Source organism: Lytechinus pictus, chromosome 2, assembly GCF_037042905.1.
Source record: "Lytechinus pictus isolate F3 Inbred chromosome 2, Lp3.0, whole genome shotgun sequence".
Classification (NCBI taxonomy): Eukaryota; Metazoa; Echinodermata; class Echinoidea; order Temnopleuroida; family Toxopneustidae; genus Lytechinus; species Lytechinus pictus.
In genome coordinates, this window is record NC_087246.1 from 20,668,040 (window position 1) to 20,740,128 (window position 72,089).

The 72,089-nt window shown below is 35.8% G+C and overlaps 3 protein-coding genes and 1 long non-coding RNA gene across 6 annotated transcripts in view; 1 reads left to right on the forward strand and 3 right to left on the reverse strand.

The window, feature by feature from the left end:
- Positions 1-1,064: 1,064 nt before the first annotated feature.
- LOC129254593 (protein piccolo-like) lies at positions 1,065-26,317 on the reverse strand. Its single transcript, XM_064112596.1, has 14 exons — positions 25,667-26,317; positions 24,173-24,871; positions 23,585-23,671; positions 21,007-21,160; positions 19,180-19,367; positions 17,436-17,672; positions 16,750-16,925; positions 15,174-15,286; positions 12,861-13,144; positions 11,437-12,165; positions 7,579-7,759; positions 6,446-6,559; positions 4,492-4,555; positions 1,065-3,227 (listed from the first exon to the last, which is right to left on the reverse strand). Coding segments are annotated over exons 1-14 (3,060 nt in total). The 5' UTR covers positions 25,700-26,317; the 3' UTR covers positions 1,065-3,226.
- Positions 26,318-36,865: 10,548 nt separating this feature from the next.
- On the reverse strand, positions 36,866-43,541 carry LOC129273823 (uncharacterized). Its single transcript, XR_008585859.2, has 3 exons — positions 43,431-43,541; positions 39,676-39,851; positions 36,866-36,948 (listed from the first exon to the last, which is right to left on the reverse strand). It is a non-coding gene; the product is annotated as an uncharacterized LOC129273823 (long non-coding RNA).
- Positions 43,542-52,841: 9,300 nt separating this feature from the next.
- Positions 52,842-63,690, forward strand: LOC129254592 (mediator of RNA polymerase II transcription subunit 19-like). Of its 2 annotated transcripts, none has more exons than XM_054893090.2 (6): positions 52,842-53,062; positions 56,724-56,843; positions 57,610-57,740; positions 58,164-58,272; positions 58,853-58,965; positions 59,975-63,690. In XM_054893090.2, the coding sequence occupies exons 1-6, from the start codon at positions 52,888-52,890 to the stop codon at positions 60,041-60,043; spliced, it is 717 nt and encodes a 238-aa protein (XP_054749065.2). In that variant the 5' UTR covers positions 52,842-52,887; the 3' UTR covers positions 60,044-63,690. The 2 variants fall into 2 exon arrangements, with proteins under 2 accessions (XP_054749065.2, XP_054749066.2); XM_054893091.2 differs by having other exon boundaries at positions 58,859-58,965.
- Positions 63,691-67,115: 3,425 nt separating this feature from the next.
- LOC129254590 (serine/threonine-protein phosphatase PGAM5, mitochondrial-like) overlaps positions 67,116-72,089 on the reverse strand; it is a 9,129-nt gene continuing 4,155 nt past the window's right edge. Inside the window, exon 5 of one of the 2 annotated variants that reach the window (XM_054893088.2) lies at positions 67,116-70,780. In XM_054893088.2, the coding sequence (XP_054749063.2) occupies positions 70,630-70,780 (151 nt within the window). In that variant the 3' untranslated portion in view covers positions 67,116-70,629. The remainder of the gene's footprint in view (positions 70,781-72,089) is intronic. The other variant, XM_054893089.2, reaches the window with a different exon arrangement.

A 72,089-nucleotide genomic window follows, 5' to 3' on the forward strand; every position in this document is an offset into this window, starting at 1 on the left:
GCGAGGATCGCATTTGGTATATTTGAGGTTTTGACGTCACCTCAGTGAATATAACTGCGTTGTATTTTCAATTGCGGCGTTATATTCACTAAGGTGACGTCACTCGCTGCTTACAAGTTGCGTAATCATGTAGTTTATTTGATGTACGCGCTAGTGTTAATGCGTCGATTGCATGAAGAACGCGCTTGATGTATTTTCCAAATTTTTTTCTATTAGAACATAGACGAATCAGAGCTGTATCAAGAATTTCGGGTTGGGGCCAGATGATGAAGGCAATCTCTGATGGCGAATCCATATAGACTATATAATATAACAGATATTGCCTGGTCTATCGTTTTAATAAATAACATTTCAACTCCCCTCCGAAGCTATATTTTTCCCTCAGGAGAATATTTTCCCTCAGCGCTGCGCGACGGGCAAAATATAATCCCTTGGGAAAAATATAACTCCGTCGGGGAGAGGAAATGTTATATTCAAACTCTAGGTAGGCAATATCTGTATAATATTGAGCTGTACTCATGAATTTACTTTGATCCAGTGTTCATATGATTTTTGCACAATATTTCAAAATAATGGCATTCAGTGATGCATGGTCCAAGAAACATGACCAATGTTCCATTTAAAGCAGAAATAAACTAATAGCGCCATCTTGAGCCCTCAACTACTCATCCTGGGAACATTTCCTGACCCATAATGCTTGTGTAGTCTAGCAATATAGACCCACTTGAATGATGACATGCTAATGAACTACTCAATACATTTATTCTGCAATAATTATGTTACCAAGTAGCAAAACAATTACTTTTCCTTTCAAAACATTTTAGTTTCTCTACACAAATACAATTATAGGTCAATTTATTCTCTGTAGTATTAGTAGATATCTGAAAACGTAATATTTTAAGACTATGTATTCATAACACACAGTCGATGAGAGACTACAAACAGTTCACTCCCCCTGTAAATGCTAATAAGATGCAATCAATAGAGATATAATCTTTGATGTCACTACTAATCTTGTGTTTTTCCCCCCAGAAGACACTGAAGTTCTGATGCCTTTTTACATGTATATATACCCAGTATACTAGATGATACATTTCTTTCTACACGCCTTGCAATATTCAGATATAAACTGGCAGTAATTCATTTAGTGCTGTGTATCTACATGAACATGTGGGGCCATGCTTCTGGCATAGTTTGCAATTTATAAAAGTAATAGGCAAATTTGACAATATAAGAAGAGTGACAAATGAGAGAACAAGATTAACAAGAAAAATGCAAACAGTGTTGCTGACAATCAATGGTAAAAAGAAGCAAGTGACATACCAAACAATTTTTAATAAAAAAAATTTGAAAAATTAAATTGTCGTGTTCAGCCCCTTATCTTGAATATAAGGCAGTGGTATTTTTCTTAAAAAGTGCTGTTTAATATCCTTTCAACACGGTAAAAATACAGCTCAGTTTTCCGTTGGTCAATGGCAGGAGTTTTTACATCTAACTTGAGGAAAAAAAAAAACACTGGCAGCAGAGCGAAGAAATGGCAAATACACCCAAAACACCATAAATGAAGAATATTGAAATAGTTAATACAATAACCTAATACAGAAAACGCCATATTGGACCTAACAATCTGACTCTTCCTCAAAAAAAAAAAAAAAATGTAATCAGGGATCCTATATATCAGGGGCGTGGTCCTGTCCAGTATGAAAAAAGTTACAATATAGAAATACAAAAGGTTAAATACCCATTATTTAGAAAATTGACTTCAGAAATATGATACCTCGACATATTTTTGTTTTGTCTTTCTTCACTTCTTACATTGAAACATAAGAAAAGAAATGAATTTTGTATAGATGAGAACATAATTATCTTTAAAAATTTGAACAGGCAAATTTCATTTCTTTTCAACTGGAGATGGACTTCTGCATGTAAATGGCTTGATGCATAATATATCTATACACATTTTGTACATATCTGACCCTGACCTAATCCCTGGAGGACCATGAGAAGAATCACATTTGAAATTAATATAATCTCTAGCACAATATACACAACAATACAAGGTCATACAGTGACATGTACAAGGTAAATGGGATACCTCCTGCACCCCTGGATATCCTCTGTCGGCAATGCATTGTTTATGCAACCATTTCTCTGTAATACATCGCAGGAATAGAAGAGCTCAGAACTAAACCAGTTCACTTCTGAAGTCGACAATTCCAATTGGCTTAGTACAGGCATCATCTGGTTTCACTAGGCAATGGGTTAGCTTGTTGACTACTGAACTCCGCAATTCCCAGAGGCTTTGTTCAACGACCATCTGGTACCAGTAAGCAACGAGTTATCCATTGCAGATGATAATCACATCAAACTGTTAACATGCATCCTGCATAATCACAAAATGCTCATTTTTCCCCGAACAAATAAAACACTGAAAGCTACACACCGAGACAAACCTAATGATTTTCTGCCAAACCACACTGCATTCCCACATAAGGGTAAAAAAAAATAATAATACCCGGTAATCTGGTTGCATTTCACACTTAACCCTTGATAAAACAGTGTACTATCACATTAAGATATCAATGGTGCACTTTGTCTCTTTTCTCAAGGTTTCATAATTTTCCTGTTGATTCACAGTAATCACACTAAATTAATCATAAATATTTTTTCTGATAGATTGTTCTTATATGGACTGTTTTGGTCCCTCCAATATTTCTTATGATAATAGTTTCTCTCTTAATGACATATACATCAAGAAGCTGTCCATAAGATGTGAGGAATAAATAAAGGAATGAAGCGATAGAGATTTCATTAACAAAGCTAGGTTAACAGCACAGTTTTTGGTTCCCATATTATTTCTTTCATTACATCTGGGATGGTGTTCATCACTCTTAAAATTCTATTTATCAAAATCAATTTCATTTCCTTAAAATTGATTGCAACTCCTTGAAATATTTGTCTTTCAAATGGAACTCCTGAAGCAGCTCACTGCAATCAACTCGGCTATTAACAATGATTATAAAAATATATTCTAAGAGCGATGAACAATTTCCCTTGACCACACACCCCAACCTTACACTTGGATCATGCCACACTAACACTTCGCTACATTAACTGGATCAAACCATTATTCCTGTGTGGGGGTGATCTTTCATACTTCCTCTTCTTGTGTAAGACTTCTTCCTGAATCCCTGTATAAGAAGCTTTGTACTAATCCTTGTCTCGCTCTGTCAACAGGAAGAGGGAAAGAGATGGGAATGAAGATGGAAGAGTGAAAAGTAACATGGGAATTTGTTATTCTTTTCTCATGGTTTATTGTATTTATAGTATGAATCAAATGAAACAACATTCTTTAAAATTGTGAGGCATAAGGTCACCCACTTCTTTTTCTAATAGGGGAAAAATGAAATGAGACAGGAAATTTGGCCCTAAAACACTTGATATGGTCAATTTTAAGAAGTAAACATGTACAGAGTATTTCAATATTCTTTTTTATCTCTTCCTGGTTGCTTACAAGTGTCCAATAGCTTACCATCACAGATTTGATATTACAGTACACATATTTTTTTATGATGCACAGAAGGCCTTTTCTATGATACACCTTATATTTTTCTTAAAGACCAAGATAGGACCAAAAAGTGAAATTGACAAATCATCTACCGATCAAAAGTTTATGAACTACGTAATAAAGAAATGCAAGCTCTATGTATTTTCACCGCTTACCAGGTGAGCATTTTGCTTAAGAATTGCTCCAATTATTGGGCTTTGAAAATAGGCTTTCTTGTGTTTCTCACCGGCCTCAAAACCAGTGACATCATGTTGTGTTAGAAGCGTAGTGATTTCATAGGTTTGTACACAGAAAACTAGGTGATTATACTGTTTTTCAGATTACGCATTTTATATTCTTCACCTATATCACATAGATGTATCATAAGTATCTCTTCCTGCTAGCGTGAATTGATGAAATCTACAGCTTTAGACTACTTTTTGCCATTTCATTTCCGGCTTTTTTGACGCAGGTTTCCAATTCTATCTGCATTCAGATTATGTGTAACAACTTTTCCTGACATAGCAAGTTAGGCCCAATAAAAGCCAAGCAAACAAATTACAAAAGTGAAGAGTTGTAGGTTTCCATCCATTTGAGCTTGGAATCATTTTAATTGCCATATTCTTCTGCAAACTGAAATAAAAAAATCAAATTCATATTCTGAAAAGCAGAAAACTCATCCAGTTTTTGTGTACAAACCTATGTAAACACAATGCTTCTAGCCCAACATGACGTCACAGGTCTTGAGGCCAGTGAAAGCATAATAAAGCCTACTATTATTGCTGAAACCTGTGAATATGAGTTTTTCTTATGCAAAATACTCAGCTTTCAAGTGGTGAATATGCATAAAACTTACATTGCTGTACTATGTAGCTTATATTTTTCCCATTTCTCAACTTTTCTTCTAGCTCCGGTCTGGGTCTTTAAATAAAAAGTTTTTATACCATTTAGAGAGCTCAGGAACTGGCTGCTGATTTACACCATCAATAGGAGTCTTGATCCCTGGACCTAACGAGGGAGGTTATGTGGTGCAGATGGTTGGGGATAAGGGTGAATGGTGGCGGAGGTGGGTGAGAGGTGCATAGGAGGGGGTGTGGTCCATGCATGAGGGTAATGGAAGGCAGATTAGGGGTGCAAGGAACGGGCGTGGTCAGAAACAGATGTGTGGTGTTAAACAGAAAATTATTTTGCAAACAGATGGAATGAATGACGTCATGATGGAAGATGTGTTATTAATGACAGGAATGTGACATAGGTTAAGTATCATCAACACAGATAAAGATGGATTAGTGGTACAGGTTTTGCGTTGGAAATGATATATAACATACAAAAATACAGCATGGGAAATGAGAATGAGTACATGAACAAAGTATGAATGATGTAAACAATAGTAATGGTTTGGTAAATAAAAATGATTTCCAAATCAAAAGATTCATAAATACGTAAAAAAACATAAAAATACATAAAAGCACAAATAAACAATGAAATGAATATGAACAAAACAAACAATGATGGTTGTTGGGTGTACAGAGGGTTGGTTGTGAAGGGCAAAGGAAGAAAAGTTTGAAAAGAGCAAAGGTAATTAGCTTTCGCAGGATGCACAGAATCATTTAGTTTCTTCAACCGATAGAAACAATCGAGAAGAGAAGACAAGTTGGAGATTAAGAAAGAAACAAGAGAGAATCATTCACATTATGTTATTTAAGAGTCTACTTACACAAATAAGACAACAGTTGGTTTTCTGCATCATAAGTAGTTACACTACATGTATGTTAAACATAGCTATATTTTTCTTTCAGTATCCAACAAAACTATCAGTAATTAAAAGATAAACATATAACTACTAAAGTAATTCATCAACAGTGTTTTCTGTACATGACTTGATGAAGCTGCTTTTTAGAAAAGTTGAAATGCTTTGTTTATATGCGGATTTTTCAGTCCATAACTCGGAGCAAAATGCTTTTTTAACAACACATGGAAAAATAAAGTTATTAGGAGAAAGGTATGCAAGTGACATAAGACTAGAAACAAGAAAAATGCAAGTATTGCAGAGCTACCAACCTTTTAAAGTAAAAAGTCATAATTCTGAGATAAAAGTCATAATTTCATACATACTACAGTATTTTGAATTTCTTAGAAGAGGTAATATAAATATATAGAACAGATGCACAATGTGCATGCATGGCAAGTTTTGCCAACTTGCCAACTCTACAGGTTGGTTGACAGGAATATTAATCCAGAGTGCTGCATTACTTTTGTGAGCACTAGCTTGTCTAGTCAGGCAAGTAAATGTTGCCACTGCACAATGTATTACTGTGTATTAAATGTGTACATACCTACTCTACCGCAAAAGCATAATAATTAAGGTCTAACACATAATCGCGTAATTTGACATGAAAATCATAAAAATTACTTTTTTCTTAATAGTTGGTAGCTCTGGCATTGCCTTCGATAATACAGAGTGCAGCATTAGATGTGCAACCTATGACTCCCAATAGACTATCAGTGTGCCTTCAACATTAAGATAGGATGAGAATTTAAAGTGCCCCCTCCCTTCAAACAGCTTACATTACACCATTGGGGGATACCTTATTCACATAGTGCAATTTTTCAGCATGAAGGGGTCTGTTTTCTTGAATGGTTGGGTTATGTGATTACATAGCCCAACATGTAGTTTATTTGCCTGAAGATACTTGCGAAGCATGAGATTAACAGACCTGACTATTCATAGATTTTAATAAGGGGCATATTTTCTTCAACTATAAAGAGATATTGGGCGCACAGACAAGGAGGGCAACAATTTGGGTGGAAATTGAATTTATTGGCTTTCTCAGAAACATTTGGCTGGGGTGTATTGGGGGTAGATTAAGCGATGGCGGGGATGGGAGAAATAATTACCTGCATCCTTGGTTGCGAGATGTTTGGCCAGACGAGCATTCCTCTTTTCAAGTTCTTGTTTCCATGTTGGAGTGCCTGTTTTATGACCTACTGGCACACTGATATTTGGAACATCTGCAATATATCAACCAAATAAAAGTCCATACAAATAATGGAAGAAAAATACCTTAACGTTCACAAATTGATATAATGATATATTAGGAAATGAATGAATGAATCAATCCCTCTATGAAATGGATTTTGTTTATTCATAGATTATACAAAAGTTATTACAGATATTATTTGTGACATTTAGTCTAAAAAAGTAATGATGTACAATTATATTTGGAGCCTCCCAGAAAAAAGGAAACAGGATTCACTGGTCTCTTTTTATTCAAACTAATATCAATTATGATAACTCAGTTACATTATAAAATTTGGTTATTCCTATATATTTTGATACCTTATGTGACATGAACACTTAACCAATTCATGAGTAATAAGAGTTTGACATTTTGAGGTCAAAATCAGGTTGCACAGAAATTAGACAAGATAGGAAAGCGATAAGACGACTGTGATTATTCAACGATTAGATCACATTTCATTTGCATTCATTGTTAAGTTTCTGCCACTGACCTCTTAAGGAGAGTGTATTAAGACTTACACTTGAGTTTCTGTGCAAAAGGTCTCTGATATGCATAAATATTTGTTTTTATTGTGCTATGCACGAACACTTTGCTTTGATTTTTTATCTCAAAGAAGATATTTCACTCTTACCAGACGAGCCCAATTTATTATGAGTACATATTTAATAAATGTGAAATTTATCTCTGAAAGCGGGTTTCCTTTTTAGTGGGATGCACTGTATAATAATTAAAGAATAGTACCACTGACAACAGGCCAAGGTATGGTCAGAGACACATAACAATGGTAGAGGAGTGGTAGTATGATCGCCTCATGATTTGTAGGTCGTGGATTCCATCCCAGACTGAGTAATCCCAAATACCTTTTACAAATGGGACATTTTCCTTCTTCCAAAACTGCAGGGCCCACTGGAAGATTAGTTAATAACCAAGGTACAGATCCTGTGTACATTCAAGGAAGAATTTGTCATCAATAATAATAATCTTTTAATATATTTTTTATCAACTTACCTGCTGCTATTGTGTGTCTCTTGAGCACCTTCTCTGATTTCTGTGACTCTACAGTCCCCTTTTCTTCGCTGTCTAGAGAGGGCATCCTAGGATATAGTTTCCTCTTTTCTACCAGGTCTTTCTTCCATTGTGGAGTGTTGTTGTTCGTGGTCTCTATTGTTTCTTTGGGTGACCTCATGGGCTACAAAGGGTCAAAGATTAAATGCCACAATAAGAACAATGCACTTTTCTATACTCATAAATGAATGAGACATATTGTTGAATGAAATTTGAAAATTCTCCATAAGCCTTAATTAATTATAAAATTCATTCACACTACATGCCCCCCCCCCAAAAAAAAAAAAGCCAAATAAATCAAGAATAAACATTTCAAAATGTGTAAATGAATATTCATCTCCATGTTTCAAATAAGAAATTGTTTCCTCAGTTATTTACTGTAAAGAAGAATTTTCCACAAGATGATTTTTTTTAGGCAAAGCACAGTACAAACCAGTTGTGATACTTAATTTTCCTGAACATCTTAGACACATTTCACTGTATTCGTTGGCAAAATAATGTGAATAAATTGTGCTGATCCTATAATCTTTGCATACTTGTCGTGCTGTATAAAATGAGCACCATGGAATATTTCACTGATAAGTTCCATCATTTTTTGTCATTGTCATTTCATATTTATCTTTGAATATTGTGTTCTTGAATTAAGAGCAATACAACAATTTAATTTTTTAATAATCAATATCCTTTGTATTTTCAAATTAAAACATATCAGAAAGGACAAATTCAACCTAACAAATAAAATAATATTATTCAGCAACAGAATAAAACTCTCATGGTCATAAAAGAAATCAGATCTTTACCACAACAATGAAATGCAAACTATATACTGAAACTCACAGGCAACATCAAATGTATCATAAAGCACTACTGTGCATTGGTAAATAAAATTGACTTCAAATCAAATAAAAGCAAAAATTTCAACAATGATTTGCAATAGCTTCAAGCAAAATTTAGCTTTTGATTTTCAACTCAATGTAATTTCATTGTAAGAAATAACAGAACATTTGGAAAGCAAACTATCACCTGATTTGGAGCAAAAGAAAAACTATCAAGAACAAAATAAAACTACTCAACACAACTTTAATCTTGCATGTGCTAATGAAAATGTTTATGGCATACAGTCTGTATCATACAGCATAGAAATGAAGTTGTTGATGTTACAGTACTAGCTAGCATTGCTTGATTTTCTGTACACTCTAAACAATAGTTTTATTCATTCAAACTTAATATTCAGGATTGGAAGAGTGGGCTAAAGAATGCTAGCCAGTTCTGGATATATTTTCCAAAAGTGCAAGCTTATTCAACATTTTGAAACTGAAAGCGACAAAAATAATAGCTTTTGTTGTAAACCAACATCACTACCATTTTTTTTGCGTACAACAACAGTACATATGAGAGCAAAATGCAAATTAAAAAAAGATGATTAAACCTTTACCAGAAGATGGAGACAGAATGGTAAGAAACCAAATGCCCAGTGCAGAACAAAGAAAATGAATAGTAAATGGGGGAAAAGAAAAGAGTAATTTACTATAACAAACATGTAGGTGCACTATTTCAACAGACATGTGATTATGCGATTTATATCATGTAAAACAACAGAGAGCCATCTGGAGGGAGTGAGATGATATTGATGTGCAATCCACAGAATATTGAAGAAATACCAGGAAAATAACCAACAAGAGTAGAAAAAGACATACCCCATACACAACACATGATGTGCAGAAGTTTGACAAACTTGTGGATGACCAAGAAAAAGGGCGGGGGAAATGTATAGACATTAGCTTGAAAATCCACACACTTGAAATGGTGATATCTCACTCTTGGCACACAGTAGAATGTCAAAGTGAGTCAAAGAAAACAAGTTTTAGAGGGAGTAAAAGTAAGTCTGATACTGTACAATCAACATATAAAGCTGGTGGCATGGTACATGACTGATGTAAAAAGCACTGATAGTATAGAAACCTACTCTGAGCTGTGTAAACATCAACATGCAAAGAGGATTTACAGACGAATGGACAACAAATGAACCGAGGAGGCAAAGCAGGCACACCAGGTTATTTTAAAGGAAAAGTGGAAAGTTTCTCAGGCAAAGAGCAAGGTTTATTACAAATTAAGAGAATTGAACATTGCATGCATTACATGTTTTGAGCAGAAAAGAGTGCCGAGGTGATAATGTCACTATCTTTTACAGCACAGTGGCAGTTCCAAAAAAGTAATCCTTGCACAAGGTATGTAGTAGTGCATTAGTACCGATTGTAAGTAACTCATCTGAGACACTTTTTTTAACAGTCCAGACCGAGTTGCCATGGGTATAAAAGACTGTGACATCACATTTCTACACTAATCTTCATTAGCCTCAGTGCGAAAAACAAAGAATTAGGGGGGGGATGCATGACAAATGTAAGCAAAATGCGAAGAAAAAAAAGATCTCACATGCAAACAGTGGTAAATCGAAGAGGGGCATGAGGGGGTACCACTTTCAGGGGGTGCAAAAAGGCAAATCAGCAAATTATTTTAAAAGTACATGTTTGTAACTTTGAAAGTTTTAACGGTATAGCACAGACAAAAGCAAACCAAAATATTTGCTGGATCTGCTTTATTACATGTAATACAGTGCATTATCCCTGCAAATTGTGGGTGAGTAAAGCAAGTGAGTAATAAGAAAAAGAGTAAATTTGAATAATTCTGTCATAAATCTGCCATTTGAAATAGGATGATATCGAAAAATACAATGCAATTACTTTACAAACATACAAGGTTAATGAAAATATATTAAGGGTTCTCTAGCATCCCCCCAACACACTCCCATCAACAGATTCCAGTGAACATGAGCAACCAAAGACAATATGTATCACCAGTTGACAGAAGCACAAGTCCAGCCATTGCTCCACCATCCCCATGTTGAAGAGGGGGGGGGGATGATTTTTGCCCATGCCCCAGGCATCGACTTCCTACCACTGGATGCAAATGAGGTACAAATATAAATATGGCTGTGATACCACTATGCTTATGACTGTTGGGAAGGGAAAGATGTCACTAGAAAACATGATGGAGGGAGAGAGAGAAATGATATAGACAGAAAATGCGATACACTAAGTTCGCAGACAGGATTATTGCAACTGAAGATCAACTTGGAAGATAGGATAGGGCATAGAAAATATGCTGAAGACACATGAAGAAATGTAATCAATCAAGTAATGACAGAGAGTCACAAACATAACTATCTAGACACACAATGAGAGAGAGAGGCAGTGAAAGAGATATGAGGGAACATGAGAAGTGGAAGACAGAGAAGAAAGAGGGAAGAACAGATAGAGAGTGAGTGAGAGAGGGGAGAAGACAAGGAATGGACATAATCAGAAAATCAAGAAGGGAAACACGGAGACTAGCACAGTAGCACAAGCAACCAACACAGTGCAAAGACATGCAAGTCTGGAGGCAAAAACATAAAAGGGATGAAGTGACACTCACTCCTTTGACAATTACTCCAGTATTTATTTCCCCAAGACAATAATTGGCGTTTTAGGTTCAAAAATATTTTTGAGGATAATGATCAGAAGCTGGTGTAAGGTCTGAAGGAAAGTTTTACATTTGGCCCAATTTTGCAGAATTGTTGATTTTCCCAAGGAGCAATTGTCACCAGAGCACATGTCATAGAATCAATCAATAAAGGTAAACCAATCACAAGGAAACAGAGAGTTTCCACAATTGCAGGGTGGTATGGAAAAAGAATGAGGTCAAGGTGCAAAGGTAGATAGAAGAACCATAGAACACCGTGCCAAGGTATAGTCAGAGACTCACAACAATGCTGCCTCCGGACATCTTTCGCTTCTGCATCCTCTCCCGTGCTTCCCGCTTCCACTTGGGCATGCTCGAGTCATCACTGTTCTTATCCTCAGTCTTGGTCTCGATAGTCACCTTCTTTTGTTCTATTTTCTTGGTACCTTCCACCTTGCTATCGGATTTCGTCACAATGGTGACCTTCTTCTCTGGCATTTTCTCCTCTTTCAGCTCTTCGTTTTTAGAGCCTGTTTTCAGAGCAGGTTTCACTGGGCTGGTATCTTCCTTTTCAATTTTTGGTTTATCTGTTTTTGGTTTTGGAATGATGACAGCAGGTTTCTTGACATTTTTCTCATCTTTCTTCCTTTCTACATTTACCCCTCCCTTCTTATTTTCCTCCTCATCCTGCTTTTCTTTAACAGTATCTTTACTGTTGCCATTCATTGTAACTATGGTTTCTTTATGCTCTTTGGGTTTTAATGGTTTGCTTTCTTCCATTTCAGAATTTTCATCCTTGGTTAAAATAATTATTTTCTTTTCTTCAACGTTTGCAACTTTCACCTCTTCCTCTTTTTCCTCCTTCTCTTCTTTTTCTTCCTCCTTCTCTTCTTCTTCTGGTTTCATCTCGACATCTTTTCCATGGCAGTCATCCTTCTCCTCGCTATCCTCCAGCCTTTGCTTCGGAGTTTCTTCTGTTGTCACCTCTTGCGTCACTTCCATCTTTTCCTCATCTGGTGTAGAATCCATACTCTGAAACACACAAACAAATCTAAATAGCAATGCAATGATCATCAAATACACCCATTATAAGCCCTGATAATTCCTCTAAATTGTGCTTCACAAAACCCCAGGTGAGGTGAACTGGGATCTTCCAAGAACTCATTTGTTGATATGAAGAGCGAGTAATATCTACCTACTCTCCTAAAGCCAATGTAATACTGCTGAATTACTGCAAAAACGCTTGGAGAATTCTGATGAACTATTGCAGTGTTAGGCTATGTGAAATCTAGTATAATTGTCATAGCTGCTACTACTACCATCATTTTTGTTATTTCTGATGCATATTTAAAAACTCATTATGTGGAAGTTTGAACATTCATCAACTCAGACCAATATTTCTTTAAGAATGATTTCAAGTGTCAAAGTACCGACCAACATGCGCCTCAGACAAAACATTCTTTTGAAAAAAAGTCACCTTAGATTTGTTTTTTCACCCAATCAGCAACCTTTTTTTTACCCTTCATTGGAAACAATAAATCATAACTAATCACATGATCAGCAACTACATGTAAGCTTTGCATTACAGGACCATGGTGTTGTTTTTAAATGTGAAGCAAAAGCAACAAACACAAGTGGAAATTTGAATGACACTAAACATGCAAAATTAGCCAAAAGATAACTGCTACAGTTTGGGTCTGTAAATTACACAGGAAAATGATGCAAACCTGAGAAAGTTTGATTTTCTTGGAGTCCATCTCGTCCCTCCCTTCATCTTCTCTCTTAAGCACTGAGCTTTTGTCTGAACTAGGCTTCTGTGTTGGCTTGGCAGAGACCTTATCGGTGCTAACCTCATTGGATGGTTTTGGAGAGCCCTTATCAACGCTCTCATCTTGTTTTACAGGGAGGCCTGGTTTTCTGGCAACGGGGGGCTTTGCTGGAGTTTTAGCAGGTGGAGTTTTGGTAGGTGACTTTGGCAGGTTTTGAGACTTGACTGGTGACTTGTTCACATCTAAAAAATGAGATAGAAAGATTAAGGATTAAAGGGAAACCTCTGTTACAAGAAAAGTTTAAAACATTAATTTTGAGCTTTCAAAATCATTTCATCTTACATAGATCAATATACTTTAGTCTCCTTGAAAAAAAAAGAGGAAATTGCTTGGACAAATTGGTTGCATGACAAAAAAAATATCAAAATAAAATAAAGAGTCATTCTAGTAAAAAGGAGCAAGAGTTGTACCTGTCAAGTATGTTTTCATGGATATACCCTAAAAATAAAGAGGCATAAACAAGCATAGAGAAGAAAAAACGCAATAAAAGAATGTGAATTTAGTTTTAAAAAATAAAATAAAAAATATATAACTCTTGGTTTCTAGGAGCAATTGTTGCACAAGCAAATATCACCTCACCACGGTTGTGAATGTACATGTAGGTAAAATAGACCTCACAATGAACGGAAGTAAACAGGGTCAACATTTCTGAACTACGACTTTAAGAAACCTACCTAAATACCACCGAGATTCCCATAACAGGATATAACCATTAATGAACCAAACAATTGACAGTAATTAATAATGAAGAGAACGAAAGGGCTCTTTATATCCATAATACGATACTTCCTCAGACACTAAATGTGATTAGGAATCCTAGGATTGGAGAGGGCTGCATTCATACATGATTAAGATAGACTATGTAGACTGGGTAACACTCACTGGAATAAACAGCCTGTATTAAAGCTGGTTGAGTTCTCAATTATCAATGTCCATAATTTTCACATGGCAAACACCCATAAAAATTGGATAAAAAGGGTTTTAATTCTGTTATCTCATCTCCCTTTCATTCACTATTGCAATATAACTCTATTGTCTGGTGGATTATTTCACATCTGAGGCCAAACATAGTAAATATCAAATAATTAACAGTTTGAGTTACATTAGGTAAATTTGCTCTATATTTTCTAAATAAATTTGCTTTATCATTTCCTACAAAATACATTTAAGTGTACATAATATTACTTAGTTTTCTTCATGATGGGAAATATACACAAGCTTAATTTTATTATATTTTTATCAGATTTTATTAGATTTTCATTCGCTTTATATAAAAAAAATCATTCATTTAATAAAATTCAAGAAAATAATATCAATGTGGAATATTCATCTTTCATAACATAATTATAAGGCAATGAAATAGGAAATTAAAAAGAGAAAAATGATAGGAAAGCAATTCTAATTATTTTCAAATATACTTTTTACAGTAGCAATATATACAGTACATTTGAAAAATGTTCTCTCTTAATGTTTTCTCTTAACAATCTGAATGCATCCACAAAATAGCATGTTTTTGTAATTCCTCCAGCGAACTCATTCACACTTACAGATTCGAGCCAAAGTAATACTGTACCGCTGAATACACAGGACTGCACAATATCAATTTATCTGAACATGCCATGAAACCCTACCATAGGATCATGTTTCAAATCTTAATAGTTTGAGGTTTATTGAAGGCTCCTGTCTTCACTATACAAGGAAGTACAGTTAAAGTAAGACTGTCAATAATGGTAATAGTTTACATAAGGGTGTGAATTAAAATCATTGAAATCACCTTGGATTACTTTAACCCATGAGCATGAATCAACTGCAATGTAATATTCATTTTCTAGAAGTAAAGAAGCTGTTTGCAATTTATACATGACTTCGGAAAAAAAATATTTTGTGCCAAATGAATAAAAAATTATGTTCAACACAGTTTGACTGCATTTCCTAGAACCCTAACAAAGTTGAGACAACAGTTCAAATCAAGAATTTTAATCTCAGAAAATTATATAGCAACTATAGCTGAAGGGAGTTACGTTTTGTCAGTGATTTTCAGATGAATGTTATAAGCTACTGAAAATCCTTGCATCTGATTATACAGTCGGTGAACATCACATGCCAAATTATTACTTACAACCGAAGACCATGTTCTATTCATTTGTAAAGTCATGTGTAACTCTATGAACAGCTTTGTGAAACATGCCCCAGGGGACAATCGAGACTCACTGCTTGGTGGTGAGGGTGCTGGCGGTTTCTTCTTCTTCATTAATTCTTGCTTCCATGGAGGTACATTTGGTGTTGATGTTTCTGCTTCTTGCTTGGGTGTACTAGATGAAGACCTACGAATCAAAATCATGAAAACCAAATTACAAAATTTACTTAATTCTTATTTTATTACTTGTAGATAACATAAATGAGTATGCCTAAAATACATTAAATTGATCTCTATAGACTTTATCTACTTTTCATTTGATCTCATCATCCCAAATAGTATAAACCTATTTTATTGATGACCAGTTATCCAGTTGTCTACTAACCATTTGGTCCAATTTCCACTTAGCCCAGTTACTGTCTTGTCTAATATCCACTTAATCTAACGGTTAACTGTTGATTCGTCTATTGCCAGCTCATCACATGGTCTACCTTCATTTAGTCTAATGCCATTCTGTCCATCAACATTTTATCTAACAGCTATTTGGTCCAATAATCACTTGGTCTAATCACCAGTTTGTCTACACCATTTCATCTCATAACCAGTTGGTCTAAAACCTATTTTCTTTTAATTCATTTTGCCCAATTAACACTTAGTCCAATTAGACCAAATAGTATATGGACTAAATGGCTATTGGATCAACTGGTTATTAGACGAAATGGCAATTAGACCATGTGGACAGTGGACGAACTACCGGTAATGGTAGACCAAATGATAGTAGACGAGTTGGTAATTGAACGATTTGGCATTAGACCAAGTGGAAATAAACTGATCTTACGCTTATTTTATATGGTTGGATTAACTGTTTATGAACCAAATTTCATTTGAGAAAGTGAGAAAAAAAGTGAGAAGACGAAATGGAAATTAGACCATCGGGGCATTAGACAGTAAGACCACATGATCGTTGGAACAAACAACGAAAGGACCAAACTGATAGATGCCAAAGTGGCTTCCGTCATGACGTTGTCAGATAATCTCAGAATTAGAACATATGTTAGTAGTAGACACAGTGTATATAAGCTAAAGAAGTGATATTTAACTGGATCACCGATAATTTATCATCTATGCACGACCTATATATAATCACAAATAGAACATTCATATTCATTCAGAGAATCCTTGGGATTACACATCCATAACTTGACTTTATTCTAGACTAGACCCTCCATTATTCAATCTTATTCCCAACTTTTGTTACTGAACAATAAATCCATAATAATAATAATAATAATATGCATCTTTATATATAGCACTTGAATAATGCAAATGTTTCTAAGCGCTGCATACTATTACCCCGGCTTTAGCACGGCTACCCTGATTGTGCGCTCAAGCATTCAAGGAATTCCTTCCTACTAAGTTCCCATTTACTACACCTGGGTGAAGACTGGCAAATGCAAATAAACGCCTTGCCAAAGGACGCAAGTGCTGCAGTGGGATTTGAACCTTAGACCTTGCAGTTCAAAGTCTGGAGACTTATCCACTGAGCCACAACACCTCTATATGTCGGACAACAAATAAATTTATCATTTTCACACTCTAACCAATGAATTCAATGAATAGACTAGTTATCCGATAAAGAACTAGACTTACGGAATGGGAGGCAGTTTCTTTGTTTTGCTGTTTGCCATCCAGGATGGTGTTTTGGGTGTGGTCTCTGAGGATGTCGTCTTAGGATGGAGAATATCTGAGTTGGGTTTCTCTTCCTCTTTCGACGTTTCCTTCACTTCAGGCTTTGGTTTGGACTTCAGTTCCTTTAACCATGCAGGCTACAAATTCACAGAACCAAACATGTATATCATATGATTATCTGAACAAGCACTATATGATAGCCCGAATCTCACATTCTAGGACATTATATGACATTTTATCACATATATAATATCAAGCAAGATAAAAACAAATATCCAATGTCCTTGCGGAAATATCATAGTATACATCCTTAACAAAAGTTGGAAATGTTAATGCATTATCTTCTTTATTACTGGAAATATATAAACTAAATTGAATTGAAAACAATCAGTTTATCCTGAACCATTTTTATCTGGAACAACCTACAGTTCTATTTTCAGATGAAGGGAGTTTCGAACCTCCAGTTGGTTCCACAATACTTTTAACCTAGTATAGGGATCTAGCATTTCCCTGCATCACTTAACAGTTATCACTTTGAGGCTCTCATTCTGACATATTGTAAGGTGTTCAGCCATATAATAAAGGGCACACACATCATTTTCAATCCTATACTTTCTTCAAATCCTTAAGTAAATGCTTCTTAATACCTGAGCAGGTTCTTTTGTGGGCATGGCCTGTGATACTGGGCGTGGCTTAGCCAGTGGTTTAGGTCTGCTGAGGTGGGGCTTGGAGGCTGCAGGGGGAGGAGCCTTTGATGTAGGGGGAGGTGTTTTCTTCAGAGATGATAGAGGCGTTGTTCTCGTTGGTTCTGACTTTGAGGCAGTCACTTTGGATTCTTCTATAGACTTCTGGAAGGTCTTATTTGGTGTACTGGTTGGTGTTTTCTAGAATTTACCACAAGATAAATAGACAAAGAAGAGAATTTGACAGGATATTAATCAATATGTGATCTGTATCAAGAACACATGCAATCTATACTTTTATAATCAATTACAATTTGACCTAGGTCAGATATCCATTTATCTCAGATAAGACCATCAATATCCGTAAGCTGGATGGAGCTTGTTGTGCACTACCGCATACATGAACTTGAAGCAAAAGAAAAGTACAAATACACAATTAACATTATATGGGCCCATGCCGATGCGTACATTACGTCAAACCCCCGTTTGGAGAAAGACAGCAGTTCAGATTGCAAACTGCGGTGTTACACCCCATTTTCCATTTGGATCTCCCAAAAATCATTTCCAAGCCCTTATCAACCGCATTTGGCCAGGTAATCCAGGGGTAATCCCCGCTGTCTCAATTTCACCTCCACAGGCCAGTATATGAGCGTTGAGCAAAGGACGAAAAGATAAACAACAGCTGTGCTATTACGTAAGACTTCTCTGCCTGTAGTAGGACCTTCGGAATGAAATCATTGTATTCGATATGTAATCACGTTTTCAAAGGCATATTGTATTCAGTAATCCAATTTTAGTCAATTTTCAATTTCGAACGAAGAAAATCGACCTCAAAATAAGGAAAGTAAGCGAATAAAAATAACGGCATGTTTTGTAGGGACCGCGCTCAGCGCTGCGCATGCATCCCATCGTGTGTGGCCCCCTGCTGTGACTGTATATGCCGGGCTGTTGTGTTATCTTCGGACCGACGTCAAGAAACAGGTGTTTTGATACTTAAATTGCTTGCTTGGGGCAGTTAGGGTTTGTCGTACTTGGAGAAAAGAATTTATGAGAAGGGAAACTGGGGTATAGTGTTCTCAAATGGAAGTTTTTCGTCATGTAAAGTATTCCACGTAAACACACACGCACACGCAACAGAAAAAGTAAGGAAATTTGAGCGCGCTTGACCATTTGGAGTACTTATTTTGCCTCAAGAGAGCGCATTGTAGCATTGTGGCTATTGATATCAATGGATTAGACAGGTGAAATGTGATTCATGCATTTCTATTTGAACTACATAGAACTTGATAAAAGTGGCAAGGAATGGATGCACTGTTTGTCATACAACATATGTTGTGGAATAATGATTCTTCTATAAATAATAAGTGGAAGTTTGCAAGATGTTACAACAGTTGGCAGATTTGTTACATAAGACTGCTTTAAAAAAGCTATTCGTCAACTACAGACCTCGATGTACAAGGGGCCTTCTGGCCTTTACGTTGTACAAGAATCTACCCACAGAACACTTGAAGCATCTAGCTATTATCTTGCTGTACTATATACTTATTTTGCATTGTATATTTCTGTTTACTGCTATATCTCAACATGGTCCAATGGTGAATAATTTCACTTTTTAGTTATCATTCCCAGATAGACAATAGTAGTTTGAATGCCAGATGTGAATTCCCATAGGCTATTCTTTACCCTAGTTGAATAAAGATTGGCTTACTTTAAGCTTGGAACCCCCGAGAACTGATCCAAGACCTGGAAGCACCATGGGACCTAGTCCTATCCCTCCTGGAGGTTTCTTCACACCAGGTCTACTGGCCGGTAGAGGAGCAGGTGCCTTGACTGGGGTCTTTACCTCTACCTTCTCATCCTCCTCTTCATCTATACTTAATCTATGCGGTCTAGGTTCTGTCAAACACAAGTAGATAATGAAAGAAACAAGTTAATTTGCAATGTCAAAGACATCACACTTGAACAAAAGTATATTTATTTTATTTCTTCTGCTGCATTTGCAAGTACAGTCCGACCTCTCTTATCCGGACACGTTGGGACCAGCACCAATCCGGATAAGGGATTTATCCGGATCTGGGAGACCCAATATTAAATACACGCAGCTGCTGCCTGCCCAACATTAACGGCGGTAGCTACACGTTATTTATTGTAGTGGGCGTACAGACAGTATTTACTGCAGTGTCAGTGCAAATTATAGTCGGTATTTTTACGGAAATTAAATCGATCGATGGCCAAAACTGTTGGATAGTTTACCTGCTAAAATGATTGAGCATACCTCGAAAGAGAATGAAAGTTTTACAATTAGATCATCGCGGTGGGTATCGCAGCTTCCCAATGTCAGCCATTGTTATACTGACTGTAGGCTCAAACATGATAGATGGCGCTGTCCGTATTGAGGCCTAGCGTTAGCTAGCGAGACACGCATTGTTTTTCCCGGGAAACGAAAAGAGAATGTGATGAAATGTTTGCGCTGCGCCCTGATTTACTGGAAAATTATCCCGCCTAAATTCTTTCAGTGATTTTCATGAAAAATAATGTTGTTGTATGTAGACTATATCGGAAAATAATTAATATATGTAATCAAAGTGAGTTTGCGCATAGGATTGAGTTTAGATTGAAATCTCATTTCCTCACATACTAGATTGAATTGAAAAAAAAAAAAAAAAATCTCGGCAAATGTGCGTCCGGATAATAGAGAGATCCGGATAAGGGGAGGCCGGATAAGAGAGGTCGGACTGTAATATACAAAACTTGACATAGAATGCTACATGTGTGATACAAAAGGTAGACATTTTGATGACAGATGGTATAGTGAAAGATATTAAATCAATTTTAAAAAATGGGCAATACCATAAAATATGTACGTCCGACCCCCTATATGTGAGACCTTCATGACATTTTCTGTCTCTGATTCCTTGTTCTTTTGACAGTCTATAATGTACTCAAAGGACCATGACTTGGTCAGTTTATGAAGTGAAGTAAAGCTTGAGAAAAATTTGGGACGGACATATAAAAAGGTTGATCATTTTATGGAATTGCCCAAATATTACCAAAGAGTAAAAACACATGAATAAAGTTAACAAGTGGAGTGCCTCTGGCAGCTTATAGTCTTGCTGTGCTTTGCAGGCGAGACAAAAATGAATTTCATTTGGGATAAAATTCAGAAAATATTTCTACAGGATGCAACATAATGACATCCATCTCTAGTTTGTATAAATAGATTTTACAGATGCAACCCTTTTTCAAGGTACGTTCTGTACACTCAGTTTCTAAAAAAGAAAAAAAAAATTCATAATGTTTGTCTTGATTAAAATCACAAGATAACAAATCACTATAAATAGGGGGGCAGTGCTGGAGGGGGAATTGAGGAAGAAACAAGGATATAAAAAAGAGTTGTCTGGGAAGTGCAACTCTATAAAAGCCCTATAATTCAATTGAAGAAAAACAAATGATTAAACCTTTGATTTCGGCTGTCTTCCCCAACCCCCCCATCAAAATATCCTTGCACTGCCCCTGACTTTGAATAAAGACCCACCTGTTGAATCAACGAACATCCATTTAGATCCGTCTTCATCCCCTCCTGAAGAACGTTTAGTCTTAGGCCTTCTCTGGGCCAGGGGACCAACTCTACTCAGTCTAGCCCGAGACTTTTGGGCCTCGATGTCAAGAGTATCTTTGGGATCTACCCCCTGGAATAAAAGGAAAATATGGTGAAGTGGTTGTTATATTGATCACAAATCATGATTAACTTCACATACATGTAGCTTTCTCATTTGCAAGGCTGATCATCAAGGAGCATAATTATGCTGGGGACTAAAATACACCACAAGACGGTATCCCTGTTGCATGAAATTGACTACAGCATTTAGTCCATGGTAACTGGAAACTACCATGGTAGCGATACTCATCAGCTAATCAACACAAAGGATTCCATGGAAGTTAGCCTTGGATGATAAAGTTACCATGATATGCAACAGGCCCCATATCTGAAAACTTCCACGCCTACAAATTATAGAGTGTTTATCTATTGATTCCACCCTGGAACAACAACATTGAAAACAAAGTTCTTACATTATGTAGGTTTATCATAAATCATCATTTCCTAGATATACATGTAATTATTGTTTTTATCTCTTGAATTCATAAACACACAGTGTATCTCACAAAATGAGGAGTATCAAGAAGGCATAGGTATGCATGTAGTGGGTATACAAATACCACCAAAAAATTTTAATATTTCTTAAGATGTTAAAGCCGAGATATACATGTACGTGTAGCATCTCTCTTGGATCCAGCTCCTCAAATGGACGGAAACTTAGCCAACTATAGAGAACCGAAGTGATGACATCACAAAAAACTTTTTTTGTATTTCAGCATTTTTGATACCATATTCTGGTAGAGCATGATGAAAACCCCCACTTCTAAAATTTGGTGAGAATCGGTCCATGGGGGCCTGAGATATGACCTCATGATTACATAATTAGACCCACTGAAGTCAATGCATTATTGTCCTGGTTCCTAATTTTTTGAACCAGGCCAATAATACATTGACTTCAATGAGGCTAATTATGTATTCATGAGGTCACATCTTGGGGGCCCCACGGACCGATTCCCACCATATTTGGGTTGTGGGTGTTTTCCACATGCTCTACCAAAATATGGTATAAAAAACGCTGAAATGCAAAAAGTGAAAATGCATGACGTCACACTTCCGTACAATCAAATGATTGTGTGGCCTCAATGCCCTCTCATAGCCTTGGATATTTTCTGTGCTTTTTAGAAAGTTTTCCCCATTTGTACATTCGTAGAAATGCGTTCCAAAGAATGTTTTTCTTGCACCAAAAATGTCTAAATCTAATGCCTGCAAAGGCACAGATAAAACAAGGAGTGTGGTGTGATCATTAATTTCAAAACAAGCACTAAAGATCAACTGGTATGTATCCCTGAATCGATAGTGCAGCTTGAAAAGAGACAGCCAACCCAATATTTTGTTTCTATCCCCTGACACCCACATGATCACTTTGACAACGCTATAATTGGAAATCCTATCTACTGTAAAGACGTTTTTATCCTGCTGTTGGCACAGCAGGGCTGGTTGAAATACAGAACTAAAGAGTAAACAGCTGCATAACTTATATTACCTGGATGTTACATGTCGAATAGAACACACACAGTTGGTTGTATACATGATCATTGTTGATAACATCACCTTGGTATATATGTACTTTATATCATATGCAAACCGGTACATGTAAATGTAGTTGGAAACATACCCCCCCCCCCCTCCCCTTTAAATTCTACATGCAGATATTATATGTACCTACAGTTTTGTTTTGAGTTTTATAGACCCTTATGGAACAAAAACAACTAATGTACTATATAAAACAAATAAGTCAATTACCAAGGAACCTAAAACCGAATACTTCATATACTACACAAACAACAAAATCAAAGGTAAAAATGTAATTTATATCTGAAGAATAGAATATTGTATATAAAAAAACCCCACATGTGCATCATTTCATATTGACATTGTACCGGTTTGGTCTGTAAAGGAGACGCCATACTTCACTTTAGTTTGGTTCGATTTGGTTTCATAGTATTTCCTAAATACCGTTTGTGAATGCCATAGAACCAGGGATATGAATCACACCATTCTAAATCTCCCTTTAATCTGTGACTAATCCCCCTTTTTCGAAAATAGTCTTCACTCTAAAAATAGGATTGATGTTACTATCCCACTAACAACCAGTTGCTATGTTGCATTAGTGTTAACAATGGCTACCTGTAAAGTGTGGATGACAAAGTACTGCAATGGCAATGGTTTATAGAATGTTTTAAAGTGCGCTATATCCTCCATGACATCGGATCATAATTCCCTGATCTGATAACAAAAAATGCAAATGTGCTCCAAATGAACAAGGGCAATGCACTATGTAGGTCTCATTCCCTACATAGTTTCTTGAAATTATTTGCCTTATTTCATATGAAAAAGTTCTAAATTATCATGGCTTGAGCACATAGTGAAGTGGTTAAGTTAGGAAAGAGAAAAATTGGAATCAGATGGACAAAAAGGTTTATTGCCCATAAAAGAAACAGGTCATGAATCTTACCAGTTCTGCTAGGAATGTTTCAAAATCTGGAACACTTTCTTTCTTCTTTTCTTGTGGTTTGTTCTCTGCTTTACCTGCTTCATTGCTCTGAAAGAAGTGAAAATTACACACATCTAGAAATACAAATATCACCACTCTACTCTACATTAAAAAAATTCACCATGTTCTCACACAAAAACTATAAAATCATTCTGCATACATTAAACAAGATTATTGTGGGTTTTGTTTCTTCTTTTTGGCTAGCTATTTATGGTGCATCCTATATAGCAATCTGTGCTCAACTTGTGGGGTGCTGTGTGTACATTTCAAAAAAATCATTACACATAAGAGACAACTGTAATGATGCAAAAAGTTAACTGAAAGATTAGACCTCAAAATCAATGCTAGATATGTACCATTCATATCCTATTACTTGCAGTGGTTTATCGGCAGATTTGCACGGAGGAAAATATTCAACTTTCTGTTTTATGACAGTGCTCAGTGCTGCAGCACAAATTCAAGCAAAGTCCAATACTTACAATGAAACATGCTTTTATACTTGATAAATATGCATTTTGCATACATCTGATTTAACTGAATGTGGCATACCTCTGATTGCGTTGTTTTTCCATCTGTAACTGTGGCACCTTCTGTAACCATGGTGCTATCAGTGTTATCAGGGGTTTCTTCACTAGAGTCTACTGTTATTTGCACAGGGCATGTTCTTGAATCAACATCATCGTCTTTGGTATCTACACTGGAATCATTTTCGTCCTTATCTTCTGCCTTGTCATCAAGCTTCTCTTCTTCTTCCTCCTCCTCTTCATCATCTTCCAGCTCATCCTTTTCCTCCTCTATGTGTATATCATCTTCTTGTTTAACCGATTGTTCTTCATCAATATCATCGTCTATCCTAGGGATCAAAGCCTCATCTCCATCATCATCCTTCTTTGCATCTCCGTCACCATGGTGATCTGCAGACACATCTTCTTTCGTTCTCTCCTTCTCAAACTCCTCTGTTAAATCTTCGGCTTCCTCATCATCGATGTCGCCATCGTCCTCTGATGAAGTGGGGTCATCCACTTCTTGATCTGTCGTGTCAAGTGTTTCATTGTCATCGGATTTAGTGGTGTCCTTGTTCTGTAAGTCCGTAACCAAGATCTCGCCGCTCAAAGGGTCAGCCATGATGGGAGAGGTGTCGTCATCCAGGGGCCAAGGGTTGTACGCTGGAGTGGTGGGCGGGTCTAGATTGTCATCGGGGTAATCGTCAAGAAGCCGTGTATCGCGGATCTTGGTTATAAATTCATCCTGCAAAGGTAATTGGTGCAATGGATGAGTGATGCGTGAAGCAAAACGTGAAAAAGCATGTCATAATAAAATCTTTTAAAACAAAACAAAAATAAACAAACAGAACAAAAGTCAAAGTGAATACCCTCTACAAAAAAAAAAAAATGTGTTAATGTAGAACACACAGTGGCAATTTTCAAATTTCTTTGCCCTTCTTTGAAGTTCTTTCTTTAAAGGAAAAATTTGACAGCAAAAATCTTGATGCTATATATGGAGGCTCTTGTTTTATTTTTTTTTTAAATAATAATCAATCTACAAATACAAAACATCTTTCTTAATGGTACTAAAACTTCAAATACGATTACAAACAAAATGGCAAGTTTACAGTGAGCATAATACATTTAGTGTGATAAACATAACACATCAGCAGTGCAAATGCAATGGTGATTCAGTCCTAAGCAACTGAATCAAGCAAACATTCATAATTTGCCAGTGCATGGAGGCCAAGGATTGATTGAACAAAGGCATGCAAACTCATTTTCTTTTCTTCCTGATTTTCCATGCAAGACTAATTGGTCTCTGAAAACTACTTCTGGTCCATACAATGGACCTGCCCCTCAGAATGACGCACACAGTAAGAGAGGTTTTAAAGGTGACATTCTAATTTGTTTGGTTCTGTGTTTTTGTCAATCAATGGTTAATTTAGCAAAAATAAGTCAAGTATTCAATCAAGTAATAATCAGTTAAAACATGGTTAAATGGAGCCTTGAAGTATTATACACTGTATCAGGCAACTGTCATACATTATAGACTTACCATTATACAGGCATGAATCTTTGATAAAAACATAACGAATGATAATTCTGAAGATAAATAAGTATTAAGAATCGTAGTTTAACTGTTCAAATATGCACAATTTGTTGATTAAGATTGCCGGTAAGAACAAGATTTAATAATCATCAATATTTCCCTTCAGTACTTCTGAAGAGGAAACAGTGTTCTGGAAAGGAATGATCCAAACTTCCACTGAGCAAACAAGCAAGCTATGTAGATGTACTGCATATCTTTAACACAAAAGAAAAATGGCTCCTGAAAGCCTCCTACACTTCTAAAGTAAAAGGAAAGCTCTGGTTTTGAATAAAGTCACTGAAAGTCTAGCTCATTTCAAACGAAACATTTGTCCCAGATGATTCCTCTGGCAGACAGATGGATCAAAGAAAGACAACGTCGTCGGTAGGATGACTAGAAAGCCCTGCAGATCCTCAGAATGTAGTCATCAATGTGCTTGTATCAATACCAAAACTAACTTCATGGGAAGAAATCCAATCATCGAAATGCTGAGGTTTTGAGAGAGCTGGAAGGACGGTTGCATGAAAACTTGACTCCAGCTCCAGACAAAGTGTGGAGACAGATCATTGGTTTGCGCCATAAGATGGTAAACTTATCAAATCCAATCACTCAGTGATTGTCAGGAAATATTTGACAAAAGGTTTTATATGGATTATAAATCAAAGGAAATGAGAAGGGCCCTTTTACAAGATATGCTTTCGTTTCCAGACAACTTTCAAAACTGAATGTCATGATGGGAGGATGATAGAATATTTTTTTAATTACTCATGGCAATGCTTGTTTTTGTTTAATAGGGGAAGTTTAAATAAAAGGCCGTACTGGCTACAGAAATTAATCGACTGACAATCCAACTTTGAATTAGGATGTGAATAAAAAAAAATCTTTTTTTGTTTTATTCCAAGAGACAAGAATCAAGACTGAGAGAAAATTCATACCCGCAATGGACTCAAATCAAGCTATCAACTCCTTGGCTGGTTTGCCTTTCTGCAGGAAAGTAGAGACTGCACTTTGTATAATACTGTACTACAAAGACTACAGTTGTACCATAAAATTAGATTTTTGTCATCAGAAATAAATTGGTATGCATGTATTTTGGGGGTGTATTAGAAATAATATTTCAGAACTATATATATTTCAGGAGTAATTTGTTGGTTGTAAAATGCATTCAAAACCGATGCAAGCTCATGTAATCAGGCCAAACTGACTATCTTATTAACATCATTATTTGTGATCACCATTAAGTCTGCAATTAATAAAACATTATCTTCTTAATTTCTATTTAATACAGTGTCATAAATTTGATTACTAGTATGACAAAGCACCATCTTACATGTATACGATTTCATCCCCTTCACTCCCAATAGTAAGCATCGGTAACATTCAACAGCACTAAAAACATGATCAGTAATTTCATTAAATATGGATTTATAATATAGCAAGCTGGAAATTCATTTTCACACCCCACAAGGTTCCAAAACAAAAGATCTATTTTTGTATCTGGGCCACAGGAGGTGATTTCACATCAGTCTGATCACAAGTATTTTGCCAACTTGTAAAACACCAGAAAGAAAATTCATGGAAATCAATGTTGTTTTTTTTTAATATAAGATATTTGCAGTTATTTCTCCAAGGTCACAGGGATATTTGAAATGCAGTTTAAGATAATTTTTTTTTATAACATGAGGCCAGAAGGATGCGCACTAAATGAACTTGTATGAGGGAATGATTGATCAATTTGGGGGGAGGGGGGGCTACTTAGCATAAATGTATGATAGGTATGTGCTGCGGTCGAGACCCCCATTTTCAGCTTCAATGTCCATTCCAGAGCATCACCAATTTAGAAAGCCATAGAAATTCTAATTTTTCCCGGTTCCAGGGACCCTCAAATTTGTGGTTTTAGTCATTCCAGTGCGTGCCCATCATGAACTACTCAGCTGATCAGGGCGGTGAGCTCGATCGGCGTGAAGTCATACAAGTTCTGGAGACCCCCATTTTTTATGTGGTCAGTTTCCCTTCATTGCATTTTTAGCAATCGTTGATTCAAGAACCGTTCCAGAGACCCCCCATTTTTATCAAAGACCAAAATTTAGTTCCAGAACCCCATATTTTCGACTTCGGTGTGGCACATAGGAATCATGGCATAATTCGCGCAGCCCCCCCCCCCCCGGATCAATCTATTCAATGAGGGGGGAGGGGAGCAAGTTGATTACTATGTCCCTTTTTCTATGAATACAAAATGTTGCAGTGATACATCAGAATATAAACATATCAGGAGTTCATGAAAATTCATGAAAGTCATGAACAAATGAGATGGACAAATCAGGATTCTTAAATGGAATAGGATTCCTGACTACACAGCAAAATTTGCAAGCTCAAATTGATGTCACAAAAAACAAACAAGAGATTTATAGAAAAACATGTAAATGTAATAAAATCAAATTGCCCTATAATTGCACAATTTGAATAGGAAATTCATAAATTATTCAATGAACTTTAAACATGTCTGTTCATGTACATTTAAAAAAAAAAAAATCAGAAAATCAACCTGAAAGTCGACAAGGATATTGATTAATACCTGCCCAACACATTGCACAACACAAATGTCATTGTTTGCACAATATAGGCCTATCGCAAATCATTAATCTTGTGACTGGCTCATAAACTTCAAGAATTTACATGTAGTCTGGCTCAGAAATATGAGTTGGCAAAATAAATTTTAGGGTGTTTTTTACACTGACTACTAATTTACAGGTATTTTTGTAAATGGGCAGGTGTGAATATGCCTATATGGTGCACTTTACTGCACTCATGGACCCTGCAATCAAATGCAGATCAATCAATTACAGGAAGTATCAAGCATCTGTCAACTCAAACGGTGAATATATAGTTTCGGCATAATGACTTGAATGTTTAGGTCTTATTTAGGTTCTATCTTGTTTGTTTAGTTGACTGAATTTCAGCAACAAATTACAGTAATTTTCCAGTAATAACAATGAATATTCAAATTGGGATTTGAGAGTTGAGGATGATGTCATAATACAGAGTAACCTGTATTACGATCTTATACAGGACAGCCTAAAAGACAATATGGTTTCAGAGAGTGTTAAAACAAATATTGCAAATTTGGAGACTGAATCTTATAACATTTGTACTAAAACAATAAAAGACTTTCTTTATAAAGTCCAAGGCAGTTTGGTCCTGTTCCCTCCCATAAACAAATTCAAAAATATTTTTTAAAAGTCTTTTCAGATCGTCAGTTATACCTCAGTCACATTTGCTCTACGGTGGCAGTACGCCGAGTCAAATACAGCCATTTTATTAATTTCTATTCAAGCCACCTATATGTACATGTAGCTGGTACAAAGAATGTTAAAACTGCTGTTTCTCACTCGCCGTATGGCCGCCGTAGAGAAAATGTGACTGAGGTATTTAATAGAGGAAATGATAGTTGTGAGTGCACAGAATTTATGTTGCTTTAAACTGCTGATTGATACACATATATGACCTTTGATATCTTTTTGATCTATTTTGCTATCTCAAAATATCAACAGAGAGAAGAGACATTGCTCGATTGATGGCCAACAGTCCAAAACTGAACAGGGCATGAAGTGATATCATATAACTGAATATGTATGAGTTTATACAATGTAGGTCTATTGTACATTGATTTTACTCCTTATTCTATTCAAGCAAGGACCATGAAATCATGAGATAATCGGGTCACTGTCCATTATCTTCCTCTTATCCTACACAATAACATACACCAGTAGGTAGAGTATCACAGCTCTACACTGGTCACTATGGAAGTGGACAGTCATTCCATAAAAATATAAACTTCCTTATTGTCACATGCAGCAATGACAAGTGCACTGGGAAGATCACAGCTTTGATACAGCACTTTATATTGTAATATTAATACAATTAATTTTATTTGTATCATACACAGAGCAATTGCTTGTTTCTTATATGTTGTAATTGTAAAGCCTTTAGAAAGTTCTGCACAAGTACCAAAAAAATTGTTTCCCCCTTGGTTGCTGAGTTTTCGGTCAGCGATGTGGGCGTATGGCAAGCCCTCTCAACATTTATTCCAACCAAGGAATAGGAATGAATGTGAAAGGGCATGCCATACACCCACATCACTGAAAGCCCTGTACATAGTTGAGCAAAAACTCACTATTGTGCACAGAAAGAGAAAGATTGAACCACTTCTTGGAGTTAAGTTTGGACCTTCCAGTATATTTTATAGAAGACTCCAAATAACAATATACATTGTAAAAACAGAAATGTATATAGGCCTAACATACATGCACCAAGGAATTCACCTCCTTGCTTGTATACAGGTAAAACAAGTTTCTTCATAAACATTCACATACATATAGATGTACAAGTACACTGTTTTCTTTTAAAAATATTGAAGACCTACATGTATTTGTACAATGAATCTGACAAGAAAAGAAAAATCTTCATGCCATCATTGCTGAAATTAACAAAATTTGCTATACTCAATCCAGTGATTTTCTGTCTGCCTTTGTGTCGTCCGCCTTTGACAATAAGCATTAATGCTGCTCCCAGAATTCATACAAAGGCAGATGATAAGCTTTAAGTAAGGAGTATACATGGGTGGAACTTTTAAAGAGGAAATGAGTTGATCTTAGCTTTAACTAGGGTGATGTGGAGATCGTCCTGGAAGAATGACTAAACAGCTCATTACTCTCTCATCTCTACATGTAGGTCTGAAAGTCAATCTAATCTCCATTTATTAAAAAAAGGGGGGTTATAGTCTTAAAGAGAAACTTTCATTTTGAAATGTAGGGAGGGTCCATTCCATTTAATATTCATTGAATTGTTTGAGGTCTATGGCAATTAATAGATTACATTCAAATTTGGGGGAAGTAATGCTAGTAATACATGAATCATGTAGGCTACATCATACTTGTACATCTACATGTATGCCTACAACAAATGAGACTACATATACAAAATGCTGTGTATACATGTCTGTACCTAATAACAGTCTAATCTATAATATAAACTAGTTTCTTAACCCCCAGACTATCCTTTAATACATAAAGTTGGCCTCAAAGATGGTTCAATACAGATAGTGTGCTATTTGGAAAGAATAATAAAAGCAGGAAAAAAGGGTCCCCATACACACACACATTTTCCCAAAGGGGTCACACACACAAAAATTAATACACGTTCAGTCCAAGGATGAGTCACCTGCAACTGTCTCTCTTCACCCAGGTATTTAAAAAATGGATACCTGGGAGCATTTCATCCAGCAAATAATCACAAATTTTCACTGACTAATTATTTCAAGCTTCTATCAATCCTTGCATCTAATTGGTCAAGAGGAAATTAGGTAGTGGTAATCACTGACAAAAGATATCATGAAGCGCTCTCCTGAAACGATTAAAATATATTCAATAATGACTTATTATAGATATATTCACCTCAATCACCTGTAATTCACTTAAGATCTAAGAGTTCAGCTCTCTGTATCATAAAATTAGGACAAACACCTAAAATAATGATCACAGATTTTCAATGACTAATTGCTTAAAGCTACATTGTACTGTCAATCCTTGCATCTAATTGGCCAAGAGGAAATAGGCGATGGAACTCACTGACAAAACTTATCATGAAGCGCTCTCCTGAAACGATTCAAATATACATGTATTCAATACTGACTTCTGTAATTCATTTTAAGATCTGAGAGTTCAGCTCTCTGTATCATAAATTAGGACAAACACCTACCATTTTATTGGTTTTAATCCTATTTCTGAGGCTAACACCCTTACACTACATTCAAACATGTGTATATTACTCTTGGCACAACTGTAGCACATTTCCTGTGTTTTGTGATTGTGATGTCTGAATCTTCCTGCGAACTTTTCCTATTTGTAGTGTACTCCCTGTCTCCCTATCACGAAGGATTTCCATCAGCCTTACTTTCAACCAGATTTTACTCAAGCTCAGAGCTGAGATTTAAAACAAAGCAGTAATCATGACTATTGTTTCATGTGGCCCCTGGTGTATCATGATCATGATAATGGAACAGGCCAACATAGGCTCAAAGTTTCAAACATCACGTGATGATCCCATGAGTTTATGTGCCGAACCAGAGTGGGTGTTCTCGAGAAAAGAACATATCATTAATGGGTAAAGCAGTAAAGTACACAATAAGGGCTGTAATTTTGAGATGAAATAGCAAAATGTTCTGTAAAAAAGGCCCTGTAATTTTTAGTAACGAGCTGAAAACCAAGCTGAAACCAACAAGAATCTTGATAATCTTTGCATTCACTCAAGCTGCAAAGTAACATGTGATCTAGCCTCTTGTCGAGGCCCTGGCGGCTGCTTCCCAAGCGAAGCGAGGGATTTCCTAATTCGCAAAGCGAATTAGGCCTGGCGAGCCCAGCGAGCCAGGGCCTCTTGACATCTGAGCTGAATTATATATTCAATGAGGAACGTCTTCCTAATGAATATACATGAGTCATGATATTACCGGTCACCTAGTAAACCAATGAAATGTCAAAGCTGTTTCGTCCGGGGATCGGAAAACTATAGTAGTCCACTATTCTGCAGGGGATTCATTTAATTGCGGGACACTAAAGGGGATATAACCAGCAACATGCTACAAATAGTGGTACTACTACTACTACTAGTACTGGCCGTAAGAGACCCATCACCGCCCCGAAACTTCCCAGGAGATCGGCCTGGTCAGCCTCGAGTCAAGGGGAAGCAACTCGACTCCAGCATTCCCTCACTGCACCGTGGAGATCGATAATCGACGCATAGGGGAATCGCATGAAAGATTACATTTTTTCCATATCCTGTGGGTAGATTTACAAAAACATCTTGTCCTTTCAGTGCAGATTTTAATAATTTCATCGACTTGCAAATCCTTAAATCGGTCAATATTCAGCATTTTAAAGGCATATTCAATGCTCTTTGACATTTCGTCGTCACTCTTCGCCAAGAATCCACGGGCCGCCATTCAAGATGAGCTCATGAATATTCAATATGCTTCATAGCAGCCCACGCTCTCATTGGATGATTTTCACCGACCAGTTTTTGGTCAGAATATTGGTAAAAACAATAAAAACCAAAAGAAAGTCGGTGAAATTCGGCTCAGATGTCAAGAGGCCCTGTCTCGCGGCGCTCTGCTTCGCTATATCCCTTGCTTCGCCATGTTCGCTCGGAAAGCAGCCGACAGGGCCTCGACAAGAGGCTACATTGGATCAGGATCATACACTGTACATGTAGGACTTATGCTCCTGTGACAATTGCTCTGGGCTTAACTTCGTCTAAAATGTTGGGTTAGGGTTGCAATAGGATTTTATGTTAGGTTTAGGGAAGGGTACCTGTATCGTATGTGTTAAACCCATCAGAGTTGAAGTTGGTCCTTTGATTAATAGTGTGTGGAATTTAGAGCAGAGCAATTGTCGCCGAAGCAAATGTCATGTCATGGAACCCCAATTTCAGCTAATATGTTTATTTATTAGCAAGCAGTATCCTTCCAAAACTTGGGCTGATGAATACAGGCCTGGTTTGACTGCGAATTGTCCTAGCAATGAACGGGTGGCAAGGGCAGTTCAACCATGGACCAACAAACACCACGGGCAGTTTAAAATAGTTTGTGAGGGAACTACACAGAGATCAGAGAGCTATGCAAACATTCTCAACAATAATCCAAAGGAGTTGAAACCAATGAAGCAATTAGTCTATTTTTTAGGCCTTTATTAGTAAAATGCTGCCTTTGAATATTGTGAAGTGCAGCATGCACTTAAAGAATTACGTATGCAAATTCAGATGATAACCAAGATTCAAAGCAATCCAATAACATTGCACATTTAACAGTCTTCCTTCCATGTATACATGTTCATATACATGTATGGACCACAACAAAATTCAGAATTTTTCCACACTTAAAAAACAACTGAACAAAGTATATGTAGGCCTTCTGAAACATGTACTGTACATGTTCAGTTGACAAGTGAAGTTCTTCAACCACAAATATCATAAAAATACTGTAAGAAGTTCTCATAGAACCACATGATTGTAGGCCTACAGAATGCATTCTGTTTCAAAGAGACAGGTGTAATGTATATGAATGTAGAGCTCTACATGGGAAAAATGAATACCGAATTCCTTGCTCTACAGCTGTAATGAGCCACTCAATGTTCCAAAATTATCATACAGCAGACACCAGATAGCACAACTTTCAGTAAAATATGAAACATGAAACTCTATCCATCAGTTGTGGGGTAGGCCTATATGTTTCGTATAAAATATAAGCCTCCATTATAGATCTTCGTCAGACAAGTACCAGCATATTTCATGGGATTTTCACCCACCTTTCCTGGCCTTTTATTCTGGGACCAAAAAAATTACAGCAACCATACATTCTATAGTGAACAAGAAAGCAGCATACATATACCAAGCATTGTTTAAATGATAAAATTTGGACTATGTTTTCTTTATAGTGGCTTTCCCTACAATGTATGTGCATGTATAATAATATTCTGCTTTCTTTCACATCTGAGCAGCAGATGCAGTGTTTCCATGAGAGTGGAATAGTGATACTGCTTTGACATCACACAAAGTTGTATCAGAATTCATGTATCTGTTCAATCAGAACTTGTACATTTTTCCCATTGCCTCCTAATTCTCCCTCTCGCATGTACAGCTGTCTGAATCTGGAAGCCTGTGGTGCTCTTCTTCTTTTACCCTAATGTCTTGGGAAGTAAACTTCTGATTCTGAATGCATGCTTTCTTCAATTAAAGACCCAGACTGGACCCCAAAATGAGATTGACAAATCATATACCAATCCAAAGCTTATAAACTACATGTACTTAACACAGAAATGCAAGCTTTATGCATTTTCACCACTTTCCAGCTGAGTATTTTTCTTCAGAAAAAATTCAAACTGTCTGGTTTCGACATGAGACTTTCTTGTGCTTGTCACCAGCCTGAAAACCGTGACCTTCTGTTTTATTAGAAGCGTTGTGATTCCTAAGGATTGTACACAGAAACACTGGGTGACTTTTCTGCTTTTCAGATTACGCTTTTTATTTATATCACTTCTATCACATTTTCTTGAGAGCTTGAATTGATGAAATCTACAATTTTGGACAAGTTTTCAGCCACATTTTATTTGGCGCAGCTTTCCATTTGTATCTGCATTGAAAGTTTTTTTATCAAATTTTCCTGACAGAGTAATTTAGGCCCAATAAGAGCGAAACAAAGAAATCACAAAAAAGAAAAATGGTGAACAGTTCAAGGTTTCCATCCATTCGAGCAATGAATTGTCCATGCCATTTTCTTCTGCAGATTGAAAAAAAAAATTTGAATTCATAATCTGATAAGCAGAAAATCTCCCAATTTCTGTGTACAAAACTACAGGATCAAAACGTTTCCAACTAAACATGACGTCACGATTTTTCAGGCCGGTGAAAAGCGCAAGAAAGTCTATTGTCGAAACCTTAGGCAAACTACTCAGCTGTCAAGCAGTGAATATGCATAAAACTTGCATTGCTGTACTATGTAGCTTATTTTCCATTTAGCAATTTCACTATTACTTATTAGCATCAGTCTGGGTCTTCAAGGTAGTATGCTGAAGATTTCACTTCCTTTATACTGTTACAACTTCGCAAATAATACTACAATTTAACATTTCATTTGATAAATGGGATTTTTCTGGGCAGTGGTCCAATGTTGGGTGCCTGCCTGGGCTGATTTAATACCAAATGCAGAAACTAAGGGAGGTATCCCTGGATGAGGAACTTTAATTCCAGTGGTCAAAGTACAGCGGAGAGTGTGGAAAAGAAACAGAGAAAACATTTGCGGCTTTGCTGGAGTGAGTTTCATTCCAGTTCATTCCTTTTGTAGTAGCAACATTCTTTCACTTACAGATATTTTCAGAAACCAGTCATCACTTCGATCAACCCCCCCCCCTCCATGTAACAAGAGGTTCCAATTATACAAGGTTTGACATGACAAGATCAATTGATGCGTTATGCATGTTCAAAGCATTAGTGATATTGCACAGCGCCAGAAGTGTACGTCTCAAACGCAGTTGATCAGATATCGGTATCACAGGTTCATATCGCTTGATATCGGCTATATGCAATTTAGTATGAACCCCTTTTACCAGTATCTACTTTTAATTGCAACATGTCTGGCATATTAGATCAGAAGGCACAGGAAAAGCAAAATTTATATAGAATATGATGACTTTTCATCCTTGTAAGGCCAATAACAGCATCTTAATATCTAATGTATCAAGTCTTTAATTCTCAGATAGTATGCCTACATGTATCAGGTAACAATTCAACTGGTTGATAAATATAGAAGGATGTAAAAAAATCTCCTCTTCCTCATTCAGGAAACTTACAGCCAGGTCAATGCACATTCATGTTCAGCAACATCAAAAGAGCAAAAGGGTTCTCATATGAATTGTGCAATCTGTAGCTGTACTATGTACATGGATACAGGACAGGCACAAAAGCTTGCTTGTTGTACAGGCACCTCCTGTATTTATAATACTTTCCATCATTTGGATATCATAGTGTGCAATCCTCTTTTAATTCTCAGAAACAATGATCATCAAAATAGATAGACAAACGTAGGATTGCAGAATAAAGCTAAATAAAAAACATGAAAGAAAACAGACCTTTATAAACAAACAAAGAAAAAAATTATATTAAAAATAAGAAAGAAACACACAAAGACAAGGTGGTTTGCGAACCATAAGTCTCACCTGATTTCGCAATCAATAAATACATCATGCAATATGATCTTTTAACCACTAGATGACCTTTGACCATCTCCTCATGAATATACTATACCAATAATCATCAGTAACAAGTGTGAACACAATTGATGCAGAAATGAAGAAATTGGATTAAGTTGACCAAAATCTTTATTAAACATTAACAGACCAAATAGACTAACAGAAAAACAGTAGTGTTATGCAAGTCTCTGCCAAACTTTGTTCATGCGAGACACAAAAAAAGGGTACACGCCTGGGTAATAAACGATAAAAATAAAATCAGAGGAAAAAAAAAAAAACAGGAAGAATGGAAATGGAAAGAAAGAAAAGTACGGACAGATATACATGTAGTAAGGCAAAAAGAAAAGAGCAAGAAAAATGAGATGAACTTACCACTTCTTGATCTGGAATGGTTTCTTCGTAATCAAGGATTGCTTTCAATGTCTTGAGAGTAGGATTGCTACTTTCCTGATCCTGCCAATACAAGAGCAATGAAAACAATCTCAGGTTTTTTAAAAACTCAACATTAATTCTTAATATGCAGCAATATATTTTAGCATGAATATCCCAATTACATAACATAAAATTGAGGATAAATCATAAGGTAGCATAACTGAAACATGTCCCGTATAACAGATTTCAGTATAGTAAATGCAGGCTTTTAAGCATTTCCTGGTATACAATACAGTACACCTTTATACCCCAGAATTATAATCTCCATGAAGTACAAATGTGCAGGTATGCATGATTTTCAAAGTAAAATTTTCCAGAAAATACATGAGTATGCACAATATAGGCATCCATGTATCCTTTGATTTTTTTAAATTTATAAACCACCCTGAAAATAATAAAGTACTTACGACAAGTCATTTTCAAGAAGCAGGATCATGTAGGCCCTCTACCGTGTACACATTATGTTCTAGCTCAAATTCACTCCTTAATAAACCAAACATCCCAAATACAAACCAACTGACTCTGTATTTAACCAGTGAAATGCAAACACGAACAACTCCATTGCTATTAAGAATGGCAATTTTGCTTTCTCACTCCATGTAGCAAACAGCAATACGCATTATGTTCTTTCTTATGTTTCTTCACCACACCTTCAAAATGACTGAAGCATGTCATGAGGAAAGCAATAACCTGGTTCTTATTTTGGGTAACTTCAATCAAGTACAATTCACCCATTCCAATTTAGTCTGTCCTCAATTTCTTATCAATAAGGGGGTGGTTCTAGCTACGAACAAACAAATACAGAGAGTCCGAGGCACACAGAATGGTGCTACTAAGTACAAAATGCCTGTGTATCCATGTACCTTTGTACTTTTTTTTATTTTTTTATTTTTGGGACTAAAAAAAAAAAAAGAGATTAACTAAAATAGGTCAATGCTTCAATTATGCTTTTGTAAGCCAACAGCAATAATACATTTTTCTTGATTAGACCTAAATATTTTTTTGAATGTTCATGGATTGTTTTTAAATGTGTGGTTCTTGTCCTTTACCAAGAGCAGGGGGTGAATTTGTTCAATCAAGGACAGAAGCACAATACATGTACTGTGAGATTTTTATTGCATGCAATCAAGGAGCTGTGTTTGAAGCTCCTTGGTGCAATACCTTGCCATACATGTGTGCATTCTGCATTGAAAAGGACAATATTCAATTGAACTTGATGTTTAACTTCACCAATAGTCATTGATCTACTAGTCTTTCTTGGTGATGTTTGTTACTTTTTCGGTCATATAAAATTGATGCATTAAATACTACCATTAGGGCTTGAGATTGTAGAGTATTCACAGCTGTGAAGAAAATTACACTTGAATATTAATCTCACAAGTACATCATGAACTTTCTGCAAGGAAAATTTACCACTTTTTTAAGAACACATTTTCCACTTTTAATTTGTAGAACTGTTTGGTTGTTTCTAAACAACGACGTGGTGCAAAATCAATTCCTCCTCCATTACTAATATTTAATCAAGCAAACCAATGTGTGATCTCTTGCACTTAAGCCAAATGTTAACTTCTATCAATATCAGTGGGGGAAATCACCAGGTATTTCCTGCCCTGATTGATAACAATCTGCTGCAGTTTGATTTTATGACTCATGCATATTATTATGCCAGCTCATTTGATACAGTACAGTATGCATTAAGATACATACTGTACATGTTCATTAATACCTCATATTTATCCTGGTATGTGTGTATAGGCACAACAAATACTTTCATGAATTTTTTCTTTAAATGTGCTATTAAAACAAATTTGATAGGACTAAAAAAAATTAGCCATTTCAACTTTTTTCTCTCTCTCATGTTCCTTTAATGGTTTCATGAACTTCTTACACATTTTTATTGTTTTTACTTCTTGGAAAATTTGGTTTTCTCCATTCACAGATTTGATATTTATTTCCCCATTGACTTTATGTAAAAATTCCCAAACGTAACATAGATTTACTGTCCCATACATAATATTTGTTATCATTTTAAAACTTTACATTAAACTCTGAATTACATACTTTTGCAAAGTTTGGTGGTATATTTTCATACTGAGTATTAATTAGAACTTCATAGAAATGCAACAATTCAAGTGATTGCATTCAGTGAAATATCTTTAAAATGTACTTGAAATGCTGTGTATGGGCCATTTCATCCATTAACATGACTTTATTTGCATATTTCATTAGAAACCATCCCCCCCAAAAAAAAAAAAAAAAAAAAAAAAAAAAAAAACTAAATTAAAATTTAAAAAATTATGAAAAAATAAATATAAATAAATAAAAAGTAGTAATAATAATAATAACAATAATAGATAAATACAGTAATTGAACAAAAAAAATTATAGTAAATAAATAAACAAATGAATTAATTAAATAGATGAATAAATAAACATTTAAGTAAAAAATAAATGAATAAATAAACAAACATCCCACCAATGATTAAATCTCAAAACTTTTGTTTAATTTTCTATCATTTTATAAAATCTTTTTTAATGTATTTAGTCATGGATTATAATAAAAACATAAATGTTCACTTTTTTATCATCAGTATTCAATTTTGTATTGTACTTTTGTAGCAAAGATGTACACTTTAACCAAACAAGTGTACATACATGTACATGTACATACATATTTAACAAAACCCATGTACCCTATTTCTAGCTCTGCTGCAGTGAAAGGGTGTATAATTGATCACTTATGAATTACCTCCTGTTGTGTGCCTGCATAGATCTGTTTCTTGCGTTCATCTGACAGCCCACGTACTCCCTGGGCTCCGTATCTACTGAACAAAGAGTCTAATGCTGACAGGTCGCTGGCTTCCTCGTGGGACATTACTAGTAATCCTTCTCACTTAATAATGTGGGGGCAAATAAGACCATCCCCTATAAAATAAAGAGAAACAGAATAGAGACTTAAAGGTGACAGCAGAAAAAGAAAACACCCTTTCTACAATACAAGTAGGGTATCCAGTCAAGTCTGTCTTCTACATGTATCTGACGATCAAAGCGAGAGAAGAAACACAATTTTTATAAGCAAACATGTGGTCTATAAATGAACAGATCCATACATCATATGTTTCAATGAAGATAATTATTCAGAGGAAACTAAAGTGCACATACATGTCATTCGAGAGAGGTATTCCTTATACAGTCCAGGTAGTAAATGTATGTTAGACTATCAATCACACAGGCCAACATGTACAATATATTTCAGACCCTGTCTAGGCTTCAAAAAAAAATAAAAATAAAACAATGTCAAACATATTTGGCTACACAGTAGCCTGCAAGCATGGGTTACATATACATGTACATGTATTCATGGAGTTGATATAATATCCAACATACAGATTACACTTTACATGTATGTACTCACAGTACAAAACCTCTCATTTAGTGTGGGATATTATGGTCAGATGCTGGCCGATATTGTGATACACATGCAATTCACAGGGGTGTGAGTGGTCACAAATAAAAAGATCTGAAAAAAGCTGAAGAGTGTTGAAAAAGTCTGAAATAGAAAGAGCTCCCATACTTTTTGTACAGAGGAATGCCAAAATTAAGCTAAAATTAAGCTGAAAATCAAAACAACAAAAATCTGAAATCAGATAAAAATCTGAACTCTCACACCCCTGAATTCAGAATTTAAGTGCGAAATCAATGCATTAGTAAACGGTCCCATCTTTAAATAGACTCTGTTCATAAATATTTTGATCAGACATACATGTACCCCAATGATCCAATAAATATTCATTTAATCAAGCAATGTATGCAACGTAGGCCTACACATAAAAAGTCTGGATAGAAAACAATTTCTACATGTACTTAATCTAAAATCAAATGTAAAACTCTAAAACTCCTCCCATCCTGTATTTGTATTTATAAAGCAATACTGAAGTGTAGGCTCCGACAATGTACGCTATATACATGTAGGCCTACATATTGTGGAATCAGTGTCTGCTACTCGCACCTACATGTAGATATGTCACCATCGCCACAACATATTGAGTTTCGTTGGATATTACACCATAACTTACTTTTTAGAGATGTAAAATATAAAATTTCAATATGAAGAAATGATATTCCTAATATATTTCCAACAAGCTGACAACGTGCGATGTTTCCAATTTGGGTATATATCCAATATACATATGGATTGTACTCTGTGGTACAAATTTCAACAGTTTCACAGATAAATCAATAGAGAATTCCTTCACACCTATAATATGCACAAATACTTCACAGATGGTTCCACAATATTTACAATCAATAATTTAGTATTCCAAGGTCTACTATCAAAGATAAGATTTTTTTTTAGATGGGCACAAAGGGCAAATTCTAGCACAGACTTTCAACCATTCATGTATTCTAGCCAGTTTTCTATTCTTACAAATGTGTAAAGATTGTAAATTTTCTCTACATGTAGATAGATGCAAGCTTTTAGATGATCATTACTGCATTTCAAGTTATGAAGAATATTTTTGACAATGAATAAACTTTGAAAATGAACAAAGATTTACAGAAACTTAATTCCACAAAACTGCATTCTGCATCCATGCCCAGGTTTAGGGATTTGGGACTCTCACATTTGGTGAATTTGCAAATTTTGATAAATGTATATTTTGGAACAGATGTGTATTATCCCCAAGTAAATTTAAGGGACATAACAAAATGTAAGAGATTATACCTGAATCCCACAGACAGACTGAATTTAGAATGTAAAATGGATCCTTTAGTGCATGCAGTCAAACAAAGTTATTCATTTATTAAAGTACAAATTCACTGCCATATAAGATACACTTCTACATACAAATAATGACCTCTGTCAATCGTAACCTTTATCCTTTGGCCTCAAGACCCTAAAATCTAATCAAGGCCATTGACACTCCCATGTCAGAGCTACGTGTATCTGGACAATCTATTCCAAACTGCCATTTGAACAATTTTGGGCACGAATAATATAGTTTCGGGCGAATTCCCCCCCCCCCCAGAAATTGTTTGCAAATGTTATGGCAAGTCCCGGCCTCAGTCACATTTCAAGATCAAAATGTACACCACTTTTCCAAATATCACAATCGGGAACGGCTGTATTTCGGCTTGGATCTCAATGTCATTACATCACGCTTCACTTGGCTTCGCCATAATTTTGAGGTGTGTAGGTATACTAGGCAATATTAAAGGAGAATGAAACTCTTGGAGCAAGTTAGCTTTTGTGAAAGCAGAAAAATCAAAGAATAAGATCAACAAAACTTTGAGTAAAATAGGACTAGCAATAAAAGAGTTATGAGCATTTGAATGTCGAGATCACTAATGCTATGGAGATCCCCCCATTGGCAATGCGACCAAGATCTGTGATGTCACACACGTACAACTCTCCCATTCGGACACTGAAAATATACCCCAAAATATCTCTTTTTGCTCATTCTAATCATATGACAAACGATTCATCAATGATATAATGTTGTGAAACCTCTGTACTTGTCATCTCATAAAGAAAACACATAACCTTGTGATAGACTCTATAAAAGTGAGAATATAAGTGAAATAAGTACTAAAGTAATGAGGGAGTTGTACGTGTGTGATATCACAGATCTTGGTCGCATTGCCGATGGGAGGATCTACATGGCACTAGTGATCTCAATATTCAAATGCTCATAACTTTCTTATTATTCATTCAATCTTCCTCAAACTTTCAACAATATGTTTCTTTGATTTTTCTCTTTGATATGGATTCAGCTAGTTTCAAGGGTTTCATTCTCCTTTAAAGTTAAACAGAACAAATACTGAGGATTCCAATTTTTCAATTGATATTTCTTGTTAAATCCAAAGACAAAAGAGGAGGCATTAAAATAAATAATTTTAAGTTAAGACAGTGTCCGAACACCCCCCCCCCCCGCCCCATCAACCTTGATAGTGCCCCCCCCCCCCATCTGCTATACTACTAGTATAGGTATGCATACAGACAAGACAGATCATTCATAGATTAGATCTAACGACTTTGACTATACTAATTACTATCTAGTCTAGACTATAGTATAGATCTAGACTAGAACAAAGTTTACATGTCAAATTAAGTTTACATTACATTTTACAGAAAATAGTGATTTTTTAGGGCTCTTTTCTAATTTTCAGGGCTCCTTTTGAGTATTTCGGGGTGGAATCGCCCGAGGTCGTTTTTTATGCATGCAGCAAACCTTGTTAGGCCTGTCGAAGAGTGCGTTGCATTTCCATCGAGGACCACTTGTTTGATTTACAAAATTTACACTGCCACTGCATGCACTGCCGAAGTCGACTCTTCGCGGGCACATCGAACAGCTCTCATTTGACTCACAGCGCTAGCTCAAAAAAATCGACTAATTTTACTCCTTCTCGAATCCATTCACATAAGTCATCATACTTTCACAGCAAGACATTAATCTCACAGTTATAATTTCATACGCTACTTAAAATAATAAGAATGCTTACCATAAATCTTACTTGCATTATTGCACGTCCTCTCCAATATTTTGTTATGACTTTTTGACGACCAAAAAAAAAACAGCTGTATTAGTGACATCGATCTAGCTAGAGATGGCGCTATGGCAGATCGTTTGAAAATCTCTTCTGCGTGGTGGAGGTGCCGTGGCCGAGTGGTCTCAGCTATAGGCGCCTGACATGAAACTCCGGGTTCGATCCCCGACCACGGCATGTAATCAACAATCTATTATATCTTGCAATTGCATTCAATGAATGAAAACGCTATACGCAACCTTGCTATATAAAAAAAATTGATTGATAGACAGATAGATAGGCCATATAGGCCTAAAAAAGAAATGAAGAAAAACAAAGAAAGATATACTCGATAGCTTTACAAGTATACTTGTCTATTTAGGAATATTCATTTCGAGCATTATAATTGTAAATTATAAGGAAGTATCCTTATTTTTTATCATGATCAAAGTTATCGAATAATTTATAGTTGTATTCTGAAGGTGAAATATGCAACCGCGTAGCCAGGATTTCATTTTGGAGGGGGCGGTAAATGCACGCAAAGCGTGCCAACACTTACAGAGCGCGCGAAGCGCGCTCCCTAGGGGGTGGGTGCAGGGAGGGGGGAGTATCCCCCTCCTGCGCGAAGCTTTTGGCGTTTCATAAATTAAAATGAAAAGGAGCCGTCTCTCTTGTCTCTAGTTCCCAGTGGCGGACCGTGACCCGGAGGAGACAAAGCATTGGAGGGGCACTAGCTGTTTTGTTTGTGAACAATGCTGTGCCCCTCCAATGCTTTGTCTCCTCCGGGTCACGGTCCGCCACTGCTAGTACCTATATCAGCTCCAATTCAGTTGACAATATTGTGATTTTAAACCTTTTTTCATGAACCTTGTTTTCAAAAGTGATTGTGAGCGAACGCATAAAAAGGGAATACAATGGAGGAAATTAAAATAATAATAACCCCGCGCGAAGCGCGGAAGCTAAAGCGTTTTTTTCAATTTCTTTTGCCATGAAAAGGGTCCAGATAGAAGGGTATTCTCAAAGATATATAGAATTCTTCCCTTGGAAAGATCAGGTTTGATTACAAACAATTTAGCGACAGTGCATAACTCGCAAAACAGAGGAGAAGAAGACTATATGCCGGGTGGAAGATATTCCTCCCCGCGCAGAGTAATGAAACTCTGAAATTTCAAAGGGCGGACGTTTCATCAAATGCAGATATCTCTAATACCCCATCGGCTCTAATTTAATTGATTTTCTAAGATTATTGAACTTCATTACAAGGAAAATAGTGCGCAAAAAATTGAAACTTCTGTGATTTATTGAAATTATAAAAAAGGATGCCTAATTTCTTTGACTTATCCTGAAGCGCTTCATTTTGAATTATAAAGAAACTTAAGTGTCATTCAAAATTTCAAACTGAGTGCGCAAAACAGGACAGTAGATGAATGCTCAGGGAAATGACATGAAGTTTAATAGAATTTGATAATAAATATTGTACTTTTTTATTTAATACGACACGAATTTTATACCTTCCTCTTTTTAAATTAGGAACCTGTTTGCGGTTTGCCCCAAAATCATGGTTGTTTAGTAATGAGCTAAAAAGCGGGAGAAGTTGACTTTATGGAGGTGACGGCAGATTTTACCCGCCCGGAGCCGACCCGTCCTGAAGTTGCGCGATCAATTAAAAAAAAAGATAACTTTATATATACTTCGGCCTAATTAACCTTCCTCTAATTCCATGCCCCAATGTATACATTTGAACTTTAACTGGCAAGAAACACATATAGCTGAGGTGGAAAAACAGGGTTAGAGAAAGGGTGGGGGAAACAATGGAAAACTTCAATATTATCATTTAGCCTCGCACAGCGCGGAAGCAAAATTCATATATAAATTCAGAGCAAGAGTGAAGGAGTTTCTCTTTTGAGAAAAAAACCCACAAAGCTACCTTTCTTCCCTTTTCTCCTCTCTTTTTTCTTTTTTTTTTCTTTTTGGGGACATTTTTGGCTACGCGCCTGGAAATATGTACCTCCTTTTGATAATTAACCCTTTTATCTATAATTATATACAACTAGCATGACTAGGGAGCGGTCCTCAACAATTTTGCCGACCGACAAATTTAAGGATGACGACAACTTTCCTTGATTTTGATTAACTGTTGTTATATACAACTGTCGAATAATAAACATGACTTATCGGATACTTTATCCATTGTCTTCTCAGCTAATAAAAATCAAGGAAGTTGTCAGATTGATTTTTTAATGAAATCCCCCCCCCCCCGAACTTCCGACTTCCGTCACTACATTGGACGCCGGGATTGGACGTCACTCATAATCGAGCATCCAGATGCCTTCCCACCTTCCACGCATCTCGGTGATACCTGGACCAGCCGGTCATCACATCCCTATTACTTGGTAGCAATTGCTCAAGAGATGACAGGCATGCCCAAGGCCATATCAGTTACCAAGGTAATGCTCATCCGCATCACTGCAATAAAAAACACTCCATTACAGGTAGATGGATTCTATTAATTCATATCTTAAAGATTAATTCCTTTTCCAGAAAGAACTAATCCGTGATGATGTGTGGAGGTTACCCAAACGATGAAACTATTATCATTATCTTGACGTTATGTCCTAGGAAGTATCTGGTGCGAATCCCTTTATTGTTTGGTCCATTTTTTTAAGGTTTGGATTAAAATGTGTTATTGAATAGTATGACATCGATACGATGGAGAAAGTATATAAAAGGAGGCACTTTCTTGTATCATCAGCTTTCAGGCATCTCAGCTGTTTGTAGTGCAACATATCGTTACTCAGGTAAGCAGAAATTACTCCTGTTTTATCTTCATTTTTAAAATTATTATTTGGTGTTTTATATGCATGTCACAATCAAGTATTAATTGTGTCATAAGATATTCTGCCAATTTGATTTAATGTAGTACGACAATTGTATATGAACAGGAGTGCAAACAAATTCTGAAGAAAATATATAGGCTAAAATAGCAAAAGTCACAGAACGCTATATAGATGGCCTACACTGTACAAGCGCCGGTGTTAATTTAACATCAGCCTGGTATCTATATCAGTCCACACCAGAGAGGCGTTGAAACAACACCAATTAAGAATCAAACCGATATTGGTTTAACACTAATTGGTGTTGTTAAATGCCAAATTGGTGTTAGCCTATAACGCCAAACAGGTGTTGTTTCAACCCCGGGGGGGGGGGGCCACTTACATTGACAAGTGGATACCATGCGCGACCAAAAAAACACGTAAAAAGGATGTCTTTTTCACGATAGGGCACGTTACGTACGTAACGTGATAAGGGTATCAAAAACACAAAAATGATGAAAAAAAGATGTCTATTTCGCTAGGAAAGTTACGTGTTTAGGGTCAAATTTTCGGGGATGACAAAACAAAATTAAAATGTTTGATAAAGGATGTCCTTTTTGCCCCAACACTACGTGTTTAGAGTCCGATTTGCGCGAGTTGTGGAAGGTGGGGCCGTACGAAACCAAATGGTGTGTAAAGGTAAAACCGACGACCGACGGACCCGTACGTGACAATATATCGCTGTACTTGTTTAGGGGTTCATTTCAGGGAATGCTTGCCAAGAGTATCGTTTTGTTTTCAGTACTTGTTAAGGGTAGGGTTTGAGACGCCAATACTTGTTAAGGGGTGCATTTTCAGAATATAGAAAATACGTGTTTAGGGTGCTTTTTGAGACCCCTTGGTCGCGCATGGTATCCACTCGGCAATGGAAGTGGCCCCTCCGGGGTTTCAACACCTCTCTGGTGTGGACCGATCCCGGGGACCGATATAGATACCAGGCTGGTGTTAAATTAACACCGGCGTTTTTGCAGTGTACTTGACAGAAAATGTGGATACCGTGGCAACTTTCAGGGCGCTTTTAGGGGATGGACCTCCACCCCCATCACTACCATAACTTTTTAGAATCTCAATGTTCGATAATCTTATATAATCATATAAATTATTTTACTTTATGTTTTTAGTGAAGTTTTGTATTTCATGTAGACTTCCGCTTTGAAAAAGGCTTGACACTTTGAATCAAAAAGGGGAAATAAGGAATATAACGGGGAATATAGGCCTACCTATAATTCAGTTGATAATTTGGCTGTTTTTCCTTCTAAAATTACGTTTTTGTTCATTGATATTGCTCGTATTTAAAGCATAGGCCCTAATGAAAAATTAAATGAATTCATATTGACGGTGTACTATATGTCGTTAAAAAATTTATAATTTCAATTGGATATCAAAGTGATTAATATTCGATGAGGCCAGAAGTTTACATACACCCATGGAATTCAGTGAAAATTTTCCGCATGCCAAACATCGTAAAATTTACTATATCTTCAGAAATATAAATACTACCATGACGAATTTGGTATCACATGAAAGAGCATATTGAGCTCTTTCTCATGATTGGGATGCCGTTGGGACTAAAGTGTATATTTCAGGTGGAATTTTCTTTGAAGAAAAAAGGATATTTGTGCCAAATGTATTCTCTTGTTTGTAATTATATTTTCAAACATCGTTTCATAGAAATATATAAATATATAAATATCAAATTTATGATTTATATTACATTTTCTATCATGATGTGTCACCACTGAACAAAAAAATAATCTGAAATGCTTGTGTGTTGAGAAGTAACTAGCACAAATAGGAAATGTTTTTGTCAAGTTTTTATTTTTAATATGTCTAAAATATGAAGATTTTTTTGGGGAAAAACGACACCTAAATATTTTTCAGCTCCTGGTGACAAAGCAATGTGATGAAGGGGCATGCCATACTCATTTGTTTGATATTAAATTCGTCATGATAGCACAAATATGAGATACAGTAAATTTTATGATGTTTGGCAAGTGTAAACTTTTCTTTGATTTTTTTGGGTGTATTTAAACTATACATTTCTTTTATGAACATCCGGGTCATCCCACGAACTTTCAAGTTTGTAGAGAAGTATTTCATGATTTATTGTGTCAATGCCTTGGAGAGGTCCAGAAAAACACTTATGTTCAAAATTATCGATAACCCAAAACCGCGAGGAGGACAAATAAAAGATGGAAATATATTTAAAGGGATCAAAATCCACTTTGATTTTCCTTTGGATCCGTTATGCACAAGTATATGCACACTGATGTTTATTTAATGTAATAAAATGCATTATGAGATTCATAATTATATGATGAGCATATTTAAACAGTTATCAATAAAAAATTAAATCAACCAAATATTACGTTCGAACAGGAACTCCAAGATGAAGGTTTTCTATGTCTTCCTCGCTCTCGCGGTCGTCGTCGCCTCCGTTGTCGCCATGGAGGAGGAGGAGAACGAGCTCTTCGATCTGATGGACAAGCGATCGATGGAGGAAGGAGATCTCTTGGAAGAGATGGCCTATGGAAGCGAGCCAATGGTGAAGAGAGGACGATTCAAATGTGAGTAAAAAATAAAATAATAGGATACATAGTAAAAACTTTGTTTAATTTTTTTAATGCATTTTTGTTTACTATCAACCTTACAGTATATGTTGTTTAAACAGTTTTTTTTAACTGTTGTAGTTCTGTTCAATTACTGCAACATGCCGTTTTGATATTTTTTCAAATTTCATTTTTATAATTTAATTTACAATTCCTACACTCGTTTGATATATAATGCATTTTGTTTATAATTTCAGACTGCAAGAATTCCAACGGTGATAACTGTGTCTGTGATCGCAAGTACAGACGTAACAGTAGAAGACGTTATGTCAACTGCAGACCAGCCAACACAGGAACACCCGTTTAAAATTCAAACAACAGACAGGCACCTTTGTATTATGGATGGATAATTAATTCAGATGAGGTATGAAAAAAACATTGTACTAATTTAATTGCCTGAAAATAGGGGGAAATAAAGGCATTTCAGTCGTTGTAGTTGTTAACCATGCATCCAACTTAAAATCCAAACAATATAGACGAAGCATCTCAGTTCGGACTTATTTCTACAGAGATATATTCATGTTTAAAGGACAAGTCCACCCCAAAAAAAAGTTGATTTGAATAAAAAGAGAAAAATTCAACAAGTACAACAGTGAAAATTTCATCAAAATCGGATGTAAAATAAGAAAGTTATAACACTTTAAAGTTTCGCTTAATTTCACAAAACAGTTATATGCACAACTCAGTGACATGCAAATGAGAGAGTCGATGATGTCCATCACTCACTTTTATTTTGTTTTTTATTGTTTGAATTATACATTACTTCAATGTTTACCAATTTCACATAAAGGACCAACTTAACAGAACCATAAGATGTAGTAGCAATGGTAATACCACATGTTCAGGGAGGAATAAAACTTCATTTCGCAAGACAATGAGGAGAATATTAGAATAATTCATATTTCATATTTTTTTTCAGTTCAGTTCAGTTCATTTATTCATTTCTAAAAAATTCAACGAGTACAGATATATATACATAAAAATCAACTTTTTGCTGGGATGGACTTGTCCTTTAATGTGTAATGCCATTTTTTTTTGTCTGTGAATCAAAATGATGATTCACAATTTGTACACTGTTGTTTATTCTAAGTAACTGTTCTGCAATTGCAAGGGATGCATGCTATGCAATTTTGTTTATTACTTTTTCTGTAGAAATGATTAAAAGAATTCGAATTTAAATTCAAAATCATTCATTATATTTACCTTTATATAAGTATAATATTATATCTGATTTTGTGTTGCAATAAATATGGTCATGTTTACTTTTTTTAATAAATTATAGAGCATTCTATCCGGCGGTTTCATTATACTTGAGGTTGCATGGTTCCAAGTCCAGTCGAGTCACACAAAATGTTATGGAAAATAAAATTTTCTCCAAAATAAGATAACTAACCAATCCCGGACTTCCCTCCTATTTTAGCTAAATACTGATTTTGCACTCTGCAAATAAATTTATGATAACAAGATATTATTACTCTCTTAAGTATATACTGTTTCTAATCTTTTGCTGTACGTTGCACATGAATTGACGACGAGCTTGTTTTGTTCTTTGTTTACAGTCCACAACTCTCCTCAAGAAATCTATACTGGTCGTCAAACATCATCTCATTGTTCTCCAGGCAAGCCAGTGAGCAAATTTCGCAGAAAAGATGGAAAACAACATTTTTACTGTTGATGTACAATAAACACCCTGCTCAAGTCATCTCATGTGCACCTAGAGTGTCAATATTTCAGTATTTTGTGTAATATGATGAGTAAAGAGGATGAGGGGGAGATCGATAGATAGATAGAAAAAGAGGGAGAGAGGGGGAGGGAGAGGGAGAGAGAGAGAGAGGGGGGGGGGGGGCTCTCGAGAGAATATGTGCCGTGATAAAATTATCTTCGGAAAGAACTAAAGATGTCAAAACGGTGTTGAAAAATAATTACGCCAATAAGACATTACCTCCTCTTTCCAAATTTAATTGACCCTTAAATTATTAATTCCATGTGGAGCTTGTTCGGTTAGAGTGAGTATTTTCACTATTTGGGTGGAAATCTGTCATATTCATAATTTTGTTTAAAATAAGTTTCAAGATTTTAGCTAATATCTCAAGTTTCAAAAATTGTATTTTGATATGTAACTCATAATGCGAACGTATCGCGAGCTAATTTCTTTTTTATTGTTGCAAGCATAGTACAACACGGAGCTCACAATATTCATGATATTGGGCTAAAAAATCTAATTATGATCTGTAAATGGAATATTCCATTTGATGACATAATGATCGATGTGGGAATATTGTAGAAATTTATGAATACGACATGGATTTCACTAAAGTCTAAACAAATAATACGAGCAAGAAGATATTTAAACTAACCCCAGTAATTTGAGGGGGCATATAGGCCCTATGGGCCCTATGCTAAAGTAAGCCGGTAAGTCATATATATATAGAGCTTATATCCCTATAGTACAGTATCTCATCACTAAAATGATAGATATGCCAGCGCGAAGCCGCGGTTTCTATATCATGAACAGAACACATTTGTCACAAAGAAATCATTATGCATGCATGAGAACGCGAGCGTGCGAGGTGAAATTTTTATTAACTGCATGATCTGAAAATGGGATGTAAACAATGTTGAACATGAACTAAAAATGTGATGCGAGCACGTCGACTTTTCTCATAATAAACCCGACAGGGGAGCATTTTATTAATTATTAAGAGAGCAATGCTAGTTTGTTAAGAAAATCAAGCCAAAAAAGCAAAAAAACCCGTTTCATTCTAATATGAAAATGATTTTGGTCAGAAAAAATTGACTAGTAAAAAAGGTTTTCTCTCCAAAATGAAGGCTGCTTCGGCAGCTTCAGCACCCCCACTTCCCAGGGCAATGAGCCGTGGCCCTCCGATCAGAATTATCGAAGCCACATTGCTTTCTGCAAACATGTCTGATCAGGGGCCCGTTGCCAGCTAGGAGATTTAATATAACAATTAGAAAAATATCATTAAAAAATACACATGTTTTGAAAGTTATTCAAATCAATATGAATAATAATATTTTTTTTTACATTCCCCCTCTATTAAAAATTCATGACATCATAACAAAGGTATAAGTACATTTGAACTTAATATTTTCATAAATTTTACATTGTCATAGGTTATTTTTTTCATAAAAGAAATGTATATACTTAAATGAATAATAAACGGGCCCGGTTTATTAATTATACAGTGCGTCCCACAAAAAACGAAACCGAGATTTATTCAATGATTTATGGCCTACCATTGTAAAGCTTAGAATTTCCTCTTTCATCTGGAATTACTTAGATTATTTAGATTATTATGAAATTATGGAAATACTAGCATTGTTTCGAGAAAACATAACTTTTTTACTTCTGAATCATTTTTGTGAATAAGGTATCAAAAAAAAAGAGCAGATATTGAACTTTTTAGGCATGTGATTTTCTTTTTGAAATTCAGATACCCCCCGCCAAATGAGTTGTTGGTATCCTTTCTTCAAATTGTTTTTGCTCACTCATGCGTGAATGAGGAATAATGTAAATAATATCAGATGAAAGAGGAGATTCTAAGCTGCTATGCTTTACATTGATAGGTCATTTGTCTATTGCAGGGGCCGCAGAACCGGGGGGGGGCTTCACCCCCCCCCCACTTTTTTCCAAACCGTGTACAAAAATGTAAAAATGACCATATGATTGTGATTTTTAGCATGGTCAGCCCCCCCCCCCACTTTTGGCTCAGCCCCCCCCCCCCCCCCACTTTGAAAACCGTTCCGCGGCCCCTGTATTGTATTTATGATTAAGTTATGATAAATCATCGCTAAATCTCGGTTTCGTTTTTTGTGGGACGCACTGTATATAGGCACTATCAATAACCATTAATTAATGGTTCTGTCTCCAATAATGTTACAGCGCCCTCTCTTGTTTTCTAGGCAGACCAAATTGGTGAAAAAGAAAAGATGTCGCTTTTCAAGCGAAGTCCCTCCGACTCTTCTTCAAACTACGGAGGCATTCCTCCAAAAATGCCGACACCGATTCGTCAGAGATCTCCAATGCCAACGAAACAATTCCTGAGTCCACCTAGCGTTGATCCAGAACCGTTTTATCTGCTGAAAGACCCACCACTATCCAATGGTAAGTCGGAAAAAAAATAAACAGACCCACCCGTATAAAATGATGTTATGTTGTAGCCTAACTAGACAACTTGAAGTTGTATGGCAGTGTATCCTATTGCCGGACACCTTTATTTCAGTGCTTTAAAAATGACAACTAGAGGAAATACAATCAAGAAAAAATCACATTTGCTATTCCAAATATTATGAAAATTATGAATATGATAAAATTATTTTATATTTACCAACCATTTTCTTTGCATCGCAGTTGCCGCATACCCCTCCACGAAAAACAATTATTTTCGTGCGCGACAAATTACATCATGATTCCGGACGCGTGCCGGACGGGTAAAGATATCTTTGATTATAATGATGTAAGAACAAATTTGTGTGATTTTTTTCTTCTTATATCATATGAGTAAATTCTAAGTTTTTATTTGCTTTTTATATCGAATCTGAGCAGATGTTGGTAATAAATTCGTGTTTGATAACTTATTTTATTTTTTCTTGTTAGCTGCATGTTCCATGGCACTTTCCAATAATATATGCTCGCGTTCGTATCGTGACGCTCGTCAAGTTCTATCGATGCGCTGCCGATCGACGGCTCTACTCACGGTAAACCTCGCGCACGGGTACCTTGAGAACTAGCCGTCGACGGTCACCCACAATATACCACACCTCATCATTCGATCGAAGGAGTGGACGAGATTGAAATTCGGCAAATCAGGCCCATATTTCCGTTAGAAAATATGTCAATCGTTAATGTAAAACTATGTTATATGCACTTGTTCACTGCAACCATCCTGCCTGTGGAGAATCTACAGGTAGGACTATGGCATGCCAATGCTGTACACAGCACACACTTTAAAAAATGATTAAAATATCACTTTTGTGACCAAAATTACTAATTTCCATACAGTTGCAATTTATTTTTCATTAGTAACTTGGGAATAATTTTTGTATTCACTAGAGCGCTCAAAAACTTGAATTTTGGGCATATTTTTGTGTACGCCCTCTATTGATAGAAAATAATATGGCAAGAAAATTTTCATTTTTTAATCTCTATTTTTAATTAAGAAAAAATAATTTAAAGAATCAAATTTACTTAAGGGCCAAGTTGTATGACGAATAACTGTGATGGAAACTGTCAGTGTAAAAAAAATCAAGCATTTTTCCCAAAGAAAAAGAGAAAATAAGCCAAACATTGCCATCCTTATTTTGCCACACATGGAGATATAACTGAGAACAAGGTTATATCATAACCTTGTTCATTGAATGAGTGGTTATATGATATTTTAAGCATTTTCTGTCATTTTAGAGATAATAAGGTAAAAGTTGGATTTTTTTCGCCTTGTTTTTGCAATCTTGTTCCATGTATTGCTCTGTGAAATTGAATTGCGGAAGTCATACGGTATGAAATTGTTTTCGAACGCAGTAATATGCGCGTCCGGAATCATAATGTGTCCGGTAATACAATACGTGACTATATGATGGGGTGTCCAAACTTCGCGGACTTTTCAAAAATATTCTTCAGGCTTAATTTTGTTCACAAAATATTCACAATTTATACAAAACCAATTCAAGAAATAGTTGACGGCAGGATCATTAATTATAAAATCATTGATGAAAATGTGAAGTAGGTCAAGACAAGGGCAGGCCAAGCAAGGCCGGGTTTCGCCGGTATCGCGATTTCTCAAAATTCCATTCCCATCGACGAATGTGCGCTGTGCTGGAAAACCGCTGACGACAAAATGCCATAGAATCAGTCACTACCACATTTAACTCACATTTTTGATAATATCTGCTTGCAAAATGATGATATCGTGATGCTTGTTGAGAATATCAGATTTTTTCGGAACGGGCGCTAACGGTGACAAATTTGCCGATCTTTTGTCAATATTTTCATGAATACTGAACTCATCCTAAAAAAAATTACGCCACAGGGTAATTTTAAGTCGCTTTTCACGTTGATGATGTCAGATTTTAAGAATATTGTCTAGTTTTCTAGATAATGACCGTCCGCGAAGTATGGACACACGCAAAGTTTGGACTCACTGCCATACGTTGTCGTTGTAGACAGTATGAAGAAGAGGGGGGGTCACCCCACTCACACTAGTACGAGGTTAGTTACCTCAAGCGATGTTCCTGCAGGCTCCACTTCACTACCGCTACACTTACCCGAACATCGAGCCCGTGAACTCGCTCTGATATTCCGAGTGACCGTTTGCGTTTGACAAAGTCAAAGGTGGGATTTTATGGGGGGAAAATATAAAATTCATGCAACATCACGATCTTTAAAAACAATTAAAACTAATATTCTTACTTTACAAAAAGTTTCACTGCTTTTCCATGCTTCTATCAGTCTCAAAATTGGTGATCTAGAGCCAACATAGAGTTCCTCACACGTATTAATAATTCGCTGCCGATTTCAAGACATCGCATGCGCGTGCGTGAGGGTCTGAGCTCGGACCCTCGCTCATGCGCATGCCAGGAAGCCTATTGATTTGGAGGTCAAAAGGTCAAAGATCAAGGTCACAGTGACATGTTTTCATCTTACCCTTCTGAAGTCCTTGTAAACGCGATAACTTCAGTTGAACTTAACCTAGGCTCATATAATTTGGTGTGTATGATACTAGGATGGATCCCAGGAAGCCTATTGATGTTGAGGTCAAATGTCAAGATCACAGTGACATATTTTCATCCTCCCCTCCTGCAGTCCTTGTAAACGTGATAACTTCAGTTGAACTTAACCTAGGCTCATATAATTTGGTTTGTATATTAGCATGGATCCCAGGAAGCCTCTTGATTTTGAGGTCAAAAGGTCAAAGGTCAAGATCACAGTGACATGTTTTCATCTTACCCTTTTGAAGTCCTTGTAAATGCGATAACTTTAGTTGAACTTAACCTAGGCTCATATAATGTGGTGTGTATGATACCAGCATAGATCTCGGCAATTATATTGATTTTGAGGTCAGAAGGTCAAAGGTGAAGTCGCCACCTGTCACTTTGCTTGCTTGACCAATAGCTCCATTTTCCATGTTACAAGCGGGCGTATTATGTGCTCACCTTAGCGACACTCTTGTTATTTATTTATTTTTATTTTGTTTTATTTATTAATTAATTTTTTTTTATTGGGGGGGGGCAAGTGCCCCCAACCCCCTTATCTGTACACCACTGCAAGGAGAGGATTTGAATGTGTGTCAATTGGCAATAGGACAGTATAGCATCAGCATAGAGAGCTTTAACCTGACACGTCACGCCTAACTTTTATACTTGGTGGCACGATCATTCCACCAAAACCATCAATTTCATATTTTTGGTGTCCCTAAAACAATAGAAAACATTACAATTGATCAGAATTTTGGAAGCCGAACAGGGCCACAAAGTGTGGGCTTTTACAGAATTTTGATGGCCCCGACTGTCATCTTGCGTTTCCCCGGGCCACCAGGCCACTGCTACATGTAACGTCAAGCCCTACATTGACCATTTGACCACTGGAACTAGTACAATTGACTAATGGAATGTTCTGAATTGGTGCCAGACTGCCAGCTATTAAGTATAAACACAGCACTTGGCACAACTTTTGTTTATAGTTAACACTATCCCTGCATATTTTGAATTCTACTTATCCTAGGAACAGGCAGGCCTTTGAAATTGTGAAATGAATTCTCTTTCTCAATCAGGTTCTGAGGTGACAGGTGAAACTCACATGATTGGTCACTATGGATTGGAGCATAGCTACAACAAATTTTCCACCAAGAAACTCAAAGAACAACTCAGTGCATTCTTGCCTCTCCTTCCAGGTTAGTGAGTCTTAGAGAATCCAATATTTGACCTTTGCCTACTAACACAAATCTTAGTAATGATTATAGAACTAATGTTAATGACTGATTTCATTTCCCACACTGTAGAATCAATTGTAGAATTGAAAGTTCAATCAGTCACTTTAATAGCCATGTGTATTGAGATCCTGGGATGGGATTCACAACTGCGAAAATGATCTACAGTGTATATCTAAAAGCTCTGTATATCCGAGTGTATATGCAAAAAGCTCAGTGAATATCCAAAAAATCAGTAATTTTTTTCAGTTATATCCTTGCAGAATTGATTTTATCTCATATGAAATTCATTTTTTATTTTTTAGCAGTCACCCATTGCAAACACTTTCCCGGAATTCATGATAATGTAAGGTCTGACATTGCTTGAAGAAGAAAGAAGAACGAATCGAAGATGGGAGGGGAGGAGAAAACAAACCAAAGAAATTGCTTCTTAACAACAACAACAACACATAGTTTAATGAGTAAAGATGTAATTTGTAAAAGTACATTTCACTATTTGATATTACATACTTACACAAACTTCTTACTCATTTTATTAACAAGAATATTGATTGAAATGAAATCAAACATTTCACGAGATTTGGCTAAATGTCTCTCTTAAGCTACCGTTAGTGGAATGATCGTGAAATAAGCCAGTAGCATTGGATTCTTTAATTATATTTTCCACCTATTTCATCATTATTTTATTTACACAAACAAAACATCTTGTTTTCCGTCTGATATTTTCCAGGCAATATTGATACTGTAAGCTCACAAGACAACAGTAGTCTTCAGTCTGTGATAGAGAAACCTCCAATTACAAAGGAAATTGCTCCCTTCACCACAGCCATGCTACAGGGATTTAAACTCCATCCAGGATCGGTAAGTATACTTAATATTTGCTGCCCTCAAGGGGTATATTAATTTCATGGGGCTCAGCTCTTCAATTTTACACAAGTCAGACTTGTTTGAATTTTGAGTATTACGACACACGAATGTCCGCACCAGAACATTTATTGGAACCCATGTGTAATGTACATGTTTATCCTTTTTTTGTGCACTGCATTTAATAGACTCTCACCCGGCAACCCTGATTGCACACGACTGTAATTGGAGTCATGCTTATCAGAGTATTCATTCCCATCTGCAATGATAATTTAATAACTAAGTTGGAAGTTATTACTGACAAGACTGTTCAAGACACTGCTGAGTTTACATAATGTCAGTTTCAAAGCATGCATTAAGTTTTGACCGTCTTGAGAATGGAATCACTTCTAAGTCGGTTTATTCTTATATGTATCTTAGATTCCTGACCAGTACAAGCTGCTACATCATCAACCTGCAAAGAAACACAAGCACAAGAAACACAAGAGAGATCATCGCATACCTGAACTTAGTGAACCAATGAGTGCAGGTAAGACTTTGTCAGAATACTAGAGCCTGTTGCATAAACAGTCACAATTAATTGCAATTCTATTTTCTCCCAATCAGAAGTGCATAGTTTATAGTATGAATGAAAAAAAATATGTGCCAAATGATTTATGGAGAAAATTTGCTATTGTTAAAAAATAAGAGTAAAATATGCAATACATTACCTGTGTTGACAATTTAAAGTGAGCTTTCATTATACCAAAATGTTTAGTTCACAGTACTCTATATCAGAACCTACTACATCTGAAATAGTACAAACTCTTTTTATTTTTAAGAATTTCTCTTTATAGTACTGCAACTTCACAAGTTTGTGCATGCCCCATTTCCATTCATTATTTTATTCATCTATATTTTTATAACTATGTGCCACTCATTATTTTATCATTACCACTATTTGTTCTGGTTATGTTCTGTTGATACTTTTGTTTCTGTTGTATTTTTTAAATTTTTATATAACTTTGTTCTCATTGTTCTTTTTAATGAATTTGGAAATGAATACTTGAATTGAAAAATTGAAATTCATTGTTAGTAAAGATTTTTTCCCCGTTTCCTTCTTCTACTAGGAGCAGAAGCTGGTGGGGAAAATGGCCATGAGAAGAAACATAAGAAAACCAAGAAACATGGTGATCAAGATGGAGAGAAAAAGAAAAGAGACAAGAAGAAGAAAAAGAAGAAGGTATAGTTTTGTTATTTACTTCAATCCCCAAATTAGCATTATCCAATTTGTCTTCAATGGAAACATTGAAATCCTTGCTTACCAACTTTGTGCAATTATATAGGGTAAAATGGAATTGAAAGCTTCATTCTTTAAAACTGTTTGAAATATAGGTAAAATTTATATTTTTGTTCAAAGATTGGTATGTGCTAAAAGCAGTCTTATGATAAATCTCAATTTCCATCGTTTTAAAATTCTTTAAAAAAATAAGAAATAAACTTAATGATACATTGATGGTGATCACTATTATCTTGGTTTTGCTGTGGTAAGATATGTCTACTGGAGAGAATTGCATGAAAGGACTTGTAAGATGTTTTATCTGGTGACATGACATGCTTCTGCGACAATCACTCCAGGCTTAATTAATGAATTAATTAAAGATGTGGGTTATGGTTAGGGTTGCTATAGAGTTTTATGTTGGGTTTCAGGAAGGGTATAGTGTTAAACCCAGGGTTGAAGTTGTTCATTCCATAAGTGTGGAATTTAGAGCGGAGCAATTGTCGCCGGAGCAAATGTCATGGAACTGCTTAATCCGACAAAGTATGCTTTATTTATCAGTTACCACAGGAACTGTGCCTCGGCCAATCATAACCAAGGAAAGTTGTCAGATAACGAGCGTTGATGTATTGTTCCCTAGGACACTCGCATTTGGCAGGATTATATTTAAGAGTTGAATTTTGCCTGAAGTGATAACATTCTAATTGTTAAGTAACAATATGATTGTAAATTATACTTTGATATATATATATATATATATATGTGTGTGTGTGTATGATTCTTATGCAGTTTGGGAAGCACTCTGAACTATCATATTAAAGATATGCTTGTGACTGGTCATTATCTTTCTTGTGGGGTTACTAACATATATGGTGAATTAAAACATGTATGTTTGATGATTCTTTTACTTGTCCATCCCTTTTTCATCTGATTAACATTTTACTTCCTTTTATATTTTCCTGCGCTCTCTCAGGCTCGTCAAGATCCAATGCACCCTGGCATGCCTGCAACACATGACGGCAGCGGACCAGGCAGGCCGTGACAACTTCATGGTATATCATTGGTTTGAATGCAACATATCAACAACTTTATGTGATGTGCATATAATATATCACAGTGGACTTAATATGTTAAGACATGGCTTTTAGGGACTGCACGATTCCATGATACATGCTCTGATGACATTGCCACGATCGGAAGTCTAACATGTTTAAAGGATTTGATTTCATTTTACAAAGAGTCTAGCCCAAGTTATCTTGGGCATAGTGATAAGTCCAACATGAAACCTAAATCCAAACCCAACCATAATCGTAATCATCACAATTATCCTTGACCAAAGATCCTATCACAGCCTTATGGGTAACCCTACGACTTCAAGATATTTGGATCAGTTGTTGATGGAGCTGGATGATTGTATGTATACGTAATGCTGTCCCCTAATGGAATGTAGAAAAAGGTCCTCCCCTATCTACCTCATCTTCTGTTTGGTCCGTTGCCCCAGTCAGTGAGCACACATGAATTATTTGCTTCATGACAGCAGAGAGCAACCAATTCAACAGAAGTACACATCAGTATTGAGTGTTTAAAGTGTTTCCCATTACTATGAATGAGGTAATGATCATAAACAATGTTATTTTTCTGTATGAAATCATTACCTTCATTTATCGTTACCCTTTTGATTCAATGCAGTTTGCTGCATCTGTTATGCAACTTTTAATACAGGAGGTATTTATGGGGCTCCATAGCTCCCCAGCCCTTGTGTACAGATTTGCTGATGAGGGAAGACTTAAAAAAAAAATGTATGTGTGACTAGAAAGTGTTCTTAGAATCACAGTTAGATTGTATTTTAAAGAACTTGGGCATACAAATGTCAGTTTTAAATCTTTGTGAAGCACCATCCTGGGCCCCATCTTACAAAGAGTTACAAATGATCCAATCAATCGTAACTCTATGGAAATCCATCAATGTCATAATTTTTTATACAGAAAATTTGCAGAATGTCCTTTGTAAACAAAGGAGAACACATTAAATTGTCAAGAAATCAATGAATTTATGGTAATACATTCTAGAAAAGTTTTTGAACAAATATGCATTTTCTATGTTGACTTTGCTGGCTTGCTTTCCATAGTTGCGATTGATCCGTTCAATCGCAACTCTTTGTAGGACTGGCCCCAGGTCTTTGTTGAGACATCTTAAATTTTAAACACAAACTAGATGTGCTCTCTAGCAATACCTGCAGTGGGGAGTTAACTATACTTATCAATTGTAATCGTAAATCTATGGTAAACCCTTTTGATAGATTTACAATTGATTCTAAATTCTTATTTCTGTGCCGGTAACAAGGTCCTCGTGAGACAGATTTATCAACGTATATTGGCGAATGAGATCATGAAGGTGGAGAAATAAATGTACATGTATTCTTTAACTTTGCTCCTCTTGGATTAAAGACCGTAGGGTGTTTCACAAAGAATTAAGTGTGACCTAGAGTCGTGCTTCAATACCAACATGCTCATGTTATTTAACGTGTAATCTGATTAATGGATACATGTACGTGGTAGTGTGTCCCTTGCGCATGATCTGACCAATGGAGTGATGCTTTATATTATTCATGCAACTGAAATTTAAGCGCGACTCTAAGTAACTTTTAAATCTTTGTGAAACACCCCCAGAGTCCTGTTTCTTTGAATTGTTATTAGCATCATAACATAAATCAATAATACGTGGTGAATTTCTATGATAAATTTGCTATTTGCTGATAAAACACCTAGATATCTTTTTATAATACAGCTGCAGCGTACTGGTATTTGTAAACTTACAATATTACGTGAAGCGGATTATTGAATGGCGATTTACAAAAATTTTATTTGTTCTGTTGTTTATTTATTAGGTACGTAATTAATACAATTTATTTCACCATCTTCATGTAGTGTTAGAAGTAAGAAATGAAATGTGGAGTAGGTAAATTTATTTATTTGTGGATGGTGCTTTTTTGAGATGAAACAGTCAATTCATAATACCGAACTTGAAACAAAAAGAGAGGACAAATGAAGTGACCAATTATAATCCTGATCAAAGTAAGAAAGCAGATTTTGGCTTTGGGCAGGGACCCTTATGCTCTCCAGCACGTATACTCTTGCTTTCCAACTTTAAATCAATTCATGTAACTTGATAATTGCTAAAATAAGGATTTCCAATACAATTGCCAATGTTTATTGTAAGGAATGTTATATGCGTGTTCCTGGGTTTTGAAAATGTACATACAAATCAAATCCTTTCCGATTTTTTTCTTGAAAGAAGAGCACACATGGCATTTGTTTGTTTTAACTTATTTTAGTATGCTCCAAGGGGTCTAAACCTTACCCTCGAATGTTTTCTTTTGAAATAATCTGAAAGTAGACAGAAAGGGGGTATTTCATAACTGGTTTATTGTTGTTATGGCATGTCATTTACATACCAACTTTAAACAGCCCCATTATTGTCCATGGACAGCTTAGAGTAGATACTTAATGCCTGACAATGAGTGATTGATTGTTATTAATCTCATCTATGGAAGCCAGTAGCACCATAATTGATATATTCTTTGATTCATATTTCTAGTCACATGATGGAGGTGTGACATATTCTAACCAGTGCTAGAAATGTCAATTTTCCATAATAAAGATTTATTAGAACCAACCACAATCCCTTTTTAAAAAGAAGTGAAGGTTGATTTTTACTTTTGAATGTACATTATAATGTCTATAAAACATACTTTTTTTGTATTTAACAAGGTCTAAATGTGAATGGACACAACAAGTTTGGTAGAGTTATTCTTTCTTGTATGTACAGATGTATGTATAGATGCATGTTTTATCAATGATATGTAAATCTTTTGTTCTTATGAATTTAAATGTATAAAACTAAATGAAATTTTGCAATGACATTCTTGCAGAGTTACAAAGCTATTCTTGCTTATATTCAAGACAAATCACATATTCATGTATTATGTCACCTTGAACAAATACAAACTTTGTCCAAGTAGAACTCTATGGCCCGAATTCACAAAGGTGATTTTGAAAACCCCCAGTTGAATCCATGGTTTATGCAGATTTCCTGTATAAATTACGCTTAATTTAACGTGTATCAGGCGCGTGTATAAGAAATGTCCAATGCTGATGCGCTTTTTGTCACAGTGCGCTAAATCGATGCCTGTTAGATGGTTAGATACGCTATTTTATTCATGAGTCCACTGTTTGGAGAGTGGACTCATGAATATGGATAACCACGGCAACAGGCATCAGTTTGGCGCACTGTGACAAAAGCGCGCATCAGTATTTGACATTTTTTATACACGTGCCCGATATGCGCTAAATTAAGCGTAATTTATACATGAAATCTGCATAAACCATGGACTCAACCGTGTGTTTTCAAAACCACCTTTGTGAATTTTAATTTGGTTTTAATTTTTGTAGTAAAAAAATGTTTCAACAGTGCAGGAAAAAATGACACAAGTTTTACATTACAATTTTCCTGTCATATCCCACTTTGGTCAGTGAGCTGTTTATGTGTTGGACTTCATGTATGTATGCAAAATTTTGTGCTTTACAGGATTCATAGTATTTATTGCATACTACACAACATTATCCATACATAGTATGCATTACATACCATGCTGAGAAAAAAAGTAAATTACTTGAAACTCAAAGAAAATCCATATTTACTCCTTGTATTTTATGTCTACGATATGCTTGAAGAATTTTCATCTTTTAGTGCCGAGACCAGACAAGCTCTGCTCTGACTTATATGGGTGGTAGTAAGGAGCAATAACGGGAGAAATTCGAAGAGACAAGAGAGAGGGAGAAAGAATGAATGAAAGAAAGAAAGAAAGAAAGAAAGAGAGAGAGAAAGAAAGAATGAAAGAAAGGAAGAACGAGAGAGAGAAAGAAAGAAAGAAAAAGAGGAGATGATAAGGAGGAAGAGCATGAAAAGAAGAGGGGTGAAGGTGTCACATTCAGTCATTAAGGTTTTAAATCTGGTTTAGTCCTTGACTACAAGGGTGGCTTGATTTGCCTCGCACTCACAGAGATTACCCTCGTCCCTTCCTTCCACTTCCTTCAGTACATCCTCCTCCCTCAACCCAACCCTCCTACTCTCATCCAGCATGTGCTTTGTCCATGTTTTCTTCAGTCGCCCCTTTCTCAGACCAGCCACCTCAAACTCGAGCGGCCTTATTCTCTTTAACACATGCACATACCAACATACTTCATTCGCCTACGCCATCCGATCCACCTCTTCCAAACCCAACATCTACATAAAAACCTGTCTTCTTCCTATCCATCAGCTTCACACCACACATCGCTCTCGCCATTGCTCTCTCAATCCCATTGAGTTAAATATGCACTAAACTATGTTCAGTCCTCAAAATTTCCATCTCGTTTTCACTCAAACACCACATTTCACTCTTATACAATGGGTGATTTCAAGTTCAGTGTTGACCTTTTGGTATTGGTGTTAGGTCATTTTGTACATGAGTATAACACCAAACATAAAATGAAGATGGTCCTGAAAAGTCACTTGTTGTTGGGGTGTCAATATTGTGATCTGGATTAGTTTTACAAACTCAGAATTGGTTTTGGAGCTAGGGGAAGCAATCCAAATTGTGCTTCCACCACCAATGCCAACACCGGACTTGAAATCACCCAATATCCCATAAACTAATCCCTTCATCTTGCTTTACCCGAACAGTTCTCTGCATTCCCTAATCTTCATCTATCCTAATCTTCTTATTCACCCTTCATTGTCACTGTCCTGCACCTTCCTCTCACATTCACCTTGCAAGCTAGGGCGTAGGCTGGGGGAGGGGGTGCATATGCACCCTCCTGCCGAGGCAGAGGAGTTCCGACACTGGCAAGAAAAACACAACATTTACCCTTCTTCTGATTTCAACAGCTGATTTTCCAAACTGTAATTCCACCTCCCCAAGATGTGCACACCCATACCACTTTAGTTCCACCTCCCCATGCTCAAACCAGCCTACGCCCTTGTCCTGTCCCCCCAAGTATGAAAACTTTCACCATTTCCGCCTTGTTACTCAACTTTCAACATGTTCACCCTTCTGTCCTGGTCCTTTCTCACATTTTCCACAAACAAAATCCCGTGCCAGCCTTAGGGTCACTCTCTTTATCTTTGCGCAACTCCCATGAACCATTTCCCACATTTTCCACACAGCACTAAATTTACCTTAACCCTCTTGCCACATATGAAAACTATTTCTATAAACCTACAAAATAAACAAACTTTATGCTTCACTATGCAGCACATTGGGTCAATCAATCTACATGAGTTTTTATAAGCTCATTGATCGTACCTTTTAAATACTTTGTATTAGGAGTGGGCTATAAATGGGTGATTTTTGGTTTTACTGTGGGAACAGTTTTTTTATGTTCCTTTTACCTTATCTCAACATGAAATGACAATATTTTTTGTCTCGGGTCCGAGAAAAAAGTGTGCCGGGCCAAAATCCAAAATGGCCGCCAAACCCCCCAAAATCACAGTTTTGGCCACAACTTTTTTATTTGGTGGTCATTTTCTCTGGTTTTGGTGTCTATTCATATGTTTTGGGGGGCAGGCAATTTGTATTTCCTATAATTAGTACTTTTAAACCATTATTTGTAGAGTTAAAAGGTAATTATACCTAATTTTTCCCATTTTTGTAGCCTTTTTTCAGCCAAAAAGTAGGTTTTATCATCCTGGGGTTCTGGGATATTAGATGGTACGAGGTCAACAATAGCAAGCAGCTTCATGTAGCTATATTGCTTTTATTCCTCCACTTTGGGTTTTACGGATATTTGTGAAATATATCTTATCAAATAAAAGAAAATGTCATTTATCCATAGGGGCTATACGGTGTACAATGCACTGTACATACTACACTGCATATATCCATGCATTGACCACCATGGCATATGACAAGGCCTGTATATAAACTAGAGTGTCATAGAACTGAGCTTCAAAGGTTTAGAATTAGATTGTGCATTTGATTCCTTGTCAGCTGATGTACATGGTGAAACCAGCAACGTAAATTACACTTACATGTAAATATCACATGTATATATACGTACATCACATTTTTAGCCATATCTTCTTCATTTGGAGGCTTTTTTAAAACCTGGTTCTGGTGTCTAACTGGCCTATGTTTATGGGGTCAGGTAACTACTAGTATCATGGTAACGCTGATCAACAGCCAATCAGAATAAAGGATTGCATGCAAGTTACCATTAAGTTAAGTTAACATAATGGTAAATTTATATGCAACGGGCCCAGAATAGCTACAGTGTAAATTACTTCTCCCCGCCCCCTGAATTAGCATATTTGACAAAACATGTCCTCAATTTCTGAGACAAAACATATCTTCAATTTCTGAGGCATCTAATTCTAAACCTGAGAGCTCATTTCTATGACACTATAGTTTATACAAGCCTTGTTATCTGTCATGGTGGCCAATGCATTTATGCAGTGCAGTATGAATGTACAGTACATTGTACATATGTATACTGTATAGCCCCAATGGATAATTGACATTTTTTTATTTAATAATATATATTTCACAAATATCCGTAAAACCCAAAGTGGAGGAATAAAAGCAATATAGCTATATGAAGCTGCTTGCTATTGTTGACCTCGTACCATCTAATATCCCAGAACCCCAGGATGATAAAACCTACTTTTTGGCTGAAAAAAGGCTACAAAAATGGGAAAATTTAGGTATAATTACCTTTTAACTAGAAATAATGGTTTAAAAGTACTAATCATAGGAAAAACAAATTGCCTGCCCCCCAAAACATATGAATAGACACCAAAACCAGAGAAATTGACCACCAAATAAAAATGTTGTGGCCAAAACTGTGATTTTGGGGGGTTTTGGCGGCCATTTTGGATTTTGGCCCGGCACACTTTTTTCTTGGACCCGAGACAAAAAATATTGTCATTTCATGTTGAGATACATTACAAGGAATAAAAAAAAACTGTTGTCATATTGAAATTCCAAAAAAAGTATTTTTTACCCATGTATAGCCCACTCCTATTTGTATATACTGAACTGCAAAATAACATCCAATTATTGAGACAAAACTACATTTTCAATAGTTAATTCTTCTTGGGTTTTATTTATTATCAGTCTCATAATCTTAAATATACTCTCTAGTGGAAATTACCTTACTTAACTGCACTTCATGATGGAGAATAAAGCATATTAAAATTTGTCAATTATTTTTTGTATGAGGTCAATATTTACAGATAAACCCGTATAATTAAGGACAAATCTTATTCTGCCAAAATGATATGCACACTCTGAATGTACATTGTACAGTATTAATACAAAACATGCATTTCTGTAAATGACTAAAGGAACAGCGTATCTGGCAAGTTGAATAATAATGAATAACAGGTGTTCTGAATTACAACTATATCCATGACCCTATCTTATACTAAATCACATTTTCAATAATATAAAATCCAATCTTTTTATGATATTCTTCTTGTTAATGAAAATAAGAATAACAATAACTGGATTTATAAAGCGCTGCGATAACCACGGCCTAAGCTGTGCTGCCCATATACATGTAGGTGCTTAACTATTCAAGAAAATTTCTTCTTACCGGGTACCCATTCACCTCACCTGGGTTAAGTGTAGCACAACGTGGGTAAATTTCTTGCTGAAGGAAAACAAGCCATGGCTGGGATCAAACCCACGTCCCTCAGATAGAAAGACAAGAGTCATAACCACCAGACCACAATGCTTCCACTAACAAGCATTTGAATGCAAAGTTTTAAAATTTGTCAAGATTTCAAGATAATTATTGAAAGTTCGCTCCAATTATATCAAAATCTGAAATATTTGCACAAGAACGTCACTTGTCATGCGTGAAGTCATGCATAACTCAGGGTACAAACAGCTTATAAAAACAGCCCCAGGTTTATGCACTTAAAACAGATATTAATGATTTATTTATAAAAATCTATAATGGTACAAAATACAGTTTGGCACGCATTCATAATATCAATATATCTAACATTAAATGAACAGTTTTTCCTGTATTCTATTTCATAAAGAGTTGTTATAATACCTAATGTACAATTTCTGTAACAAGTTTACTATAAACCAATCTAATAGAATGATTTCAGTAGCTTTAAACTGTTGTTGCAAATTTGTTATTGTAACAAGTTTTATGAAGCGGGCCTGGGACTATGCACAATATTTAAAAATATGTAAAACATTGGTGGTCATTTCATTTGTCAGTCCATCAAATGGGCCCCACTATTATAAATTCCCGCAGGCTAACCTTTTAAAATAAAGTATCTCTAGTTCACATTACTTTTATGAAAAAAAAATATAATGCTTTGAATGTTTACAAATATACCACTTATTAGCAATCCATTTAAACAGAACCATATACAAATAAATCAACTCTACATTATACATATCATGGTAATTCAACATAAATGTTCTCCAGTAATATTTCCATCACTACTAAATTCTATTTTGAAGTAAACATATGCATTATTAGACACATACAGTACACGGAAATTATAAAGGTAAGTTTGCAGAGTAGGTACGGACACTCTAGTTGCATTAATATTATCATCAATTTCTGAATACAATGGAAACAATGCTTTTCTAGTTCACATTCTAACAAACACACACAGAAATGACACAATATTAAAAATTTTATTCCTATCAAGGGTAAACAGTTAATTATCTTGTACATTTCATTTATTAACATCACTATCAATATATGCATTTTTTCCTCTCAGAAAAAAAAGAAAAAAAAGGTTTCTTGATTCAACATTTCTGATCATTATTTTAATATGCAATAAATCAGGGAAACACATTTGGTATTTCGGAAACTTACTGAATATTCTTTGAAACACATTCACAACTGTATTCCTACTAGACCAATAGGAAAAATAGCATTTAAGTCAGCATAGTCTTGATGAAAAAATTGTTTATTATATTAAAATATAAAAAATAAGTAAATGCTACAACAGTACGAAATTGCATGAAGTGCTTGTACACATAAGATACAAGAAAAATGAAAAATAAGTAGGAAACAAATAACATCTAAATGAGCATTCTCTTTGCAAGTAAAATTAAATCTAATCTCCATTGACAGTTTTGGCTTTCAATATATTTTGCTTTACTCCATGACTCATGACTCTCAAAAATCAACTCAAGTTTAAATCCAAACTAAGCAAGAATTTCAGACTACATTCATAGAAAGCTAGATTTCTGATTTCATCTCCCTTTTTGCAATTATGTTGTACCAAAATTATCATTCATTTAATACCAATACTCTTTCTCCTCATATTTTTGTAAATCATTTCCCCCCACTTTTTACATTACAGGATTAAATGATCTACCTAGGGAGAATGAGTTGGTGAAAATTAGGAACAGTCATTCCATAATCGACAAGGGTTTATCTCATGAATACAGCCGCAGCATCTCCTTTACAAAGCATTAATCCGGATTGCGAGGAATGGAAGCCGTTTTTAAAGGAGAATGAAACTCTTGGAGCAAGTTAGCTTTTGTGAAAGCAGAAAAATCAAAGAATAAGATCAACAAAAGTCTGAGTGAAATAGGACTAGCAATAGAAGAGTTATGAGCATTTGAATGTCGAGATCACTAATGTTATGGAGATCCTCCCATTGGCAATGCGACCAAGATCTATGATGTCACAGATGAACAACTCTCCCCTTTTGGACACTGAAAATATACCCCAAAACATATCTTTTTGCTCATTCTAATCATATGACAAACGATTCATCAATGATATAATGTTGTGAAACCTCTGTACTTGTCCTCTCATAAAGAGAACACCTCACCTTGTGATAGACTCTATAAAAGTGAGAATATAAGTGAAATAAGTACTAAAGTAATGAGGGAGTTGTACGTGTGTGACATCACAGATCTTGGTCGCATTGCCAATGGGAGGATCTACATGGCATTAGTGATCTCGACATTCAAATGCTCATAACTTTCTTATTATTCATTCAATCTTCCTCAAACTTTCAACAATATGTTTCTTTGATTTTTCTCTTTGATATGGATTCAGCTGGTTTCAAGGGTTTCATTCTCCTTTAATGCAGAGTGATGTTTCAAATTTAGGAGCAGTTCAAATAAAGCTTATCAACACATTGGCAATTCAATGAATATCAAATTATAACTATTTCTGCTTTGAAAAGAAGCACATGTACAATGTAACAAATTGCAAAATATTCGTAACTGATTTTTCTCTATTTTGTTCAAATCAACTCAATGACTTGGCTTTAAAGGTAGTTCAATTCAGAACCAGCAGAAGTCAGCAACACAAGGCTTCATGAATGATCGTAAGACTGATTGTCATGACTTAAGTACAATCAATTACTAACCTGTGTGTTAGGGGCCCAAGAAATATGTTTTTTCCCCCCAAACAAGGACAAAATATTGAATGTATGTTGAATTTCATTGTTTCATATTCATCACAAGAAAAAACACGGTGGCTTTGCATTTACAGTACAGTACCTCACATTGTTAGATCCAACCAAACTGGGATAGAGCTTTAAAAACTAGATATCTTCCTGAAAGACTGGTTGGCCTGGCAAGGATGATAGTTATGCAACAGACACCTTATTAGCTGGCATGAAACCTACATCACCTAACGTTCTAAGTGAGACACGCCCACTGGGACGCAGTGAAAGCCATGTTATACTACCATGATACAAACTCATACGAAGCCAAGCCTCGGGCGGAAACTGCATCGCTCTGCAATGTGTGAAAGAAAAGGGGAAAAATAGCTCAATTACTTTGTTAATCAATCGTCTATAGTTTGCTTTAACAAAATACTATGGAAACAGTCATTAAATTAACATAATGAAGAGCCTGAATAATCAAGTACAATGCATTTCATACTGAAATGTTAACATGATTTATTTTGTTCAAGCCATCCACGATATTTAAAGATTAATTTATCTTGCAAGATGATCTCAAAACAGAGTGAACTTATCTAAAATCTAATTCCTGAAATATTGTTAACAGGCATGCAAGTAATCAAATTATATTCAATTGAAAGGTTATTGTCTTACCATATAGTATTAAAAAGGATTACATTTGTAATTGCAATTAAGACTCTCACACATCTTTATGTATTTAAGCTTTTCATTGGGTTAACACAATTTATTCAAAGGTAAAATTCAAGACTACAAAAACATCAAAATAATGGAATTCATTAAACACTTATATCATGTAAATATAGGGCAACATAGAAGCATACTCGTTGCGCTCTGTACTATCAGAAAGCGACCAAGTTCTTTAACAATTATAAACTTTAAAAAAGTAAGACAAGTTTATTTGAAGTTCGAAGGAATGCCATGAATACTAATATAAAATTCTGCTTTACTGCAAGCCTTGTGGTAAAATCCAAATCAGCTTAAAATCATAGCTGATGGCAAGATTTCTATGCCGTCACTTTGATTAGGAATTGATTTTGCATGTACATTCATACAGGGAGGTTTATAATAAGACTGGAATATTGACTAAAGATAAATGAAAGTAGTTGCAGTAAACACTGATTTCACGAGAAAGTCTGTAAAACCAGGCTTAATTGTCACTATATCATCGAGGATCTCGATCTGGGACAGTTACATAAACTGAACTTTGTGAAATCTTGAAATCTCCGCTGAAAAATGTCCACACTGAAGGTCACCAACACAGATAAGCGCACATGGGACAGCGTATTATTACTGCTTAGAATGTCGGCCCGACGCTTGGCCCGAATCCCGTGCTTATTTGCTAATTTCTCAGCAATTACACAATTTCTTCAAGAATCATTTGGCACATGTTTTTTATTTATACAGACACTTTGGTGGTCATTTAATTGGATTCTGTACAAGCTCATTTTGAGATCATTACCACAACTGGCATTTATCTTTAATCATGCATTCCACTATTCGAAACTTTGATCTTTAAGAATTTTTAAGTTGGAGTGTAAATAAACATAATTATAACAATTTTGTTAAAACGTAATAACAAACAGGTGGGTCATTCATAAAGCTGTTTGTAAGTTAAGAGTAAT

Bases quoted from the DNA above. Each gene is read 5' to 3' on its own strand.
- LOC129254593 (XM_064112596.1), bottom strand. From the start codon at position 25,699: ATGTTTTTATCAAAGATTCATGCCTGTATAATG. The intron at 13,145-15,173 runs GTGAGTCTCGAT...CTCATTTTTTAG, and splicing joins AGCACCCTCACCACCAAGCA to ATGTGAACAAGTCACCAGTC. The intron at 6,560-7,578 runs GTAAGTTGATAA...GATATATTGCAG, and splicing joins GAGACACACAATAGCAGCAG to ATGTTCCAAATATCAGTGTG.
- LOC129254592 (XM_054893090.2), top strand. From the start codon at position 52,888: ATGTCGCTTTTCAAGCGAAGTCCCTCCGACTCTTCTTCAAACTACGGA. The intron at 58,273-58,852 runs GTAAGACTTTGT...TTCTTCTACTAG, and splicing joins TAGTGAACCAATGAGTGCAG to GAGCAGAAGCTGGTGGGGAA. The intron at 58,966-59,974 runs GTATAGTTTTGT...GCGCTCTCTCAG, and splicing joins AGAAGAAGAAAAAGAAGAAG to GCTCGTCAAGATCCAATGCA.